This window comes from Oscarella lobularis, chromosome 20 (genome assembly GCF_947507565.1).
Source record: "Oscarella lobularis chromosome 20, ooOscLobu1.1, whole genome shotgun sequence".
NCBI lineage: Eukaryota > Metazoa > Porifera > Homoscleromorpha > Homosclerophorida > Oscarellidae > Oscarella > Oscarella lobularis.
The window spans coordinates 613,178-680,644 of NC_089194.1; the positions used below are offsets into that span (position 1 = coordinate 613,178).

At 43.5% G+C, this 67,467-nt stretch overlaps 3 protein-coding genes, 1 long non-coding RNA gene and 2 other non-coding genes across 19 annotated transcripts; all 6 read left to right on the forward strand.

Moving 5' to 3' along the window:
• Positions 1–13,685: 13,685 nt before the first annotated feature.
• Positions 13,686–18,741, forward strand: LOC136199317 (ankyrin repeat and SOCS box protein 13-like). Of its 3 annotated transcripts, none has more exons than XM_065989500.1 (21): positions 13,686–13,720; positions 13,777–13,917; positions 14,062–14,174; positions 14,227–14,331; positions 14,380–14,478; positions 14,534–14,620; positions 14,681–14,779; positions 14,836–14,934; positions 14,988–15,089; positions 15,142–15,234; positions 15,287–15,388; positions 15,440–15,538; positions 15,587–15,749; positions 15,885–15,941; positions 15,995–16,596; positions 16,646–16,834; positions 16,883–16,999; positions 17,053–17,222; positions 17,267–18,138; positions 18,203–18,269; positions 18,319–18,741. In XM_065989500.1, exons 5-15 carry the CDS (start codon positions 14,437–14,439, stop codon positions 16,117–16,119), a joined length of 1,068 nt encoding a protein of 355 aa, XP_065845572.1. In that variant the 5' UTR covers positions 13,686–13,720; positions 13,777–13,917; positions 14,062–14,174; positions 14,227–14,331; positions 14,380–14,436; the 3' UTR covers positions 16,120–16,596; positions 16,646–16,834; positions 16,883–16,999; positions 17,053–17,222; positions 17,267–18,138; positions 18,203–18,269; positions 18,319–18,741. The 3 variants fall into 3 exon arrangements, with proteins under 3 accessions (XP_065845572.1, XP_065845573.1, XP_065845571.1); XM_065989501.1 differs by having other exon boundaries at positions 15,587–15,635; positions 15,681–15,749; positions 17,053–18,138; XM_065989499.1 differs by having other exon boundaries at positions 17,053–18,138.
• A 9,383-nt stretch (positions 18,742–28,124) lies between these two features.
• LOC136198855 (uncharacterized) lies at positions 28,125–30,397 on the forward strand. Of its 11 annotated transcripts, XR_010672901.1 has the most exons (12): positions 28,132–28,355; positions 28,410–28,540; positions 28,594–28,702; positions 28,759–28,842; positions 28,925–29,065; positions 29,112–29,166; positions 29,215–29,487; positions 29,549–29,738; positions 29,793–29,850; positions 29,901–29,935; positions 29,985–30,027; positions 30,082–30,378. It is a non-coding gene; the product is annotated as an uncharacterized lncRNA (long non-coding RNA). The 11 variants fall into 11 exon arrangements; XR_010672900.1 differs by having other exon boundaries at positions 29,985–30,378; XR_010672895.1 differs by having other exon boundaries at positions 29,793–30,181; positions 30,276–30,397.
• Positions 30,398–30,698: 301 nt separating this feature from the next.
• Positions 30,699–31,668, forward strand: LOC136198854 (C3 and PZP-like alpha-2-macroglobulin domain-containing protein 8). Of its 2 annotated transcripts, XM_065988914.1 has the most exons (7): positions 30,699–30,870; positions 30,923–30,981; positions 31,101–31,118; positions 31,174–31,260; positions 31,309–31,351; positions 31,411–31,484; positions 31,535–31,668. In XM_065988914.1, exons 1-7 carry the CDS (start codon positions 30,702–30,704, stop codon positions 31,604–31,606), a joined length of 522 nt encoding a protein of 173 aa, XP_065844986.1. In that variant the 5' UTR covers positions 30,699–30,701; the 3' UTR covers positions 31,607–31,668. The 2 variants fall into 2 exon arrangements, 1 of the variants encoding a protein (XP_065844986.1); XR_010672892.1 differs by having other exon boundaries at positions 30,923–31,118; positions 31,181–31,260; positions 31,411–31,638.
• Positions 31,669–41,313: 9,645 nt separating this feature from the next.
• Trnal-uaa (transfer RNA leucine (anticodon UAA)) lies at positions 41,314–41,388 on the forward strand. Its single transcript has one exon. It is a non-coding gene; the product is annotated as a tRNA-Leu (tRNA).
• A 591-nt stretch (positions 41,389–41,979) lies between these two features.
• On the forward strand, positions 41,980–42,870 carry LOC136199251 (NADH-ubiquinone oxidoreductase chain 2-like; the record flags this gene model as incomplete). Its single annotated transcript, XM_065989424.1, has 2 exons — positions 41,980–42,196; positions 42,269–42,870. Coding segments are annotated over 2 exons (819 nt in total), but the record flags the coding sequence as incomplete, so codon positions are not given.
• A 1,750-nt stretch (positions 42,871–44,620) lies between these two features.
• Positions 44,621–44,705, forward strand: Trnas-uga (transfer RNA serine (anticodon UGA)). The gene has a single exon. It is a non-coding gene; the product is annotated as a tRNA-Ser (tRNA).
• The last annotated feature ends 22,762 nt before the right edge of the window (positions 44,706–67,467 follow it).

Sequence of the window (67,467 nt, forward strand, 5' to 3'; positions counted from 1 at the left end):
GCGATTACGTACATTTTTCCTTTATTCGCGTTTTGCGGCAAAACGACACGATGAATCCTCTTCAAATTTTGCATTAGCTACTACCTATAAAGTACCGATGTTTTCATCGTTTCGATTTTGTTCGAAAATACTCAGTTTCGTCAAAAAAGACGAGAAAAAGAAAGGAATGAATGAAATAGTAAAGCGCGCTAGTGAATCAGTAGAGCGCGCTAGTGAAAAATTGAATTTTGCGACAAAAATGCGTGGGTGAGGCTCCCAGAGAACAAACGAGCGCTATTGTGACGACACGAATTTCAGTACACTCATTGGCCCAAATACAACTACACGAATTTTACGATTAGAGGCTTCTACGCCATTATCATCATGTAAAGAAACTCCTAATCAATCGAGCGATATGCAATATGAAGCTGTACGGCCTTAAATTACTGAGCTAGAGCGCGCTAACTGATGATCATTTATGCTGATAAGCACTGTAGTCGTAGCATCGTACAAAGAGATCGACTACGTCGTGCCTTGCTTCAATGTTCTGCACGTTCGGCTGACGAGAATTCGTTGTCGTATCGTCGAAAGTGATCAGGACGTCACAGACTTGCAGGACTTTCTCATAAATTCGTCCACTATTACTCAAGCTCAGTGGCCGGAATTAATTGTTCCGATAGAATCATGTGACATTTCAGTGAGCTGCTTGCTTTATTTTCCATCTCAGATTGAGAAAGGGGAGGAAAGCACTTCCAGCAAGGACCCCGATGCAGGCTCATCCATCGATGTCCAAAGTTGTGAAACATTGTTTCACACCATTTTAGATAATCTGGTGGACAGGCTGACATCTGCATGAAACAGTCAATAATTGAACAGATATAAAACGGTATACGTGCCTGTGACTTATGCGACGACGTGAAAAAGTTTATTTGATACTCGATTAAACCCGTGGGCATTCTAGTTAGGGGAAGAAGAGTCGTCGACTTGCCCGATTCCGTTCTTTGAGTTCCGCAACAACGTGCCAGCCCAAGAAGCATGTTCGACCGGTTAGCACGCTGGAGTTCTATCATGCCGTTCAAACTCGTCTGAATGTAATCACTGACGTTAGTCTTCACGCCGAGCAATTTTGCAACGTCGCTGAAAGCCTTCCCGATAAAATCAATCTATAGTCAAAATTGACATGCAGCTACCGGATAAGTAGGCGATAGGGTATAACTAACCTGATCCCTTGTGTTCATGAGGCAAAAGAGGGTGTTCAGCTTGTCGCCAGTGCTGTCAGTCTGAGTTGACGAAGACACTGTGTCAACTCCTGCTTGAGTTTCAACTGATGAACGCGAAATTATTTTCTCCCTGAAATCTGCCTGTTCGTCTGCAGGCGAACCATATTTCCCTAACATCATACGCTGAACTCTGATTCTCAGAGCAGATGCTAAAATTGATTTTTGTGTCTGAGCAATGGGCAATACATAGTGCACTATAAAGTCGTACCTGTTCTGGAACTGTCATCGCTTATGTCAGAATTATATCCTGCAGCTATCGTCTTCCAAACGGGTGAACGAGAGCTATTCGTGGGCCAAATTAGAGGAGAAACGTTGAAAACAGCCGACGCTAAGCGGAGATCGTCATCGTGTGTCCAAACGGAGAAAAGGCTTTTGCGCGAGCGAGGGTGGACTTCATGCAAGACGCCCTCTTCTTCAACAGTACGAGACTGTTTTGAGGCTTGAACGGGCGTATTTCCAGTGGGTGTGCACTGATCTCTGTGCCTTTTCGACATCGTGGTTCTTCTCACGGCTAAAACTGCACAAATAAGACGTTGAGAAGCGGGAACAAACATGCATGTGATAGAATGAAGGTTGTACTTTAGAGAAAAGGTGAAACTCATATATAAACGAATAGAAGATTTGGCCAATCGACGGGTAAACGTGAGCGCAGTTAAATCCTTTCAACCTGAATCTAGTACTCAATTAACATCATGCAACCCCACTTTGTTGCATGCGTACAGGCGATCGAAACGAAAAAAAGACACGATAGTCAAGAAAAAGACCGAGTTTCAGCTAACTTCTGGGTAAGTAGCGTGCGCTAGCGGACGCCCCCCCCTGGTCTTCCAGTGATACATGCTGGTGGGTCTGAGAACGATTTGGTAGCAGTAAAAACCCGAAAAACAATTCGCGTAATAATTTTGATGTCATGGAACTTGTAGCCGCACCTGGCCAGTGAGAAAGACGTAAATTAATTTATGACTAATACTCGACAACATCAAATAAGGGTATTAATTTTGGACACGGACCTCACGAGGTCGAATCCAGCACATGCATGCTGTGAAGATAGACATGAACTGGCATAACTTTTCATTTTGCTTTTCCCGAATTCGACGGCAAAATTCGTTGCGAAGAAGATTCTGGAGCAACGTTTCTCGTAAGAGCCCATGAAGTCAGATTGAAATTCAAAATTAAATTAGTTACCCATTGAATTTTATTCCACACATACCATATATAAAACTAAGAGCTACACCTAATAACGAGTTTTCTTACAAATGTTATTGTGAGAAGAGTGAGCGTCTCAAAGCGTAAGTGATAAGATAAAGTGGGTAAGCTTTTTCGCTTCTGTACGTGACAAATACCGTGCTACCGTTAGCTGGACGATTGACAGAATCGTAATCAATGTCAACTCCGCAAGATTCAGTTCGTTTCAACCTGAGTGGTACTCCACGAAGGTTTAGCCAAGGCGGAATCTCAAAGCTATTTCCAGTCAGCACTCTAGCGAGAATTATGTGCCTGTTGCCGACAGAGTCTTGATAAGCGCAATCATGCGAGTAGGATGCTTCGACGGAAAAGTAGTGACCTTTACCACACGTGCCAGAACGCGTGAAACGATAATCGAAGCCTGAGGAGTATATTTGAGAGTCCTTAGCATCTCTGTCTCCGTAGAACAGATCCATCGCATTTACGTCACAATCGTTATTGCACCTCATCTTTTTCTCTTCTTCTCTGTGCATGTCCCAAAGGCGTCGATTCTGGATTCTTTCGATTTTCCAAAGGGTTATCTGCGAAAAGACAAAAAGTTCTAAAATCACACTTTAACTAGCTCAAAATAATTCGCCGACCTCTGGAATTAGGGGTCTTAGACGCTCTAGCACTTTGTCATATTCGGAAGACATACTGCGTAGCCTTTTCAGTTCCACCTCTTCAGTTTGAGGCTCCCATTCGAGAGGATAGTTTTCCAAGTCAGGTATAAGAGGAGTAAATACCGTTTCCTATATCTTGTTGTGAAAACGTTATTCAAAACACAAATATTAGGACTGACCTGTATCATTCTGTAAGCATTCAACACGTCCGCTTTCACGCCTTCCAGCTGCACAGAATCAAAAATACTGCAGAATCCAACGTAGACGATCTTCAAACGAACTCCAAATCTGTCCGCTACTTCACGAATTTTACCGAGACAATCACCGGCAATATAATCGTGAGCACCAGAAATTGGAACAACTTTCTCAAAATTTGAAAAAAATTTCTTTACAAATGAAGAACGCTTTGTTTTCTTGACTTCTTTAGGTAAAGGGGACATGGGTGGAGAAGAGGAAGACTCCTCTTCTTCCACTCTGCTATCTTTGGTCACCGGCATTTTTTGGAGAATATCCTTCATTGTTTCGTCCTCAAACCTCATTCGATTCTCGCTTGTTTCCTTCTCATGCCTTTTCAAGTTGGCTGCAGCGACTGTATCGCCTGACTGAGAAATTTCACTGAACTCTTGATCACTTGAACCCGTCAAGGTGGACCTGCAAAGGAAAAACTCGTCCTCTTCAAACTTCAGCAACTCGGGATTCGAATCGACAATACGAACGAATTTGACGCAGGACCCTTCTTCTAAACGACGTCGAATCTCCCCAACCATACACACAAAACCACTCAAAACAGACATTTTGCTGTCGTCGAATAAAAGAGGAAGTGATACGGATGAAGCGGAGACTGCCTCGACAATGTCGAAGCATACATTCAGAGAAGCTCTCAAATCTGATACTGAACCTAAAGAAGAAGTGACTACGTGGAGAACGCAATCGCATTGAAGACATCCGCTCTTCGTCACGACAATATGACCTTTTTCACCAAAACCGTTATCCTTCACGTACTGACAGCATTCCTCTTCGATCGACGTTCCACCGATCGCGGCTAATTCGGCATGGGGAACAAGGTCTCTGCCGGTAGCAGAGATGATGACGTCAGCGCATTCGCCAGCAACGCTTCCTGTGCACACTTCGAGGTACTTGCCGGAAGTGGAGAAAAATATTTCCTTTAAAAGGCGAGATCTCGCTGAACTGTTTGGTACGTTTGGCGAAAGATATGTTCGATTTGAGTTCTTTGAAGCAGATAGACTGTTCAAAACTTGTGACTCTTTAAATCCGTAGGGCAACCTTGATTCCGGCCACGACTTCGAACTAACACTTGAAGCATGTGTTGATTCCGAATGAAAACCCAGCTTCGTTGATGTATTCCACGGAGAAGTCACCGAAGCTTTAGCACAGAGGATTTCTTCTTGAGAAACAAAACCGAGCGCAGACGCTTCATTTCGAGTAGTTATTCTCTGTACGAAACTCCGATCTTCCTCAGAGGCTTTGGCCACAAGATCATTCAAAGCTCTTTCAGTCGCCAACGAAGATTCCGACGACGTTTCAAAAAGAAATAGGCTTTCGTCAACTATCGCCACGGGAAGTTTTGTTTTCAAAGCTTGATGATAGACTATAGAAAGAAGATGACCCGGAACATTAATCGCCTTACTAAAAAGATGAAAAGATCGGGACAGAGCCAGAACCGTGTCCTTTGCCCTAGATAGGTCGCCAAAGCCGGCAAGAACCACACGAAATTCATCTTGATTCACAGCTACCGTACGGGATGCATGAAACAGTACGTCAATTTTGGACATCTCTTTCTGAAGGCCCACTAGTTCATCCTCGACAAACCGGCGTGATCCCTTTGGAAAGTCAATGTTATACGAGTCTTCTCGAAAATGACAGAAAATGTTCTCCAGCTGCTCTTTTCCAAACTGTACTTTTTGCTTAGAGCCCTTTAGGATTAGACATTTCTTAGACGCACTTGACATCAGCGTCTTAACGCCACTTTTGACGACTTCTCCAAAACCGAGCCAGGGCTCTTGGAAACGCAAGCATTTGAGGAATTCCAGTTGTCTATCGGTTAGACGGTACTCGGCCGTTACATACAAGTGCTCTTCGAGATATATGTCTAACACTCTCTTAATCGTTTTGGGATCTTCTGGATATATTGTAGCAACGCCGACTATTCCCTTGAAAAGTCTCGAAACGTCGCAAGCGGCTGCACGATCAATTCGCCGCTTCAGAACTTTGTTGCTGTTGATGCCTCCTAAGAGGCAGTCAGTTTCTTCACCTTCAAACGTGTAGCAGGTCCAAGAAAAAGACTTTCGCTTCTCTTCAGTCCAGTGGACAGCTGAAGCGACGTCGTCTTCGCTTCCCCGAAACTGCACAACAACGTTTGGCACAGAGTCATCATAGTGAAGCAGAACTGTGACTTTAGGATATAAAAAACGAACATGTGCGACGATGTGATTCTTGATTAATGGCAGAATTACTTTGCGTCCAGAAATGCAAAGCCGTCTTTCACATTCCGAAGAAGCGATACTGTTGCCGGCTATGCATGGAATATCAGTTGTCTTTTTACGCAGTGAAGGAGCTTCCGTTTCTTTCGTGTCATCAATATTTGACGCTGACAGGACAGAATTATATGAAATTTTGGGCCTTTTAGGTGAGCCAGATGTAGCAATTTCCTTTGAAGATAAAAGTGTCAAATTTTTTGATCTGCTGAGCGATGAAGTGGCTGATGACTTTGACAACTTTATTCCAAGACGCAATTTTTCTCCATGAGCAGAAGCACGGACCTTAGTCGAGAAATCCTCACTGGAAGAACGAGTCTTTAAACGAAAACAAGACTCTGTTGTAGACGGTTTGTCAGACAGATGCAAGGCTGACACTGAGCGTGAATTTTCATTATGTGCTTTCTCCAAGAGCTCATTCACTGCTCTCTCAGCTTTTTTCATGGCTTCAAATGATGTTTCGAAAACAATTAAAACATTGTCTTCAGAAAGCTCCACTGGTAAGTTTTTGTTTAACGCTTGCTGATATATAATTGAGCAAAGATAAACCGGAATCTGAATCGGTTGATGAAAGCGATGATAGGATCGAGAGAGAGCAAGAACCATTTCCTTTGCTGATGATAAATCGTCAAAGCCAGAAAGAGTAACTCGAAATGCATTCTGAATGTTCTCAGCTATGACAAAGGATACGTTAATGAGAACTTTAATCATCTGCTTCTGAACGGCGAATAATTTTTTCTCAACAATCTGACGTGCTCCCTCCGGATACGAGAAGTCAATCGAAACTTCTTGGAATCGACTGAGCGTTTTCTCCAGTTCTGCTAGAGCATACTCCACTTTTCGTTGAGAACCATTTAGGAAAAGGCTATTCTCAGAAAGAACATTTAGCCTAAAGCCATTTTCTTCAACAACTTCCTGCAATCCAAGACAGGTCTTTTGAACAAATAGATGGCTTAGAAGATTTTGTTGCATCTCGGTTAAAAAACGCTCTGCCGTTACAATCATGTTCTCCTGAAGATACTCATCAACAGCATTCCGAAATGCTTGTGGACCACAAGGAGACATTGCCGCCAAGCCAAGAATTCCATCAGAAAGTCGTGACACGTCGCAAGCTGCGCCAATCTTTTTACCCAGTTGCTGCACTTTGTTGGTATCACTTTGCAAGCATTCAATTTCTTTACTGCTGAATTTGTGTTCGGTCCAAGAGAAACCACGGCGCTTATCTTCGGCAAAAATGACGGCTGAGTCTACATCACTTTGATTTCCTCGAAACGTCAAATCGATTTTTGGCACAGAAGCATCACACTCAATTAGAGCGGTGACGTGCGGATAACGGGACCGCACGTGGTTAATCACGCACTTTTTCAGCAACGGCAACATGACGTTGCCTCCACAAATGCTAATGCATCTTTCACATACCGGAGCAGAGACATCGCCTTCGAACCTGTAGCGTAGATAAATGAGGTACATCAGATAAGGGGTAAGCGCCTATCTTGATTTTAAAAACAAAGAAAAACTCTTTTTTACTTTTAAAAAATTGGGCTTCTTTAGGAGATTTTTCTACTACTCTGCCCATATGCTTTACAAAATTAAGGCGGAGGCCCCGTAGCCAGACCACCAATACTGTGAGCGCTTACCGTTCACTTTCTGAATCTTCGTCGACAATGGTGCAAGCCAATGAGTCCAAAGCCTTGCAGAATTTAGCTGAAGCGTTTGGAAAATTAGCCTTTTTTAATTTCGAGCAACTGAATATTCGAATGGAGTTATGGAGACGATTCTTCTGAGCAAAAACTAAGAATCGAGAAGCCTGAACCACGACCTTTCTCCAATACGTTGTACAAAGAGCCTGCATGACAAAGTCGCTGGGGTGCCTGTAAACGCTACTGGACGCCGGTTTCGCCCTTGACGTCGTGAGTTCCTCTACAAAAGAATCCAAGGCATTGCGGAATTTTCCAACGCCTTGCGAGTGACCTCGAATTAGTATGGAGTTATCCATCTCATCTCGTTCCGCAAACACCTTGGAGGACTTGGCCAAGTGAACAACATCCGTCCAGGAAGATGAGCAGAGAGTCTGCATGAGTGATTTATTGGCAATTTTATAATGCCTGGCCTCGTCTAATTCCGTGATTTCCTTCTTTATAAGAACTTCAGCGCGTTTGTAATGCGACTGAGACGTTGCATAGACAAACACATCCTTTTTTCTGATGTTCAAACCGACGTTCAGCTGCTTTTCTAATTTGATCCGTTTCTGCAGAAAATCTGAACGACTCAAAAACGAAACAGAGACTGCTTGACTAAATTGTTTCAAAAGACAAGGAACACCAACCATCTCTTGCTTGGCAGATAAAATAGCGTCTTTGTTAACTCCAAAAATAGAAATCCGAGAAGCTCCCAAACCACCGGAAGGCAACGAATCCGGTGGTACAATGTGAATGACGCACTCCGGTGAACTGTGACGTTTTTGTATAGCTTGAAATTCTGCTTTTGCGGCATTGGAAGCCAATCGCGGATACGACACGTCAAAATCCTCGGCAATAAAACCTCTTAAAAGGTCTTTCAATTTTTGCACCGAAGCCCGCACTGCATATTTAGAGCCTCTCATCATCACACTGCTGTCGAATACGTCAAGAGACAACGTGTCGCTTTCGACAAGTTTGCAAAAGCGACCCCTTTGCAGGAACTCTATCTCGGCTTCTGAAGCTGGGATCAGCTCCGTTACTTTAACAGTTTGGTCAGATAAAAAATTGTCTAGTGCACGACTAAACGCAAAAGCGTCCTCTTCGGAGAAAGATGCCACTTCGATGACTGCCTTGGCCTGAGTCAGCTCGAGCAGTTTATATTCTACTTTCGCCTTTGAAGCCAATACTTGCAAGTCAAGCACGCCATCATCAAGGCTCCTTTTTAGAATTTCAACTTTCGTTTTGGTGTCGCAGCAACAGCTGCCAGACAGGATGCCTTTCTGTTTCTCTTCAGCCCAATCGACAGCATCGTCAACGTCTTGCTTTGTGCCTTGAAATTCGACTGTGAAACCGTAGGCTTCTTCCCGCTTTTTCAACTTTATAAGCGGAAATTCAGATGAGATTTGGCTTATAAGTTGCCTTTTCAGTAACTTCCACACGGTATCGTTTTGAGGCTCCTCTAAAGTCACACTTCTTTCATAAAGGCAGTAGTCGCCTGAATCTCTGTAAGAAACAATGCACCGAAAGACCCACAACGCGAACGCTTACCCAAATGACTTTTCTGATAAGGTAGGTGAATCAAATACACCTGAACAGAAAATTGCGTTAAGACAGAAAACTGAAGACACGCTGTTATGAATACTAGTGTCTTCTTGTTTCACTTCGACTGGACTGCCTAAGAACAGCGTGCCATTCAGCTCTCTTTGAGCCTCTACAGCTGCAGACTTGTCATCAAAGAATACTAGAGCATGGCCTTTAGAGTGATGCAGACAGCCGTCCTGACATATAACGACGTCCCTGATTGCCGACTCGTAAGACGAGAAGAGCATCCTCAACTCGGCAGACGTAGCGTGAGCCGTAAAACGTCCTACCCAAAGTGTTACTCCGTCCTCTTGAGACGTAGAAGCAAGAGATTCGTCCATCTTCCAGCTCACGTGCAAATGTTTATATCAAAGTGGGCATCAGCCCACGCGAAAATACTATGCATAAGTATCGCCTTTACAGACCAAACTAGTGATGACTAAGGCCATCCAGTAACTCACGTTCTCTGTTACAGACTTCTCTTTAGTTCTTCACAATTTCTTATTCTATTTGCTAAAAAGTTAATAATTTTAAAGATATTTTTCCGATTACTTTTTGCGTACCTTCAAACGCTAATTTAGCTATGCAGAAGTCCGTCACAATTTCGTACAATTCAAATCGTTCTTAGCCACAAGTCTACATATATGAATCTGGTATGAGAAAATGCCCCGTACCTCACCTTTTGAAATGTTTCCCTGAATTGGAAGCGGGGGAAGGCATAGGCGACGAATCCATGACAATATGTTCCTCACTAAAATTCTGACGGTTGAGTAGAGGAATACTATGACTAGATTTACCTGAAGTCATTGAATAGTTCTCTCCTTTTCATCTGCCGTGACAGTTTTATCTGCAGAAGAGGCTAAATAAGAAAACCTCGTATAAATACGAAAAAAATCTCATCTATGCTTTCCTCTCGTTCGCTAAAAATTTTCACGAGTTTTTCCGCCAGTGTAAAGTACTACTAAACGGGATCGTAAAGGGAAGGAAAATGAAAAGAACCGTGAACTATATACATGCAGTGCTAGCTCTCAAAAAATGATCTGAGGGCGAAACGAAGGGCATTGTACATGCCCACCTTTAACTGCTCGAGGATTTATCCTCAATAGTGCCAGCCAAGGTGTCCAAAGAATTGCAAAATTTAGCGATAGTTTCTGGAAATTCATTTTCGAGCCCCTGACTATTTTTATCGACTCATTATGGGGCTTTTCAGTGCAAACACTGAAAAAGCCTTTAGCTCCCCTCATGACATGCAGCCATCTACAATCCGTGATCTAATAAATACTGCAGAGGGTCTGCATCGACAAATCTACTGCGATGCCTGTATACGTCACTGTGCGCTTCACTTGGCCAAGATGAATTCGAAGTTCCGAGTTCTTTTCTACAATTCGAAGAGAGAGAGAGAGAGAGAATGATAAAATACGTCTCTACCCTCATATGCTCTCACCTTACGGTGACGCTAAGCTCGTATAGCATTTTACTGCACTAAAATACGTCCGAGATGGAGTTACTCGCCGCTAAGTCGATGGTTTTTGGTCGAGCGATTGACGTCGATGAAGAAATAGCGAAGCGACTGGCGGTTTTCAGCTTTCAATGAACGCCTTCGCAAGGTAGAACTTGAATGCAACGCCTGAGGCGGCGAAAAGGAATAGAAATTATCGAAAGCCGGTCATTTTCTTGCTGGTATCCGGGATATCAACAGCTCAACCGATCGCGTCCGAATCCGCTCCCATCGCCGCAATCGTCGGTGGTATCGGCGATCTAATGCGTCCTCACTCCGTTTCTCTCGCCGTTTAAGCGGCGAAAAGGGTGTAAGTCTGTCTCGAAGGAGCAATTGACGCCGTTTTCTTCTGGACCTCCCGTATATTCCTCGGCTTCCAGCGTTTTTCTATCGAACGAGGCGCAAGAACGGTACTGTATACGTTTCCTAAGTTCCTTCCTTGGTGAAACCAGTCAATCGTTTCCTATACAGTAGAATGATCGCATCGAAGTACATTCAGGAAGGCTGACATACAATGTCATCTGGCCTTGTTTTACTTTATCAACAGTGTCTTTCATCTCTTCGCTTTCTTTCTCTCTAATTAGCGTAGTGCTTCAGTGAAATGAACGTCTGAATCCTCGCACTGAACGAGGCACACGTACGTAATAATTTAATAAATATTGTTTATTTTACCCGGAATGTTTCCACTAGATTCAACGGTCTTCAGCTGACAAGCAATTGTGCATCGACGAGAAGTTCAGAGCTATCACATCGACGTGGATAGCGTTTGAAGGAATGGACTCGTCCTTTTCCCACCCACTTTCTTTAGGTGTCTCTCGTAGTCTCCTTCCTTGTCTTCGATCACGCGAAAAGCGCTAAAGCAACCAAGGCTCGTCGCCTCCCACCACGTCAGTCAAGCTTCATAGTTCGGAAGCAAATATTCCCTTTCCTCTTCGACGCTAAAAACGATTTCTAAGTCCACGTCCTTGAGAAGTTTTTTGCGAATTAGGCGAAGTACGTAAAGCCCAACCGATAGCGGATCCGATAGGAAATCGTCGTACGAATTTTCGTACTGAGTCGCTGATGCGTCGCGAGCGTATCTCGTCATGTCTCGTATTGTCGTGAACCCCAATCGTCCTCCCGGCTTCATAGCTGTCCGTAGATTTTTCTCAAGATATTCTATGTTCTTCGCATCGAATAAAACCATGCACACCTTCAGTGAGGAAAAAACGGGGAGTTCCGATAACCAGGGCCGTTGCTAGTAGTTGTAGAGTCGTCCGGTTATTTTATCGCTGATGCAAAAATTTGTGCAACCAAGAGGGTCCGTTTTATAGCATCTGCACGTTAGAGCCAATTCTAGACCTCAAGAACGGCCAGCGACGTAGCTATTGCACTACGCAGGACTCTTTTAATTAAGCGAGACACACCGCTCAGAAATACTTCCAAAAATGTAGCACAATAAATTATTTTTATTCTCGCCGAAAAGTGGTCCGGCCACAACCGGACCGGCCGACCGTCAGCTAGGGGCCTGTGAACTACACGCTTATGTTAGAGATCATTCATAGGGTCATGCAGAGCTGACCTGCGTGAGCACCGCGGGAGGCCAAGGTCACCCACCTCACGTGCCCACCTTTAGTGTAAAGTGAATATCGGAGTTTGTTGCTCTTGTTCTTTCTAATTCGCCGCGAGGCGGGTCAGCGCGTGCCAGTATAACGCGGGCCAAGGAAGTATCACCTTTCATGTTGATGAAGGACATGATGCGGCTAGGCAAGTTTGACTAGCCCATGTACTCTGTATATATACTAGCATCCTGATTCTTTTCTGACTAATCGCACGAGATGGGCAAAAGAGGTCTCTTTGGTCGAATGATTGGCGGGTTGCTGGCAATGGGCACATCATTTCGTCACACCGCGAAACGTTTGGCGTGCATCGTCAAGGCGCTGGCATTTACACTTTCGTCTTTTCCAAGCTAGCCTTTCCACTCCCCACCGGCTGTGAGCGTCACGCAGGTGTTCCCCAGTCCTTCTCGCAGAATGGATGAACTGTCGAAAATGCCGTTATTACGGAAATTAACTGCTACAAGTTCAGGTACTTGACCGGTGGAGGCGACTACAAGAATACAGGTGATATCGCGCTGCAAGTTTCATTGTAGTGGGACTGTAGGCAAGCGCCTGCATGCGTGCGTCCCGGACTTGAAGAAGCTAAGCTGCGCTTTTGAGTTGTGATGTCTTTCAGAGTCTACTTGTTCATTGTCTGTTTGAGCTTTCTTGCCAATAAAACGAGCTGCGCCGCCACTTAGAGGGGAGAGTCCGGAATTAATTGAGGAGAGTCCGTTGAAATGACCGCTGTTTACACTGGCAACGCTTAGATGCTAAACTAATCGTTGCTTTGATATAGTTGAGCCTTTCGTAGCGGCCTCTATTAGGTCGACGCCTCCCACCTTGGCACAGGTTGAGCATGCGAACTGTGTGGCCTAAATCAAGATTTTGTCGCTGGCGCCGTGAGGATCGAATGTCGATAAAGGTATCTAACGACAATTTGGAGTGCTCTACTCGGTTCGTCCGCATGGCCAAAGTGCAAGCTTGTCTATACAACCGCGTCAATTTCAACAAAAACGCAAAAGGTCCTGGTTCCTAATTCGTTTGAAAAGGTCCATATCAATTAACCTCTGTCCTTTCCGTTTTCTGCGTCAGCAGTACCCGAGCTCAAGCTGTACAGCAGCGAAGAGAAAGACCGTCGCCACCACTACGAGCGTGTCCCCCACCCCACGGACAGGCCGGGGCATTTGCCAACAATGATATTGTTCTTTGGAGTGGCGATTACACATAGCTTTCATGCACGGGAGCAATCGCCACTTCTTTCTACACTTCACTCGCCTGCATAGTGAAAACTTGTATAGAAATACATAATCAGACTTGAAAAGAATTTTTGTGACCATGAAAAAGGATTTTTTGATAACAGCCTTACCAACAATGCTTTTATAAGATTTATGCAATCAATAACCGATTAAAAATTAGCCTAAAATCGCGTAAATTTAACAAAGAAACCACGCTCTCTGTAAGAAATATTTCTTGGGGGGAAGAATTCCCCATTTTTAAATCGTGCATCCCCACTGCTCAGATGTACGAAAGAGCTAGAGGTCCTGCATATATATTGGACTAAATTATGACACTATATGTTCGCTATATCTGGTTTCTGAATGTCTCACTAAGGTAAGAACAATCGAAAACAGCTCGTTTAGCCCTTTCGCTTTAAAAAACGGTTAGTGAAAGGTACTGTGTGCAGATGGATGTCACGATGTGACGTAAGTTGGAATTGTTACGTGCTTACCGTAAAAGTAGCGACCACCTTTCTCACGACTTCGCGTTGCGTCCAACCGCTCCAAGTAGCCACGAATAAAGCGATAGAAAAGTCTTAGGAAGCTAAACTTCATTTGTATAGGCAAGATGAACGAATCGATGGAGGAAATTGAATTACAAACGGCCCTCCTGTTTGACGCTATTGAAGCTGAAGACTTTGTGAAAGTAAAAGAATGCGTAAGGAACGGAGCCGACTTAAGCGACAAATGGACAAATGAGCAAGGTACTAAACTAAAGCTAAAGGACTCGACAATCGATGAGACGACATATAGGGGGTCCTAGCATCACGTGCTCTGCTAGCTCCGCCTCTATGATCGTGTTTTGATTTAGTGCATAGCATATTAATCAATTGCTGTGCTTTCTGCAGGACTTACACCTTTTCAATTGGCTATGTCGACGGAGAGTTCGGAAATCGGAGAATTTCTTTATGAGGAATGCTCTCTTTACACGAACATTATTCGTAGGAGCAGCGACGTCTTGGTTTGTCATGTCTTACTTGTGTGTTTACTTGCGTCATATCCCTTCTTCTTAGTTGGACAGGGAATTCATTTATTTGTGAGCAGCTTGCTCCAGTGGTGATTCTGAAAGAGTTAGACAATCCATCAAAACTGGAGTCGATGTCAATAAGCGAGACGCGGTTCGTTTCTCTGTGTTCCGTTTTTTCGTTATGTAAAATTCCAATTAGCTTGGTCGAGGATATTTGTGGGCGGCATGTGAAAATGGTCATTTAGAAATTGTAAAAATGCTTCTCGAAGCCGGTGCAAAGCCTAACAACTCGCGGCTGGTTTGTTGTACATTACGTAATTAATTTTTTCTCATATTTTTGAATATATAATTAGGCTTTGGCGGCAGCTTGCTGGTATAATCACGTGGAAGTTGTTAAAGCTTTAATTGGCGCCGGTGCTAACGGCAATGGAACAGACTTGGTGTGTTGCCAAGTTGAGTTGAGCAGTTCTTTTTTCGCTACTTCTGTTCTTTTTTTATAGACTGGTCGTGGTTTATTATGGGCAGCTTTAGGGAACAATTATGTTGAAGTAGCAAAATTATTGATTGATGCCGGGGCCGATATCTCTCAGACATACGAGGTTTAGATGAGCGTGGTCGCGTAAAGAGACGTTTATCTGCTATGTGAACTCTTTAGGCTGATGAAGGGCTTTTGCTGAGTGCTTGCAAGAAAAATCAGGATGATTTTGCCAAACTATTAATCGATGCTGGAGCGAATGTCAATGAGAGCAACGAAGTTTGTTCTTTATTAACGTCTAAGACGATTACTCCTCTGATGTGTACTTTTAGTTTGGAGAGCTTCCTTTGAGAATAGTTTGTGATCGTGGTGACGTCGAGTTTGCAAGACTCTTGATCAACGCTGGAGCTTATGTAGATGAATACAAATACCCTGTTAGTAGTTTATTTACAAGAATCGTTTTTCCTAATTGATGAGGAATTTTAGGAAACAAGACTCTTGATTATTGCCTGTCAAAAAGGGAACTTCGAAATTGCTCAGCTTTTGGTCGACGCTGGAGCGAATGTCAATGCAGATCGGGTTTTAATATATTTTATTAGTGTTAACTCTGACTCTCTCTTTTATTCTTTAGTATGATTCATCTGTACCCTTGGTAGAAGCCTGTTCGGAGGGTCACGTCGAAATAGCAAAGCTTTTACTGGACAATGGAGCTGATGTCGATGGCAAAGACGACGTTTGTTTTGCACGTTTTAACATGTTCATGTGTAATTGGTGTTTCTGGCAGTATAAATTGTGGCCTTTACAAATCGCCTGCTCTCGTTGTAACACAAAACTTGCCAAGGTACTAATTGATGCTGGAGCTGATGTCAATCAGACAAATGAGGTAAATTTTACGTTAGGCACCTTGCTTATTTCACGGCTTTTTTCTTAGCGCGGGGAATCACTTCTACACTTCCTTGCTCAATCGTGGACAGATACTGGTATTTTGAGCATTGTTTTTTTTATTTCTTTATGTTTTCTTTTAGTTCAACAAAGGAATCTTTTGTCTGTAATTCTTTTGTCAAGCCCTTCACTCATCGACGTTCCTGACAAGGGTATTATTCCTTAAATATTGTAGTCGAGTTCCTTATTGAATGCGTGTACAGTACAAATGAACCGCTTCGTGTTGTATTTTATACATGTAGTGTAGATAAGGTAATCTTATATGACGATCACTCTTTCTGATTCAGAATGGAAGCCTTCCTCACGAACACTCCCCTACCTCGCAGGCACTTTTCGAAGCATGGGTCAATTGCTTAGTATGTGTTGCCAATTTCTTCTCTTATACGACTTCCTTTAGACTTCGTATCGATACTCCAAGCTTTACTCGCACGGCACCACAAAGCCAAAAAAGATCAAAGTCTGCGTAGTGGGAAAGGAAAGAGCTGGCAAGACGACCCTCATCAAAACGCTACAGAATATTGATTGGTGCGAAGAGGGCGACGATGTGCGTACAGCCAGCATGGCTGTTACCACAGTAACCGTCGACTCAGCTGGCGAACTCGTCTTTTGCGACTTTGCAGGGTAGCCTTTCTTCTACAAGACGCACGGGCTTTTCTTTTCCGAGACTACGACAATGTTTCTTCTGGTTGTCGATTTGACCCAGAGCTACGACCAGCTCAGAGAGTCCAGCCACTTTATTCTGTCATTCGTGAAGTGCAGTGGAGCCTTCACTGAAAAAGCAAACGTCTTAGTTTTTGGCAGCAAAAAGGATTTGCTTTCCGATTTGAAATCTGGAGAGAACCAATTTCGACGACTTTTTCTGTACTTGCAAATAACGTTTGGCGCTTCGTTTGACTTTTTCAAGAGAATGGATTTTTCTTGAACTGTCGAGATGGAAGGTCAAACGAGTTAGATCTTCTTAAAAAAGCTCTTGGCGATGTCAAAGAGAAAACAATTGAGGTAATGAAGATACAGTTGCTATGTTTGCATGTCAATTTCATGTATGCAGGCTGCAGGTGATGTTCCTATTATTGTTGAAGCGGCCGTGGCATCGTTTTTACCTGCGCTCCGCAATCCCTCTAAAATGTCCGCTGTTCCGCAGGACATTCGCAATTCGTTTTCAAACGAGTCCGCGGAATCAATACGGGAAAAATGTTTGACTCTTCTGGGGAATAGGGGATTATTGACTCCTGAAAAGGCGAGTGGCGATTGTAGTTGTTTGAGTAAGAACTAAGGGCTTTTTTAGGAAAATCGCTGTATGGATGCCGATGCTTTTAAGCAGATAATGGTTGCAAGCATCTATCGTGGCCTTACGGAACAGGTTCAAACGTTGCTTGTTGAATATTTGCAGGGCATTGGCGAGGTACGTAAATTTATTGCCGCTTTTCATTCTCTGCAAAATGCGTCCCTTTGTAGATTTTTGTCATGGAAGATAAAATAATTCTTGAGCTTTCATGGCTGTGTCATAGCGTTCTTGGTCCTCTTCTGTCTCCTGAGGAGTTTCAAATCACTCTCTCCTGTTCTCCTCCTGGAACAACGACAAAGGAGAAGATCAAAAGAGCTCTTGAAGCTTTCAATAAGCAGAAGTGGGATAATATCGACGAAACGCTATCACTTCTTTGCCGTTTAGAAATTTGCTTTGAACTTCCAGATAGGCCGAACACATATCAATTCCCAGCGCTAATTCAACAACAGCGTCCACCCGAAATATGGTTTAGAAATGCTCGAATGACGATATACGTTGGCCGTCGCTGGAAACGAGAAGACGAGACTGATATAATAACCCCAGGCACAATGCCGTTTCTTCAGTGTCATGTTCGCAATACCAAATGTTTCTGTGGCTTGGAACCGGTACTGTGGCAGGGTGGTCTAATGATCAAGAAAAGAATTGACGAATTTTCCCTGGAAGGAATGGTAGTTTTGCAAGAGGTAGACAAGGCATTAGACTTTGTTGTGCGAGGTCCCGAACATTCCGAAAGCGAATGCTTGGAGCTGCTCAAGGATCTCATGAGAACTGGCGAAAAGGTTCTTCAAGAGAAAAGTCCAGGAATGGAGAGACACATGTGGTACATAAGTTGCTCTGAATTGAAAGAACTAAAAGAGTCTCCGGGGGCGTACAGAAAGGAAACGGTCGAAAAGGTGATGAAGAATTCGACGAAATCTAGCGCCTCACTCTGCGAGGGAACGATGGAAGACAGCCTCAAAGAGCTCTTTGCTCTTCCTGATAATCACATCGATTATCTTTCTTAGAAAACGCGCTGTGTAATAGATACTTGCCTGGAGAAAGATGAAGTCGGACGGAGCGCTCTTGCCAGCGCCTTGCTTAGCCCATCGCCCGCTGATATCGTGAAGGGCGCAATTTCGGGTGACATTCTCGCTCTCTGGAGTGAGAATCTTAATGCCACAGCTCAATCCTTGGCCAACGCTGCGCGAAGAAATAACGTCTTATATTTGCTCTCTCTTTTACATGGTGAAGGAGCTATTGAACTTTCTGCTGATGAGGTGAGACATATTTCTTATACGTTTTCCCGAGTCTTTGATTCTTTTTTATTACTGGTTTACGCAGAAAGCGGCAGCTGCTCAGAATCGACATGATTTGGTAAATCGTCCGGCTTCCTCTAGTCAGAAAATAGGTGTGCATGAGAATTTCATTGATTTGAAATTCAAGCTCTTTCTTTTCAGATGTCGCTTCAAACCTCATCTCTTTTCCTCTTGAGGATGCTATGGTTTCGGAATGTCAGGATTTTAAAATGGCTGTCGCTAAAGTTGGAAATAATGAATGGGAAGCTATTGGCCAGCATCTAGGATATAAATCCCACAAACTCACAACTCTTCCTTCCATGGATACAAACAGTAAAAGGCTTCGGCACCTAATTGATCAGTGGTCTGCTAAAAATGGGAGGGAGGCAAATGTTGGCAAGCTGTTAAGAGCTTGCCGAAAAGCAGGAGTGTCTCTGCCTTTAATCAAAGGGGAATATACAAAAATTCACCTATTATAGCGTGTGACTGTGACAGGATAGTGTCAATGGACTTTGTTTCGTGAAGTTTCAGTTGGTGGGCTTGTATGATTATCGATTGTTGTTTGTCGTCATGTTACACTACATGTATCGTTGCTGTACACCGGAAACGGTTTCATAAATTGAGGGTGTATACGTAGATAGCATTCGCATGCGTGATTTGAGGTCTGCTCGTTTTTCACGTGAGCCACGCTAAAGCTCTTCTCAGTGGTTGCTCCGTTTAGGCGGGTTGTTTGCGTTTGTCTGTGATGTTAGTTTTTTGTCTCCACTCTCCGTCCTGAATCCTGATTCCCGAAGACCTACGGCGCCGGCCGCATGCTCATCTCTACGATTATAACGCTGCCTTGAGATGCAGGATTTGCCGCCGCGATTGGAGACCCTCGCGATTTAGTAAGCGTTATATAGATACGGTTTATTTTCTCAGTTAGCGTTCTCGTTAATTAATTGTCCATGGAATGCGCGAAGTGATCGTTTGTAATTGTAATTTCCAACGACTTTCGCTACGCGACGCGCTTATAATCCGCTCGCATCTAAGCAATCCCTCATCGCGCGCACCTGCCGTGTGTTTCATTTCGTTTCCTTTTTCTTTTTCTCTAGTTCGTCGATAAAGAAGAGAAGAAGAACCGCGCGTGCGATGCCAGCGCGACGACCAGGTTCCCACCATCCAATAGCTAGGGGACTGGTGTAGGCGTACACGTAGGGGCGGGGCTTTCTGTAACATACACGGCGCCGAGTGCCACTGCCCGCGATCGTGGGCTAGGAAAAATTTCCTGCAGTCTAACTATTAGGTCCGGTTTCCAAAAATTCAATCGTGGGCGGGTTGGGTGAGGGCAAGTGGTGTATTATTAAAATTTACGAATACAAAAGCTCTGCGAAGCTATAAAGATTATTACTCATTAAGTTATTTAACAGCACCTCTGTGTGATCATCTAAAGCCGTATGGTCTGGTTTTACAGCAGCAACGAGAATTCTCACTAAAACGAAAGGTCATGCCTGTGGAGAAAAGCTTAATTAATTAATTAATTAAAGGACCATTTCTACCGTCATCTGTAGACAGGTTTTTCAGGCTGGACAAAAACCAACATTGATTTGAAGCTCAGCACGACGCGTCGTCTCTCATTTGTAGGACAATTGGAAAGATCTGCTCATTTTGCTCGGTAGACATCCGGGACACAATGTATAATTTTGTCCGGGACATTTCTGTTGACGTCATGGCAAAACAACTCACCGAACTCTGCCGAAATCTTCTCTGTCGGACTGACTACAGTCTTCCAAACCCAGAAAATTTGCCTCGTTTTCCTATACCGTCAGTTGCGGAAACACTGCTTGTGTCTTCGCCAACAAAACTTCCCTTTACGATGGCTGATCAGATGATCGACGATTTGGCTAGGAGAGGGAAGCTGACATCTAAAGTTCTAATGATCCTGATGCAGTCGAGAGTAACTCGATTGAAGCTGACGTGTCTACAATCGCTCGACGACGACAAATCAACATTTATATTTCTCTTGGCTAATCAGCGTCACGTGGTCGATATCGACTTGTCTTTCAGTCCTTGCTTTGGTCAAATGCCTTTTCCATTCGTACGCACTCTTTCTGAATCGTGCAAAGATACTTTGGTTTCTTTCTCTGCAAGCTACGTGCGCGGAGACGTTGGATTTGAATGCCTACGTGGCTTTTCTTTACTACGTCATCTAGACATCGGTTTCGTTGAACGTTATTCGAGATCTGTGCACTAGCCTAAAGGAACTCGTGCATTTGGACGTCTCTGGCACGAAATTCTTGAGTTGGTCCGATGTCTTTGACTGTGCAGCCAGTCTCACTCAGCTCCAACATCTCGGGATGCGTAATCTCGAGTTCTTACATACATATGAGCATCACTTGTGTCAGCCCGTGTTTCAAACTGCGTGGGTAGAACGCTTTTTTGATCGCGTTGAAACGCTTACTTCGTTAGATGTTTCCTTTGTCAAGTTGAGTTGGTTCACGCCTTCGCTGAGCAATGCATTGACTCTGGCTATGGACACTATTGTATCCTCGGCAAAGTCTCTGAGTTTCCTGATGACCTGCTCCTGGTTCTCCAATGAAGTTCTTCGTGATCTTTACGTTCGTCGCGATGTCATTAAAACTTCTTTCTTTCTATTGTCAGAGATACCGCTCGATTACAGTACGGCATTGCCTGACCAATGTGTTGTTCTGCCGCTATTAGGGCATCAAAGAACGAGTGACGCTCAAGTTATAATATCGAAGGGTCTTTCGTTTCTAAAAGGAAATGCTCTCGTCTATGTACTAGACAGCATTCTCCGTTCTCTTTCGTCGCAATCTCAAGGAAATTACTCAATTTTTTTTAAAAGAGTTCTTGAGCGTGCTGTCTTCGCAGTTCAGTGTTACATAAGCACGGACATTGTGAATGCAGATGAGCCACTTAGTTCGCTCATGCGGAAAGTTTTTTCTTTCAAAGCTAAGTTGAAAGATCAAGGATACTGGCAAGAAGCAGATCAAGTATGGGGAATGTTTTTAGAAGCACTGTTGCATCCTCATTTTTTTCGACATGATTTTTTTCTGCTGTGCCTTTTCGAAGAACTGATAGTGATTCCTAAGCCGTCACTAATGCACGCATCTACAGTGCTTCTTGTCAATATGCTCCTATCCAAAGGTTGGGTTTATGAGTATTATGACAGATGCTCTCTTAACCGCATTGAACTTATTGTCCAAACCTTCCTCAATTCCCTTTCTAAAGAGCAGAAAACTGGATTTGTGCTGGTGAACATTTGGACTTTTACATTGGCCAGGTCTCTTCGGCAGTTCATTGATGACGCGAAAGAGAGTCATCGCAGTAGTTTATTTAGACCACGAAAATATTGTGTGTTCCTAAATGTCGAGCTGTGCGTTCGTTTCAACGTTCTACGTCTCATGTCTTCCGGAATTCCCGTCCTTCAAAAGCAATTAGTGGACAATGATGCCGTGTCCTCCTATGTACAGGAGTTTCTCTTCTATGACGTGCCATACTTTGCGATGGCGAAAGAGAGCTTTCTTAAGTTTCTGATCAGTTTAGCGGAAACTTCTCAGCTTCGAGGATCATTTGTTACACCTCCACTCTTGGGCCTGCTTTCTCGGAAGGCGAAGAAGCTTAATGTGAGGCTTTCAAGGAGCTATCTCAGTTGTCTTCTGCTACTAAGCAGGACCTTTTCTTCTCAGTTGAATCAAATGTGTGGCCTCTCCGAGAAGGAGTTTGCTTGTCAGGCCGTTCATTACAGCAGAAGGCAGTTTAGTGAAACAGCAATGAATTACGTTCAGCGGCATTTCTCAGTGGCATCGCTGAAAGAAATGTCTCAGTTTAACGTGACAGAAGTGGCTTACTTTGGACAACAATGTTTAGCCATTGTCGAGCAGTAACTTTTCTTTGTTGTCTTTGTGATTTTTTAATTTATATTTTTTGTGATTTTTAATTATCTTTGTGACGAACATTTATACGCTTCTCTCGAATTCTGTTGAACAAATTACTATAATATTACCATTTGTCCTCAATTTGTCCTCAGTACCAGTCGTCTACGTAAGGTCTAAGACAGAGACACTCTAGCGAATATGGTGTTTAATTAACACACAGCGTTTAAAATTTTAATTAATGAATACTTGCAGCGCATCTTCCGACGAGTGCGAATTCTTTCTCGTAAGCAACCTCATAAACAATTGGACTTCTCAAGTGAGCGTAGAAGCGAATTTTGATGGCCGAACGCGATTTGTTTCACCATTTTGGCTTCTGTTGGTTTTGTATCCTTTTCTTACACAGATTCATGATTATTCTCTCTTCTCTTGATTTCTGCAAATAGTGTGGCCAGACGCCTCGCGCGCGGATGTGTGTGATACGGGAGATTTATCTGTGAAAGCTGCAATTATTTGCCTCTTCGAGCAGTTGATAAACTCGTTCGCTGTCCCAGCGTGAAGAAACTCGCATTTAGAATGCATTGGCTTGCCGAGAACCCCAATGATTGCCGCGATGCGAGCGGATTCGGACGAGATTAGGAGTGATGGTAATATCCCGGTTAATACTTGGAAAAAGGGACCTCTTTGTTCAACGTCACGAAGAGGCTCAGAAATTTCTCTCGCACTCCCAAATCAAAGGAGTTTACACCGTTCTAACAGGACCTGACGGTTGCGGAAAAACGAACCTGCTTTTGGACATCGTTCATAATCAAACCGGTATTGTGTACGTGTTGTACGAACCGGGACGGTTCTTTGAGAAGTTGCGGGGTGCTTTTGGGCTCTCTCTTCAATCTGAAATGCTACCCGCAAGCTTGTCGTATATTTTCGGTCCTTATCTGTCTTACATCAACTGGGAACTTGGGAATGACGTAGCCGACACTATACGTTTTCTAACGGATGTCATTGTACCGGAAGCGGCTGCGTATAGAGCGAGAACGGGAAAGCCTTTCGTATTGATAATAGACGATATTGAGAAAATGCTTGATCAAGTTAACGGGATAGCTGACTTCCATGAGCTTCAGTTCATATTAAAGATCATAGCGGACAGTCTGGTTATGCACGTAGTGCTGGTAGAATCTTCAGGCGAGGTGATTTCACGATTGGTTAAACAACGAAGCGAAGCGTCGAGAATGAGTGTTGAAGAAGTCGGGGATATTGATAGAGAGAGCTCTATTTATTTGCTGTCGCGTCCTGACATAAAGGAGATGGGCGTATCTGCGTCTGAGGTATATGAGGTCGTCACTGGAGGACGATTGTTGATGATATGGGCAGCAGTGAACTGCATTAGAGGACACATCCCCTAACGATTGAAGCAATCATTGAATGCGTCTATGTTCGAATGCGTATTAGTCATAAGATGAACCGTTGCGGACTTTGGCACTACAACGAATCGTCACTTACTTGGATAGTATTGAAGGACTTACTTGGTGGAGACGTGCAAAGAAATGTGTTAGTGCGAAAGTACGTCACATCTCAATCATCTGATTTTGATCGAAATATAGAGTGTCTTATTCAAAATGATATTTTATATCAGCACAACGATCTCTACATCTCATTTCACAGTGCTTTGGTCAACACTGTTATGCGGCGAACAATTCGTGGTCAGTCTCGACTTCACCGAGCCAACACTTAGGTGATACATGATCGCAATGAAGAAAAGACAGAGGACAGTGATTTGGTCTTTGCTTCGTTCCGTCCCGAATTGACGCTTAGTTTACCCTGCGTGGTTTTTGGTCTGATTGCCTGTTTAATTCACATTTTAATCCAAATAGTTCAAAAAGAAATAAAAATGTCAAGAACTTCTACAGGATTTTGTCTCAAGAGGAAGATTACATTGGCCACAGCTCCTCCTGTGAATTTAAACCTAAACTGAAATTGTAAGGAAGCTCGTCAGTGAAAGTTTCTTATAGAATAATAGCTTAGCTACCTAGTACGAGTTAGTTGTCCAACATTCTAGTGGTTTCGAAATACCACGTGACCCCGACAAATAGGCATCAAGGAGAACGTTAGGGTTTTTCTTTTGTACAGATCCAGGTACTGGTACGTATTCGTACTCTCTAGATGGTCTTGCAATCGAATACATGAAGAACGAGAAATGTCGAACGGGGCCCCCACGGCGAAAACGATTGAAGTCCTCCGATTCAAAACCGTCAGGGGAAAGTCCCGGATAACAGTTTTGCTATGTCTGCGCTGCCCTTCGAGAAGCGTCCTTGTCGACATCAAAGCCGGATTACGCTTCGCCTTCCAGACGTCCAACGACACCACATTCGTCATCGCCGAAACGTGCCACCCCGGAATGGAGGCACAGTGCCGTTTCTTCAGTGTCACCTTGGCAATACCAAATGTTTCTTTGGCTTGGAACCGGTACTATGGCAGGGTGGTCTAATGATCAAGAAAAGAATTTACAGATTTTGGCTAGAAGGAATGGTAATTTTTCAAGACGTAGACAACGCATTACATGACTCTCTTATTCACTACTTCAATGCGGGGTGCCGAAGAAAATTACGCATACACAGCAAATCAATTTATTTTCGTTAGCGCTACTGTAGTTCCCAAGAGGACAGATGTCTCCCTCGCGTACTACTTTCATCTGTAAATAGTGATGCGGTTTCATCCACTAAACTTGTGGAATGAAAGCGGTGGTCTCTTTCACTCAGAAGACAGTTACAGCTAAGTCCAAAGAGGTTTTGCCAGCATATCGCTGTCAGTACAGTAAATAGAAGAGGGGTCAACAGAGCTACAGAAATAATCGAAAAATCTGCAGCTATTCCCAGATTCGTCGCATAGCTGCGCTGAAGAAGGTCACCAAGTTCGTCAGCATTCAAAACTAGAAGAAAGTTCCAGGCGATTTGCACAAAAAGGAGAGGTATTTCAACCAAAATTGCCATTATTAGAGTCCATCCAAGTCGACTTCGAAACTGGGTTTCTTTCGCTTTTGTAGTACAGTAGACGACCATAACAACGGTCAAGTACAAAACAATGACAGCAATCACAATTGCAGCGTAGAAGCTAATAAGTATGAGGTCTCTGCGCGCAGCAGCTTCGTCGTCTGATGGGGCCATATCGTATGCCCAGCACATATGCCAGTTCAAAAACGAGCGTCCACCGACTTCAATTGTAAAATTTTGGACCCGAGTGTAGCTTAGCGTCATGTACACAGCGTACGCTGCAGAAAACAGCCAAAAGATAAAAAGAACTGCACTAGTGGAGCGCTTTGAGGTAGGACTAATGGAGCAGCAAAAGCAGCCAACGATCTCCCTGAAAGCAAAACTGGAAACTGCTATCGACATCATAGTCGTCATTGAGATAGAAATGTTAGACAAAATGCTTGCGCCGTAGCAGAAGTTCTTTGTAGTGTCAGTAGCTTCGTCGCACCAACTGGTCACCAGTTGCGCTGTAACGAGAAAAACAATTTTTCCAGTTGCAAGAAGAAAGTCGGACGCAGCCAAGTTGACGAGAAGAAGAGACAGGGGCGAAGTACGATAGCGAGAATACCGACATCTTGCAGCAATCACAGGTGCGTTTAGAAAAGCGGCCGAGATGGCAAGCACCCAGAAAGCCACTTCAACTTCTGGTTTTGTTAGCGTGGTATACTTGAACTCTGAAAATTGCGCAGTCGAGCCGTTCAGTGGCGGGCAAAGAAAAGCACTGCGGTTGCTTGCGTTCATGGCAAAGCTAGACTGAGACTTTGTCTAAAGTGAAAATTCGTACTGACCACTTCTCACGAAAGGCTTCTTGGAACCGGACATGAAAAGCGAAAGAGCTAGCACTGTGTATATAGAGACCAAAACTCGTTTTACAACCTAACTCCTTCGAGCTGGGTTTACACCTCCGCGGTTAATTAAACGGCGAGAGAAACCGAGTGAGAAAGCAATTAATCGCCGAGAACACTGACGATTGCTGTGATGGGAACGGATTCGGATCAGTAAATCGTGGATATCCCGGATGATTTGAAAAAGAATTCGAGTTCCCTGGCTACATAGCTCATGGTAGTCAAATGATGAAGAGCCAAAACATTCAATAACAAAAAAATTAAAAGAAATTAACTGTCGATTATTTCACCTCTACAACAAGACGAAAATTTGCGATGAGTAGCTAAGTAACTCATTGAAATTTTTCTTGAAAAGAAAGGACGAATACCGATTTTCAAACGCGAGAACGGCGGAGAGTTCGTAGAGAAATCGTACCGATTCGTGAACAGTCCCCTTGCATTTCTCACCGTGAATGCGCTCCAATTTACGAAAGTTCCGCGCAGTTCATAGAGCTTGTGATAGTTGTATAATTCCAGAACGGATAGATTAAGATTATAGAAGCCTGTGTAGAGAAGAAAAATTATCAAACATTTTTAATTAATCAGAAACTCACCTTGCTTGATATCATCCATATTGGCGTTTAGATGACGCAGGAATACGCCTACTGCTTGCGGTCTCTTTGAATCCAATAGATTACCAAGCTGCAACAGAAATAGTCAAAGATTAATACTATTGATTTTTTAGTTTCCTTACCTTCTTTGGCTTTGGCTTTGCAAAGGACTGAGCTAGCGCCAGTTCGTCCAACAATTTTAATTTGAGTTTTTCAAACTGCCATATCACTTCCTCATTTGTGACCGACACGGCTATAAACAGAAAACGACAATTATCATTCAATTAGTTCAGCGAAATTCTCACTATAAACATTTCTGATCTGAGCCCATATTTACTTGCTGTATAAACGGAGGTTCGTGCTCTACTTCTTTATAGGGCGGATGCTGAAACAGAAACGTGACTTCCCACATAAAAATCCCAAACTTCACACATCTGATGCTGTCTCGATGCTGCATATGTCACAATACGTACGTTTGTTCCTATGGAAAAAACTTATAATATATTGTCTCAGCAGTGGCGGATCCAGGATTTAGGAGAAGGGGGGGGCGCGCGCGCGCGAAAATTTTTGACCACGCCCACTTTTTTTACCTAACCACACCCACTCAAAATGTATTTTTCCCCGAACACCAGGGCGCGCGCGGGCGAAGCCCGCGCGCGCCCTGGTGGGAGGGTCTCTCAAACGTGATCGCCCAAAAACCAAAGTGTGTGTCTGTCGGTAACCCTGACGTCACAATCGCACTTGGGCCAATCACGCACACATGTGCCTTTATGACATCACATTCATTGTGATGTCATACTCTCCCGTATTTTGAACAAAATGTACATAAAAAGGTGACGTCACAGTTTATAGGAACCCCGGATTGTGTTTAAAACTTTTCAGGAAGGAGTAGGCATATTATACAGCCTACATTATCGAGGATAAATACTATTAAACATAACGGGCACATAGCAATGAGCTTTATTAGTAACGTTCATAAAGGGAACGCAGTAAAGGAGCACGTTGGGTTTGTCGTGCTGCGAGCGCAGCTCGCAGCACGCAAACCCAACTGCGAGCTGATAATGGGCCTCGCGACACGATCACCCAAAGGGGCAGAGGTTAGCGTTAGGAGAGGCATAGCTCTGCGTCACGCGTACATAAGAGGCCAAATTGTAGGCTTTTGCGGAAAATAAAGCATGCCAACTCACGTGGTTAGGCAGTGCGATGCGAATTATGCAAAAATGATTTACAAAATTAGAGTAATAAGAATGTGCTGGGGGTGTTCGGGGATCCCATGATGGCTCACGAAAAGCCATCATTATCTAGTATAATTCTATTCGACGCGCGCAGTGCACTACGGTACGCAGAAATCTTCCTGTCTTCGTAAATGCTACTGCTTTATCTGCAATTCTTTAGTAAAATAATGAAAAGTTAGGCTGGACGGGGGGGGCGCGCGCCTGTGCGCCCCCCCCCCCCCCCCCCCCCCCTTGGATCCGCCCCTGGTCTGCCTCAGCCTGAGTTAGTTCTCGTCCATCTGCATGCCTTCACCGTCACTGAGATCGTCCGTGCACTTCGTTGTTGAAGAAATAACGCAGCGAATAGCAGTTTACGGTGGTCAAAGAGCGCTTGTCGGGTGAGGCGCACATACGGGAGGTTCGAAAGAGACCAGCTTCATTTGACTCTTCTAGCAGGAGTTACACCGTTTTCTCCGGTGACACGGCGAGTGAAACCAAGTGAGAACGCATTCGATCGCCGAGAAAGGCAACGATTGCCGCGATGGGAACGGATTCGGACGAGATGGGTTGAACTGTTCGAAAAAAGTCGAGTTACCAGCTTTTCGATTGCTTTTCACCCACCTCAGAAGATGCATTTAGTTACCAAAATGTAAAAGTGTTGCGTAAAAGGCGATAATTTCCAGTCGCTTCTCTACTTCTTTAGCGACGAGCCACGGACGCCCGCGCGACCGGCGTCATCATCGACTTAGCGTCGAGTAGCTTTGTCTGAAACGTATTGTTTTTTTAGTGAAATACTGTACGAGCTTAGCGCAAGTTGAGAGCGCGAACTTGAAGGTGGAGGCTACATTTGATTTCTTTTCAGTGACATATTTATCATTTTTGCATAGGAACATAGTGCTGAAATGGTAAAAGCTGTGACATGTACAACGCACGTGCAGTCGTGCGAGTTCCTAAACAACATCAAATGAACTAAAAGAGACGTAGAATTTCTCCTAGGTATCTGTCTCTAGCTGTCGTGTATATTGCTTCAACTCATATTCGTGAGGTACTAGAGCATCAATGGAGTAAGTGCGACGGCGAGTAGAAGGGGGGAAAGCCAAAGGCATCTAAGGCGAGGAAGATCCTGAGGAAGGAATGTGAGCGCACCTCATCAATAATAATTTATTTATTCATTTTGTTGTCTTTTTATATTTCTATTGCATCTGCTTCTTGTGGCAGTTGTAGTACGTAGCAGTGACAAAGCACACACCTCGAAGTGAAACCGGAAATTGATTGAGACTAACTAGAGATATTCTTTGCTACGAAAGCCACATGAGAAAAGCTCCTATCTCAGTCCTGTTCAAAACCGAATCCAAAAAGGTAAATTTTTAAAGTCAATAGTAGTTATCGTTGACCATTGCTGTAGCAGCTCGTAAATCCATTGGACCCAAAGAGACTATAAGGACGATTTCAAACACAGGGTGAGAATCTATTCAAATATGTTTATTTGTGTACTCATTTCTTCTCAGGACCTCTGGGCAAACCATTTCCAACTTCCAGAGTCATTGCTGTTCGGTACGTGACTCTCTTTTGGTAGGTAAGTTTAAATCGAACGGTTCTTTCTTAATTTGCGTAACCCCTAGTTGTCATTGCTTTGTAATCTCGTATGTCAATATGTGTTTAACGCGTTTCCTTTTTATTTACGTTGCGTTCAGTATATTGCTTCACTTGCTAATGACGACATTCTATGTGAGCGTCAGTAGTTTGGGGCTGGAACGCCTGCTGTCTGTTCGCAGTTGCAAGTAAAATTCAAACTGATCTTTTTTTCTCCGCCGTTGCTCACAAATTTTGATCTCTGTCTAGGTACACCTTGGGAACTTTATCGCATCAGAACTCTTCTATTTCGTCTGAGCTTTGTCGAGAAATGAAAAGGTTCTCTCTTGCGTACAACAGCCTAAAATAATCCGGATGGTGTCGTCAATATGACGACACTTCGGAGAACTGAGACTCATCGCGCAGCGTTTTTCGAGATACTTGCGCTGCACGGACGAGTGTAAGATTATCTCCCTATGTAATACAGGGCTAATACTGATGTACCTCTTTCTAGAAGGCATATGCTGTTGTCTCCAGTAGTATTTCTTTTATGTTCTGGAACAGCCTTATCAGTGAGCCCTGTCAGTGAGCCAAGTCTCCGTTTATATCCGCTTCGCTGCAGCGCTCAGCCAGAAGACATTCAACCGTTGTGATAAGGTTTGTAGACCCTTTTACGTTCTCGGATACTCCACACCATGCCTAAAAGGGTCTGCGAACGCTTGGCCGCCCACGCGTCGTAGAGTCGTAATGTGATTTGTTGATTATCTTTGTTAGATTCGCGTAAATAAGCGTCAGCTATTTAGACGTGGAAGTTCTGTGACAAAAAGATTAAAATTATGAAGACTTGTGCTGTTCAAGGTGTTTGATTCTTTGTTCAAACCAGGAGAAGCCGCTAATCAACACGTGAGATCCTATGTGGGAGATGCGTGCCCCGCCCTAAATTCATCAGCATATACTTTTCTTCGCGTCCTTCCTTGCCTAAATCTCAACTCTCCAGACTTGTAATACCAAGCTACTCACCGGGGGTTCGAAGGCCTCGCGTGAAGAAACCAAGCAAAACATGTTGGCGAAGTTGTGTGCTCTTTCTTTTCTTGTTACAGCAGCTATTGGGAATGTGTGGTAAGCGTCTTCGCCGCTTGTCGTGCCATCTTCTAAGGATAGATTTTCCTGTTTCCTTGTCCCCCGAAGTACGTCGTCCTTTTTCCCGAAGTTTTGCAAGTTGGAATTGAGCAGACGATAGCAGTTTCGGTCTTTGGCGAGCGGGCTCTCCCAATCAAAGTTCAAATCGAAACGTTGGACGGCTTTGTCATAAACGGATCAAATTTCGTCATTGTAGCCAAAGGCACTAAAGAGTTCAAGCTCAGAGTAAACAGAGGAGTTCTAATATGACGGCTTAAGATCCTTTTTCCTTCAGATTCCTTGCATGAACGTCACCGAACCGAGCGAGGGAGGGACACGTTACGCCTGCGTCAAGGTTATCACTAATCTTCCCAAGTGCCCTACAAATGAGAGACGACGCGTGGTGCTGAGCTTCAAATCAATGTCAGTTTTTGTACAGACTGACAAACCTGTCTACAGAAGAGACGATGAGGGTACAAATCGTCCTGTAAGCTGTTTTTCTACATGCACAACTGTCTGTTTTAGTGAGAATTCTCGTTGCTGCTCTAAAACCAGACCATACGCCTTTGGATAATGACACAGAGGTGCTGTTTAGCAAATGACTCTTAAGCCTCGCAGAGCTTTGTGCCTAAAACTAATGAAGCTCTGCTCTCTGAAGCTACCTCCAGTTGGTCCTAGTTTAATTTTTTCTTTCTTATTTTAGATTTTTTTTGACATCAAGGTAAGTTCACTTGACGGTAGAATGACCGTAGTATTTCACTAATATAAAACCTGAGCTTTTAGCTTTTCGTAAGCACTCATTGAATCTTGGGCATGTTCCTTTAGTTGGAAAGTGGGTTATTCGTGCTGAATATGGCTGCAAGGTTGGTTAAGTATTCTATGTATTGCGCAGAACTGAAGTACATAATTAGAATAGCGTGATTTCAAATTTTCAATTTCAAGTTGAAGACTTTGGTATGCTATGTTATGTTATATGGACTAATTATATTTTCCGTGACGTACTTTATTGTTAGTTTTGCCAAGATTTGAGGTTGTGATTACTCCACCTAGAGTTATTAGTCCGTTGTCTGACCACATCGACGTTGGAGTGAAATCCATATATTGCTCAATTTTCATATTCTAAACTAGTTTGTTTAGCACAATCTATTTCAGGTACACCTATGGAAAACCTGTTGTAGGCAGGCTCAACGTCACGTTAGGAGTAGCTGAGAGGAACTCCTCTTTGTTTCAAACATTTAAAACAGCGCTTTTTGAAATAACAAGCAACTTAAGCAGTTGGAAGGCTTTCACAATAATAAAAGGATATTGAGCTTAGGATAAAGGAATAAAACAGCTGACCTTTCCAAATGACGGTTACGGAGTCTTTCCGGAGGGAAAGTTGCTTTACATCTATGCTGACGTACCGAAAGAGCTAGCTATATATTTGGGTCGCGGAAGGACAGAGCGAAAGTCTGGGTAGGTCCTTTGAAGTCAAACGCTACCCATAAGGAGCTGAAGGGGCTCTTCTCCTCTTACGAGTCGTCTATCGAGAGCGTCGTAATACCTCGAAACGGAAACACGTCGAGAGGCTATGCCTTGATATTTTTTATGACGAAAAGACAGCTGTAGACGCTCAAAGAGCGCTGAATGGTACGCTGTTCCTTGGGAACCCGATCGAAGTGAAGTATGAGCCCAAAAGTAAACGCATTCTCTGCTTGTCACTTTAGTTCTTCTCAGAATAGAAGGAACTTTTTCAGGTGTGGCGAGCCCACCGACGTCCTCGAATAGGTTCTCAGAGCCGTCTTTTGGGAGGCAGTCACCGTTATGTCAATGTTTTTTAGTGAGCATGGTATTGAATAAATGTTTTTTAGACTCTCAGAAGGTGGTGCGTGCGAGAAAAGCGTCACTCTTGCCAAGCTTGAAAACGATACTCTTTGGAAGTTAGTCACGACACAGCTTATTGACCAAGTCTCCTCCAATTTTCCTCGCGTGAAGTTGCGCGGACGCGTTGTGGCGAGGGGTTTCGCTATTGACTTTCAAGGCAGGAAGTTTGACGTCGATAAGGCTGCTAAGTTTACTTGGAAAAAGCACGAAAGCGACTTCATACTTTACAATTGTTCTTATGGTAGCGGTGGATTCATAGAAATTCTGAAGCGAGCAATTGACGATCGCATCCTCGATTTGGAAGCCTTGGCTTCGGAGGCTAAAGTAGAATGTACGTTGGTGGAACTGAATGAAAAGGAAGTGCATATTGAGGTAGCCTCTTTTTCTGACAACAGTATAGCCGCCTTTAAGCGAGCGCTGGACAGTTTTCTGTCTGATCAAGAGGCTTCAGTAACAGAGGAATACTCGGCTTCACAGCTGGAGCTGGAATTCCTGCGAAGGCGTCAATTTCGTAAGTTAGTCAAGCACGACTCGTTAGCTGTTGGAACATCAGAGCACGGCGTTGTTTTGACGGGCCCCACGTACGCAGTGCGTGCCTATTCGCAGAGAATCAAAGATCTTTTGCGAGGATTTGGGGAAGAAACCTTTGATGTGTCGTATCAACCGAGGGCTTTCACTGCTGCAAAGGCAAAGTTTTACGCTATTCAGAAAGAGTATAGCTCGCCGGAGTGTTTTATTCACATTTTGCCACCTGATTCGGTGCCTAAGAAATCGGGAGTGACGCGCATCTCCCTTGCGGGCGTGTGCAAAAAGTCTCTGTTGGCTGCCAAGCAAAAGATCCTTAGCGTTCCTCGTCTGTTAGATCGGTTTAGTCAAGCAGTCCAAATACCGTCGCTTAATCGGACTGGGTTTCTTGAGAAGCGAATTGAGCTAGAGAAACAGCTGGGCGTAGGATTAGACGTGAGACAGAAAGACGTTTTGGTCTATGCGACGTCTATTGATCAGTTCAAAAAAGCTGAAATTATGATAATGAAGGAGAGAAAGGAAGAGGAATTTGACATTCGGCGCTACCAAAGCGCTAACCCATCAGCCATGAAGACTCTTTGCTCCACTGCCTGGAGAAAGGTTGTTTACCTGTCCAAGTCATCCAAGGTGTTTTCAGAGCGAAATGAGGACAACAGTGCTATACTTGTACGCGGTCCGTCGCGTAACGTTTTGGCATTTCGCCTCGCCTTAGATTCATTTGTAGAAGATCTCGGAACGTCGATTTCTTCTAGGCCAAATGAAGCGCATCGTGACGTGTACAGGCACCGCAGTAATTTTGTGATGCAGACCCTCTGCACTACTTATTGGATGGCTGTCGTGAGGCGAGCTAAAGGCTTTTCAGTGTTTGCACAAAAAAGCCCCGATAATGAATCGATAAGAATAGTCAGAGGCTCGAAACTGAAGAAAGCTCAATTTCCAGCGGCTATCGCTAAATTTTGCAATTCTTTGGACACCTTGGCTGGCACTATTGAGGATAAATCCTCGAGCCGTGAAAGGTAGGCATGCATTGCACAATGCCCTTCGTCTCGCTCCCAGATCATTTTTTTGAGAGCTACCACTACATGTATATACTTTGCGTTTCTTTCCATTCTTCTTGCCTTTATAATCCCGTTTAGTACTTAACCCCTTAAGTCTTTCACTGATATCTGAGGCATTGTGTTTTTACTTTTTCTCCGTAGTGATGAGCCGGGTGTCCTCTCTCAGGAATGTGAAAAATTTGTTTCCTTTCCTGGAGGCAAATTGATGTTGTCCTTGATGAAAGAAGACATCGTCGATTACGTGTGCACTCACTACTCGAAAGTCGCCGTTTCACTTGAGTGCGATGATTCCGTGCCAAAAGTTTCAGTGAAGTTTCGAGGAAACCAAAGCGATATTAATTTGGCAGTGAATTGGGCCAAAAAGCGGCGCAGCCGTTTTTCCTGGACCGATCACTCATTCAGCAGAGAAGAGACGTGCTGCCTTCGAAGTTGCATCAGCCGCAATATTCTTGATCTGGAGCAACTGGGAAAAGACGTTGGAGTCGCGTGCGACATGTCGAGACTTTCTGAAGGAATACTTAGCGTGGCTGCAATATCTCCTGCCGATCCCAGAGCATTTTGGACTGCAGTGGATCAATATCTAGGAGACCATTTATCAGTAACGGCTGAGCAATTTTTAACCGATATGCAGCTTAGATTCCTAAAACGCCTTCGCTTTAATATGCCTTGGCTTGGATTTGGACAAGTCATGAGCACTGGTATTAAACTGCTCTCACCAAATGAAGAGAAAAAATGTCTGATTGTAAAGGGAACTCGAAGAGATGTGCAGATCGCCTTGAAAGAACTGGAGAAAGTTTTTAGTCGTTTTGAAAAAACTTCCTTTGACTTTTCATACCCGAAAGGATCACGTGGCGCTCTCTCGAGAGAATTTAACAACGTTCAAGAGAAGTTGACCAAGAATGATGTTCTTGTCTTTACATCGACTGCCATGGCTAAGGATAACGCATTTCAAGTTACCCTCGCCAGTTTCGGCGACTTAACCTCGGCAAGAGGTACGCTTCTGGCGTTGTCCAAATCATTTCATAAGTTTCAGAAAACGATTCGTGTTCCGTCTGGTCTCCGTTCAATAGTCTTTGAACAAGCACAGGAGAGAAATTTACCGATAGGATTAGTCGATGAAAACTTTGTCATTTATGGGTCGTCATCCGAAGCCGTAGCGACGTCTCTAAAAGCGGTGTATGAATTGTCGAGAAAAGCGCGTAGAGAGCGAATTTCACGAGAGAGGGAGACGCCTGATGACCATCGAGGAGACTGCAATCTGATGAGTAGTAACTCTAGCGAAAAACCGTCACCGGCGAAGCCGAGTTACGGCAGGAAGATCTGTCCTACAGATGAAGAAGCAAATCGTCGACCTTTGGTGTCAGGAATCACAAATCCTTCTGATAAGCGGAACGTCGGAGGGGAGTCGTCACTAGCGATTAGCATCTCTTCGAACACGTCCAGGAGAACGACGGCGCATTTAGAATCAGAAAATCCTACGGCTGCCGAGGTTTTATCAACGAAAACCGTTACGTTAAGATTGCACCAAAAGCAAGCGCCTACGCTAGATGCCTCCCCATCGCCTGTGACCGGCGAATTGAAACGGTGTGCAACAAGGAAATCAGAACTCCCCACATCGCGCAAACAAGAGACAGAATTTCAGCCTACGTCACCGCGTCTTCTAAAAGATATTCCTTTCAGCGGGTCCAAATTTCTTTCAATCTACCGCGGAAGTGTGGTATGTGAATGTGTCGACGTAATAGTCACGGCCACCAGAGGAGACCTCCTCCTCCAAACCGACATCGCTGCGGCTGGAGGACCCTCCATTGAGAAGGAATGCAGTAAGTACGTCAACGATCACGGCTACGTTGCAAGTGGAAATACCATAGCGACAGACAGCGGAAATCTAAAATGCAAACGCATTCTTCACGCTGTCGTTGCCGCGCTTGACACCCAAGCAGATCTAAGAGCGTGTTTGCGTCGATGCTTCGACGACGTTGAAGCGATGTCTGCTAGATCAATAGCTCTTCCTCTACTGTTCGACGACAGGAACTTGCCCATTGAAACCGGTTTTGCGGTTATGGTGGAAGAGATAAAATGTCGATTAGAAGGGGGAAGCTGTGTCAAAGTTGTTAGACTTGTCGACTCGAATCCTGGGTTGATTAGTATTACAGGAGCAGGGCCTTCTTCTTCCCAGTCTTCTGCAACACCTTTGAAAAATTTTGAATGGCGTTTCCTAGACGACAGCAATAAGTTTCAGCCTGTTGATGCTATCGTCAATGCCAAATTAGAGAAATGTTACGCAGAGGCGAAGAAAAAGAACGAAATGCAAATTCAGGTATCTCCTTATGTTTACGACTTACATTTCGAGACGCAGAAGAACTTTGTTATGGAAAGAGTGCGACCCATTCGACGATGTGCTGTAAATTTGCCTGGGCCGACCGCTAGAGCCGAGTGGTATTTCGTAGACGACGTGGGCCAGCAGCAGACGTACGACGTCGCCTCGTCGTTCCGACTTGACAGCGCCTTCGACAGGAGCGCGCAATGGGTCGTCATTTCGATTGGTAGATTTTCCTACGAAATTGATCTTGTCGCAATGACGCAGAAAAACACGACAACAGGAAAGAAGAGATATATTGTTCGGACGGGTTTAGCAGAGAGTTCCCTGCGTCCTAACCTTATTATTCGACCTCCACGCAAAGAAGCGAAAGAACGCGGATTTTCTCCATTCTTTAGGAAGATTTTTTCTACAAGCGAAACGAAGAGTTTTCGTATCTCTTCAGATACGGGCGTTGCTTTGAGTGGCGCCATTCGTGAAGCAGCGGAAAGGTGTGATGTGGAGATAAACTTTGTGACCGACGCTGGCAGCGACAGTGCCGAGGTGCAGCTGAAAGGCATCAAATCATACGTGCAAAGTGCGTACGAAACGATTCAGGTAAGTTTTAGTAGATTTTTCGACGTTATTCTGCTCTATGTATTGATACATATTGCATTTTTTCCTAGGATACGATAATTGCTTACCAGAGCAAAGGCATTTTAGACTGTCCACCGGAGTGGGAGCATCAGACGGAAGAGGTCGAGCTGAAGTTAGCCCACAGTCACTCTTTTGAGGCTCTCAAAGTCGAGAAACTGATGAAAGAGTCAATGCCCACGGTATGCGACACATTCTGCATGACTAGTAATCTGCTTCAGGACGATTTTCATTTTTAGATTAGAGTTACAAGAATTGAAAGGATTCAGAATCGGCGCCAATGGGAAAGGCACCAGCTGCAGCAGAAGCACGTGTGGCGCAGCAACGGTGGTGTCATCAATGCAATGGAGCTCTTTCACGGTACACGAAACACAGATCCATCTCTAATTTATAAAGGAGCCGAGGGCTTTGATATTCGTCTAAGTCGTTCTGGTATGTGGGGTCAAGGAAACTACTTTGCAGCACATGCATCGTACTCACATGGTTACGCTTATTGCTTGCCTAATGGATGTAAACAGATGTTTCTGGTCCGAGTACTGACTAGGCTCGAGGGTCCAGCTAGCCTCGATACTCCAGACCCTCGCGCGTTAAGGGGGGTGTGGTTGGCGAGAGGGTCTGGAGTATCGAGGCTAGCAGGGGGGGTTGATCGTTAGCGCACTAGGCAGCCACGCCCTTTCTAAAAGTTCGTTTTTCTGCGCTTCACGATTCTTTCTGTGCCACCTAAACATAATGGTAAGTTTCTTTGGCCAATAGAAATGGTTCAAGATTAATTCCAATGCTTGCGTGCGCTTTTTGCGGGACTTCGTCGTCCGTGTCTAAAACAGCTCTGTGACCTTCGTTGCGTTTTGCTATGAGATTTTGGTCCATCGCAATCTTTGCTTTAGGCTTCCATAAGGCCTGCCATAGCTCGTGGCGCCGAATTTGCTCTGTCCTTTACGAACATTCGATCCGCTTTAGGCGATGGCCTCAGCAAATGCTCTAAGCCGTGTTCGTTAGGCCAGCCCTGAGTGAGAGTGTCGCAGAGAGCTTAAGATCTTCCTCCTGCATCCAGGGCTTCCAAGCAAATTGTCTCTTTCTAAGTTCTTTGACGGGGCGTGGTACGTCTCGAAGCTGCCTTGTAGCGCTTTCCGCAGTTTGACGCCGTTGTTTGGAAGACAGGGTGAAGCCGGTAGGCGTTAGTTCTACGCGATTACGCTTCATCCGCGCGACTCTAGCGGCAACCTGAGCTTCGATAGATGCCATATCGCCTACATTCTGTATGAAAAATGCAAAAGGAAAGGCGCCACGAGTCACGGCGTAAAGCGTCATGGTATAACGAAGCTGAATTCTCACGGAGATCTAAAAGCTTCAATGGAAATCGCGAGAACGGAGGCGTTTTTGCGGTTGGTTGTGTTCGATAGCAGACAAGTCTGTGGCCGACATCAGTGGCCACCTTGTCGACAACGATCACATACACGCACTAAAAATGATAGGCGACTGCGGAAAAACGTTCGCTTTTGGACGAGGTTACCGAAGCCTAGTGCGCTAACGATCAACCCCCCCTGCGAGGCTAGGGTCCAGCCTGTGTTTGGTCCCGCGCGCGCTACGCACGGTCCCAAACATCAGGCTGGACCCTCGAGCCTAAGTACTGACTGGAGACAGCGTTAAAATGGAGCCAGATCGCAACCTTCGTAGAGCACCGCTGAAAAATAAGCAGGGCAAATTTGGCGGTGTCGATATCGAATACGATTCGGTAACTGGCTTAGCCAATGGTTGCAAGGTTTTTGTCACGTATAAAAACGATAAGTCCTATCCACTCTATCTTATCACGTACCACGTTTAGGTACTAATACTCTTAGAAACTGATTTTTCTTGCTCTATGTATAATGTATTCTTGCTGGACTTTACTTGCAGTGACACCGTAATAAAATCTTTTACAGTTTTCTAAATGCAATGAATTTACGGGAATAATGCTTTAAAAATGCTAGGATACAGTCCACCGAAACCGGCATAATTTCGATTACCGCTTAGACTACCAAATATCGCAGAATATTATAAAAAGTAAAGATTAAATTCTAAGAACACCGCTATACGGAAAACCCTCGTTAATCCAGATGTCTTTTCTGTATACACCATGTACATTTATAAAACGCGGTACATCCGGGAGACTTGAAATAATCACGCAGCTGCCACAGCGTGCAAATATTTGCGAAGCCAGCGAAATAGAGAGCATCGCGCTTGCTTTTCATAGGTCTCGCTGCGATGGAGAATGCTTTTCAGGTATAGGGATTGCGAATATCAAACTTTTTTTCCTTCGACCAAGACAGTAATTTTACCTTTAAACTACGAACACTATTAGCGGGCCCGCTAATTAGACCCTTAGTGGTTATTCTCATTCTAGCCCACCCTTCATCCACTCGTATATTAAGCCTAAAGCTAGATCTGTTTCAGGGCAATAATGCATTGCTAAAAATATTCCTGTTACTATTTGTATAATCAAACGCGCCCCTCTTGAAAAACGCCTCTATGCTTATCTGTCTCGCCCTTCCTTTCTCTGGAAATCGTTCACATGGTTTTCTCAAGCGATTTCGAGAGATCGGTTTGACCGGGGCCCCTTTAGGCTCAGAGCGACGACAGGATTCCTCTACCATAGATAGAGGAGAAGGAGGGATAGGAAACTCCCCTATCACGTGACCGTTTTCGTGTCCCCATGACTGATGCGGTCATAGTGACAATTGTCCCGTACATATTTGCCTTTTCCGCGGGTTTCTGAATCGGTTTGAACAGCGATCTTTACGAGAAATTTGCAAAATTTATAGCTCCGCTAAAGGTACTTTTAGTAGCCCTAAGCACTTGAAGCACGCGCCTGTAAGTGTAAGTTATTACGGTCGGCGTGACAGCTTGCACAATATCGCTATTAGCTTCGCCAGCTTGCCTTTTCCAAAGCATGTTTTGCGTCAAGTACACGTCTAAAGAGTAGGAGAAGTGACAGAGACGGCTCTTATTCTTGCCTGCGCTCCCTAACTTTCGCTATAGCCGAGATTTCAGCGATGGCGACGCGCGCTACTACCCCTTTTGTCAGAGAGTACACTCCGCACTCGAAGGGTTTTTTAGATTAGAACGTTTACTACCCTGCGGGAGAAAGGCAAAGCTAATGCCAGAGGGTAGCCACTTCCCAAAACTCTGTCTAGTATAAGGGCTAAATATCAATCCAGATTGAATGAAGTCGAGTCATTCGGAGACTTTCGAACGACGAAATGGCATCTTCTCGCCTTTTTGCGCTCGATCGAAACTTTTTTGTGCTATTGAAGCAGCCGAGGATATCATTTGGAGCTCTTGGGGACCGATTTTCCAACGGATTCCTCCGAAATGCGCTGCAAAAATGTCTTCGCGTCTTCACGAAGAAGTTCAAGCCGCGGAACATCCGATCGACAACCTTATCTGAAATAATCTGCTCTAAAGCGCTCCGAAACGGATCCATAACTTGTGCATCAGTTAGCCTCGCGTTCGCCAGGCCCTTCTCCCTGCTCTCCCGTATGTCCACGGGAGACATGCCAAGCCTGGGTACGAGGCATGCGTGAGATAGGGTGTGGTCAGGGGTGTGGTTGCGCGCGCAAAGCGCGCGCGCAAATTTTTTTGACCACGCCTATTTTTTTAATTAACCCCGCCTACCTAAAACCATCTTAAAACTCTGCTTTCTTATTATTGTTGGTGTTGCGCACTAAAAAATTCTAATATTGTTCATTTTTTGTGCTTTTTGTTATAAATTTAAACAAAGTTTTAAAAAAATCTAAAATGCGTGAGAAAACGGAAGCCATGCGTGTTGGCGTGACATAAGCCATGAATGCATGACTGTCACGCGCAATGCGTGAGACTTGGCATGTCTGGAGAAGGGCCTGGTATCTGGAAAATCACGTGGGACCCCCTTTTGGTTGTGCGGTCGGTCGGATGTGACGCCTCTCTGATAAGTGCTAATAAAGTTGACCTTTTCAAATGATCGCCCGCGTCTCTAAGCGCATCGCGTAAAGCATCACGGCTTCTTAGGGAAGTCTTTGGTCTCCAGTACGCCAAAAGTAACAGATCCGTGTTTTTGGAAGAAAACAATGACCATAAACAGCGTGTATTCCAATCGTTTCTCTGCACGGCCGCAGGTTAGAAAATAATGACAGTAAACAGCGTGTATTCCAATCGTTTGTCTGCATGGCTGCAGGTTAGAGACGCGGGCGATCGTTTGAAAAGGTCAACTTTATTAGCACCTATCAGAGAGGCGTCACATCCGACCGACCGCACCCCCAAAAGGGGGTCCCACGTGATTTTCCAGATACCAGGCCCTTCTCCCCTCCCGTGGACATACGGGAGAGCAGGGAGAAGGGCCTGGCGAACGCGAGGCTATGCATCAGTCATGGGGACACGAAAACGGTCACGTGATAGGGGAATTTCCTATCCCTCCTTCTCCTCTATCTGCGCTCCGCTGTAAACGGAGTCCGTGAAAACGGTCGAGAGTTCGAATCTCTCTCTCACTAAATAATTATGCTTAGTTGGCCACTGTGGTGGAATAGGTAGACACGTCAGACTTAAAATCTGATATAATATGGGTTCAAGTCCCATTAGTGGCGATTACAAGACTAGCACGCATAGTTTAACGGTAAAATGGTTGACTTCCAATCAGCAGTTGTGGGTTCAATTCTCACTGTGTGTAACAAGTAATTTAATCCTTCATGTAGTGTAGACTAATGGTTGGTCACTAGACTCATGATCTAGGTATGTAGGTTCGATTCCTACCTCTGCTTTAACCCCACTCCTGTAATAATTTTAGGAGTGTTGAGTTTAAAGACAATAAAGAAATGTATGAAGCTTTTTATCCAGAATTATTTCTAAGTCTAGCAGTGTTGGTCCTGGTTATCTATGGAGTTTATCAGCCAACATTAAAAACAGCAATAATAATTTTTTTGGTTACAGGATTAATGGCCCTCCCTAACGAACAGTTTTTATTTTGAGAAGATAAGACGCTTGATCTAACAAACGGGCTTTTGACAATTAATAGTTGAATATCTATTACAAAATTAATTATTATAGTAGGGTCTATTTCTATATTATTAATGTTGAAAGACACCAAAATTTCGGGACAAGCATCATTTGATTCCCCCGTTTTAATTTTAATTGTAACACTGGGATCTGTGCTTTTAGTTTTATCAATTAATTGACTTTCTGTTTATTTAGCCATTGAATTACAAACTTTATCCTTATTTGTTTTAACCGCATTAAAAAGAGATAGTGCATACGGCGCTGAAGCCGGGCTTAAATATTTTGTCTTAGGGGCGTTATCATCCGGCCTATTTTTATTTGGATGTGCTTTACTTTATGGTTTAACCGGTGAAACAAGCGTACATGCTGGTGGACAAATATGTGCTCTTACATCAAATGGTGAGGTAGGAAAAGTTCTTATAACAATTTCGTTATTATTTAAACTATCTGCTGCGCCATTCCATATGTGAGCCCCCGATGTATATGAGGGAGCACCAACAACAACAACCGCACTATTGGCTATAGTGCCAAAAGTTAGTGTGTTTGCTATTTTAGTTCAAATAGGACCAGTAGTTAATGTATTATTAGCAAGTGCAATGCTATCTATGATATATGGAGCTATAGGGGCCTTAAATCAAACTAAAATTAAACGACTATTAGCATATAGTGGTATTGGTCACATGGGGTTTGTTCTTTTTGGTGTAACAATTGGTTCATTTGAAAGTATTCAAGCAAGCTTAATATATATGATTATATATGTTATAATGTCTATATGTAGTTTTTCAATAATACTAACATTAGGATTATCTAAAAACTTAATAGTGGAGTTTAGCGGCCTTTCTAGGAGACATCCTATTATGGCAGTAACCCTAGCTTTTACTTTTCTGTCTACAGCCGGAATCCCACCTTTAGCAGGGTTTTTTAGTAAGTGGTTAGTGTTATTATGTGGAATATCCTCTCAATATTATTTAACTTCAATCATAGCCGTGCTTTGCTCCGTTATAGCGGGGGTATATTATGTAAGAATAGTGAAAATAATTTACTTTCAAGCAGAATCTTCTCTTTTAATTTGAAAAGATGTACTTACAGGAGATAAAAGAGGAGAATTCAGAAGATCAATATTAATCGGATTATCACTATATATAATACTATTCATAATGATATCTCCAAACCTGTTATTACAAATAGCACATAATGCTACGATGGGGCTATATTAATAATCTGCAAGGATAGTGTTGTTATAAAAATGTTAACCCGCCGCAGTGGCGGGTAACAACACGCCTTTGTATCAATAAAATTTTTGGTGAGAGAAAAAGAGATGTATCTATTAGTATTATTTATACCATTATTAAGTGCTGCAATATCTGATTTATTCGGAAGAAAAATTGGTGAGAAAGGTGCAGGGATTTTTACTTCAAGTAGTATAGTAATATCTTGAGTGTTATCAATGTTAATATTTTATGAAACAAATATTAATGCCTCTTCCACATATTAAAATTATGAAGATGATTCGATTCAGATTTATTAACTATTTATTTTGGCCTACAATTTGACGCCTTAACAGGCCACCAGCTCTAATTTTATTATTAGGTTTAGTTTTTGTAGAACAGGGAGCAGGTACTGGATGAACAGTATATCCACCATTGGCTGGAATACAATCACACTCAGGAGGATCAGTAGATATGGCGATATTTAGTCTTCATTTAGCAGGGGTTTCATCAATACTTGGAGCAATAAATTTTATTACAACTATATTTAATATGCGAGCTCCAGGAATAACAATGGATCGACTTCCACTATTTGTTTGATCAATTTTAATAACTGTATTTTTACTATTATTATCTTTACCAGTTTTAGCAGGTGCTATAACTATGTTATTGACTGACCGAAATTTTAATACAACCTTTTTTGACCCTGCTGGAGGTGGTGATCCTATATTATATCAACACTTATTCTGATTTTTTGGTCATCCAGAGGTTTATATTTTAATTATACCAGGATTTGGTATGGTATCTCAAATAGTTCCTACCTTTTCGGCTAAAAAACAAATATTTGGTTACCTAGGAATGGTGTATGCTATGTTATCAATTGCAATTTTAGGGTTTATAGTTTGAGCTCACCACATGTTTACAGTGGGAATGGATGTTGATACAAGAGCTTACTTCACTGCTGCAACAATGATAATAGCAGTTCCAACAGGAATTAAAATATTTAGTTGATTAGCAACTATTTACGGTGGTTCTTTAAGATTAGATACACCAATGCTTTGGGCGGTAGGATTTATATTTTTATTTACTTTAGGTGGTCTAGCAGGAATAGTATTAGCTAATAGTTCTTTAGATATAGTTTTACACGACACTTATTATGTAGTAGCTCACTTCCACTATGTATTATCAATGGGAGCAGTTTTTGCGATATTCGGGGGATTCTACTACTGATTTGGTAAAATAAGCGGATATTGTTATAATGAAGTGTACGGGAAAATACATTTCTGACTAATGTTTATCGGAGTAAATTTAACTTTCTTCCCACAACACTTTTTAGGCTTAGCTGGTCTACCTAGACGATATTCAGATTTTGCTGATAGTTTTGCAGGGTGAAACCTTATTAGTTCTTTAGGTTCAACTATCTCAATAATTGGCGTAATATGATTCATATATATTGTTTATGACGCTTATGCTAAAGAAATAAAATTTATGGGTTGAATAGAAGATAACGGTTATTACCCATCTTTAGAATGAGCACAAACATCTTCACCAGCTCATCATACATATAATGAGTTACCTTTTGTTTGCATCGGGCGAAATTAAGCCCGAATTGGGAGGAAAGATGGCAGAGTGGTTAATGCGGTTGTCTTGAAAACAACAGCCCTTTTGTGGGCTCATGGGTTCAAATCCCATTCTTTCCTTTAAGATAAAATGAATGTATGTTTAAATAAGAGGGGGGTTATAGTTTAGCCTCTACGACCCGATATGTACATTGGGTCAATGGAAGAAGGTAAAGAAAACATGTAACATCATATATTTAATTAATAGTTCAATTTGCCAGAATTCAAATCACAGGTAAATCAATAGATATTTTAACAAAGATCAACGTTTGGGTAACGTTGCTCTATGGCAAAGCTGAATGACGCTAATTTTGCTGGAGGAGAGGAGTCGGCAAACTGCACTCTGATTCTAACGGATAGATATTCAGGCAAAACGTTGGCCGTCAGTGGACTCAGCGTCGTCGGTCGCAATCATTTCGGCGTCTATCATGTTAGAAGAAAAATGCTCAACGTTTTCGAAGCAACTAACGAGCAGGTCATAAATGATTAATTAAGTTAATGAATATTTCAATTTATGTTTCTAGATTGAGGGCGATGCTGAGATCAAGAACATCGTCCGGATCGTCGGTCTGGAGTACAGCAAAGATTACAGTTCGGTTGATGATCTGAAAGCGCTTCGTTATGGTCGTCTTATGATCATGACTGATCACGATGAAGATGGAACAAACGTGAAAGGACTTCTGATCAGATTTCTTCGTCACAAGTGGCCTCTTCTGCTTCGACATCCTTTCCTCGAGCAATTCATCACTCCAAGAGTCAAAGTGCAGTACTGACAATAAATAAATATTGCATTTCATGCTATAATAATTTTTAGGTCTTCAAGGGGCTGAATAAGAAGGCTTTCTATTCGATTTCAGAGTTTGATGAGTGGGAAGAGAAGACCCCTGACTCGTTGTCTTGGCGAGTCCAGTACTACAGAGGATTGGGAACGAGCACGGCAAATGAGGCCAAAGAATACTTTCAAGACTAGGAGAAACATCGTGTTCTGTTCACGTACTGTGGGTCAAGTGACGATGCAGCAATAACACTGGTAAATTCTTTGATAGTTAGTTAGGAGTCGAATTTATACTACCGTAGCTGCTTTCTAGGCTTTTGCTCAGGGTCACGCAGCCTGGCGAAAACGTTGGCTTAAGGACTGGCTGGCTCAACGGAAGCAAAGACGTCAGGCGGGAAAGAGCGAGGTAGATCAAGTACATGAGGGAAGTGTTGCATCTTAGCGATAGATTGTTTTAGTCGTTTTCAAGCGGTAGCGACCAATTGACTTTCAGCAATTTTGTAAACGAAGAGCTCGCGCAGTTTGCGAACGCTTTTAATGGCAGATCGATTCCTTCGTTAGTCGACGGTAAGTTCTCAATCATCGTAAAGACATTGCAAGACGTTGCAAGTTGATAGTGTCCTGTTTTCTTTAGCAGGACTAACGCCTGCTCAGAGAAGAGTTGTTGTTACCTGTAGCTAGCTGAATAACAAACAAATCAATGTAGTTCATTTGGCTGGTATCGGGTCCGATCTCTCCTCTTATAATTACGCGAAAGTAAGCTTTTTCTACTTTTTCTTGCTTTTTCGCTGACTCGTCTCTCAAGAAAACGATTACAACATGTATTGGTCTTGCTCAGAACTTTGTCGGCGCAAACAACATTAATCTCCTCAAGCCGATCGGTCAATTTGGTACGCGTCTTCGCGGTGGCAAAGACGCAGCGAGTCCGCGATGCCTTTTCAGCGCGCTCAGCTCACTCGCTCGTCTCATCATATCTCCTCTCGACGAGCCGGGCCTAACTCGTCTTTGCGACGACGACAGTCTCTTGGAGCCCGAATGGCTTTGTCCCATTCTTCCCATGGTTCTCGTGAACGGAGCAGAGGGCATGGGAACGGAATTCAGCAGCTTTGTTCCCAATTACGACGCTCGCGAAATTGTTGCCAAACTTCAGCGGATGCTCGACGGCCTTGAGCCGGTTCCCATGGTGCCGTCCTATGAAAAATTCGCCGGCGAGATTCGTCAAGTCGACGAGCACACTTTCACGACTTTTGGAACCATCACTCAAATCGACGACACGCATTTGGAAATTACGGAACTTCCTGTCGGAACGTGGACGGAGACTTACATGAGGGCCGTGCTCGAGTCTAGGACAATTAAAAACTTGATTAGGTGAGTCAGAGGAAGAGATCAACCATACTCTCTCATTATATGATTTCTTCATTAAAGTGATTATACTGCGTCTTATACGGATACGACTGTTCGGTTTGTCGTCACTATGACGAAAGCGAGAATGGATGTCTGTGAGAAGGAGGGGTTTCACAAGAAGTTCAAGTTGGAGTCGACACTAGAACCAAACAATCTCGTAAGATTCAATTCCTTATTGAAGATATATAAATCATGGAGATTATTTGTAGGTTTTGTTTGATTGTAATGGCTGTTTGAAGAAGTATGCAAATGAAATCGAAATTTTAAAAGAGTTCTTTGATTTGCGTCTGGAGCGCTATGCAATAAGAAAAAGGTTGCTTGAAGGGCAGCTAAAGGCCGAAGTCGACATGCTAACAAACCAGGCGCAATTTATCGATGAGAAGTGTGACGGAAAATTCATCGTTGGTACGGGAAAATAACTCATGGCAGATTGGCCGAGTCTTAACAAATAGATAGTTGCTTTGCTGAGTCGACGAGGCTACGCCTCCGATCCTATCAGGGCCTGGAGAGAGGCGAACCCGTCGTTTCGCGCCGCTATTGCGTCAGGAGACGACTCGAGAGACGAAGTCGATACAACTGTACCTGACCTCAACTATCTGCTTCGCTTGTCGTTGACGAAAGAAGAGAGAGACCAGCTTCTCGCAAAGAGAGATTCCAAGGTAAGGTGACCTAAGGGGCTATACAGTAATGGATCTTTGGGATCAGGTCACAGGTATGTTCTGAATAGCGTTGGGCTAACTGTGGGGTATCACTCTCTCGTAGATATTGATGTTGGAATGATTAGTCAGGCATCTGTTATTAGATGTCTGAGCTGCAAGTTGTAAGACTAAAGTCTCCGAAAACTATGTGGAAAGACGATTTGAAGATACTTTTAGATCAACTGGAGGTAGTTCCATGAAAGAAACGGAATAGTTTCATTCTTTGACGTTTCGAATTATAGAAGGTGGAGCAGAACGATAAAGGCAACGCATCGATGCCGAAAGCGAGAGTCCCAAAGAAGGTAATTGTTCAGAGTTCGAATTTTACTCTAGGGAAGACTTGATGTCGAAGGTCAAGGAACGAGCAAAAAGACCTCATGAAGGTTCTTCAAAAAGAAATTTCACTGAAAACATCGACGACGCTGGACCGCCGAAAAAGAAAACTTCTTCTTCTAGCGCTTCGGTGGTATTTGAAGTTTTGCCGGCCTCGAAGCGCTCCCTGCGCTCATCGGAGAAAAGGAAAAAGTGATTTTGAAGTTGATGAAGAGCATTTGAATTGAATTAAGTAGCAGGTAATTTTTAGCGCAATTGCGTTGTTTTAGGCTATGAGCTGCGGACTGTTGGTGTCCGTATGAGGCTTGTTTGTTTTAGTCGTGTGTATGTTGCCAGTTGCCAGTTGTTTGGCGTTGTTAAATAAAAATTGTGACGTCACATTAAAGCCGTTTTGTATGTGCATTGATGGCCAACAACGGCGAACACCTACTTTAGTTACGGTACAGCAGGCTCGGTGGAAGGTATTTTTCGAAGGTCGGGGAAAATTTTGCACGCCAGAAATTTTTTAAACCACGCCCACTCAAAAAGGTTACTTCCGAAGTGTAGAAAAACTTATTCTCTAAAAGGAAGCTCGAACACCGTCCCAAGGTGCTGTAATTGTGCAAAGAAACGAATTTGCAACAATTTCGTGAGAGAGGCTCTTTGTTAGAACTCTCAGGCACACATGCATTTACAATTAAAACCGGGTTTAGATGCAGACCACGAGGTACCCATTAGGTAGTGACCGTAGTGTGACCGATTCTTCTATATCAGCAGGGCGTTATGCACGGATAAATTAGAAAATTGATTACTTTCGGAATTTTTTTAGGTCGGGCCACGGCCCGACCTGCCCATATGCGTGCGCCGGGCCTGTAATAACAGATATTTAAATTACTGTATGTTCCGCGTTGAACCTCTCCGTATACTCTTCTAAGCCTCTGTATATATCCAAACGTCTTTCAAAGTCGTATATCTATGTACCTCTCGACTGAAATGCCCGTACAAGAGAAATTACGTAAATAAAGTAAAGTAATTGACTACACGATCGACTTTAGCATTTCTATCTGGCGGGAATGTACAGTAGCCTAAATGCAAGCTCTGAACATCAAGTCAGTCTCTAGAGTACCAAATAGACGCTGAGACGGCGTTTCTCGTGCCTCAAAATCATTGTGTTCGTCGCGCGAGTCTCGTCTTGGAACAAATACCGCGGCAAATGGCGTTTTTCGGATGTCACCGAACATTTCTCGACTGAAAGTCAAGATTCGCTTCTCTACGATGGTATGAGAGCAATCGATATGCTGGTGAATACGACTTCTTCCTTGTTGTATTTATGGAGCCGACCACCAGAGTTGTACGGGTGGAGCCCGTATAACGGCGGAGGGAGGCTCTCTCAAACGTGATCTTAGGGCCGGAAGTGTCTGTATGTCTGTCTGTCTGTATGTATGTATGTATGTCTGTTCGTCACGCTCGGTATTGTGACGTAACTTAAAAACCCGTTTTTTCGTACAGCGCATGCGCGACATGGAGCCCAAAACGGTTCAGTTCAGTTCACAGTTTTATTTTAATACGGAAATCCTTCAGCACGTGGGCCGATCTTCCAGGAAACCGTATACAGGGGAATGACAGCAAAAGGAGAAAAGAGAAAAATGACAATATTTACAACTATAACTATATAACCTCTAAATCAGTACACAGAGTTTTGATTGAAATAGTTCTTCAGGCCCAATTTAAAGATCGCGGGATCATTACTCCCTCTTATGATTGCCGGAAGCGAATTCCATAGAGTTTGAGCCCGAAAGAATGGAGAACGACGAAGTGCCTCGGTGCGTGGTCGGATGACGTTGACCCCAGAAGCACTGAGACGAGTGGCGGCACCGGTGCGCTGAATACGCCCAATTTTCGCCGCGAGAACAGAAGCTGTGGCGGAGTTGCACAAGCAGCGGTAACTCAACATTCCTAGTTGAGTAGCATGCCTTGTGCGAATTGGATTGAGACGAAATAGATCGAGAAGTGCTGCTACTCCTCCAACAGAGGCCGTAGAATCGTCATAACGCAAACCAGCCAGACAACGGAGATACCTCTTTTCTATCTGTGCTAAGCGGCTGATTACGCCAGCTGATCCGTCCGCCCAAACGGCAGCCCCGTAGTCAAGGTCCGGTTGAATGACTGAGCGAACAAACGCTAGTCGAGCTGCGTTGGATAACAGACGATGACATCGGTAAAGAACACCAATTTTTCGGCCAACCTTCCTAATGACGTTGTCCATCTGCGGTTTCCACGATAGACGACTATCAATCAAAACCCCGAGGTATCTCACGTGAGGTGAAGGCGACAGAATGACATTATTGACCGAAACCGTATAGATCGACGTGTCTTCAGTATCACGAAACTTGGGAAAAAGCAGAAAAGCCGATTTTTGACCATTGAGAGCCATCAGATTCTCAGAGTACCATGAAGTCACACTATTAATATCTTGTTGTAGTTGAGTAACCGCTCCCTCAAAAGTTTCGTTGCTGGAATAAAGACAGGCATCATCTGCGTAAAGGATTAGAGACGATTGAGAAGAGACGACCGAGGTGATGTTCCGGGTGAAGAAATTGAATAAAAGAGGACCTAATTTTGAACCTTGAGGCACTCCTCTCCTAACTGGCGACAAGTTCGAAGCAGTAGAGCCGACCGAGACAAATTGTCGACGATCCAAGAGGTAAGAAGAGAGCCATGCCAGGACCTTTCCCTTCACTCCACACGATGACAGACCTCGGAGAAGTAAACTGTGATCGACTGTGTCAAAGGCCTTCTTAACATCAAGAAAGACAGCCGCCGAGCGAAGACCTGCGTCCTTGCCAGACAAAAGATCTTGAGTCAAACAAACCATCGCATCTTGAGTTGACCGAGATTTTCGAAAGCCAAATTGGCAGTCAGGAATAAGAAGGTGCTTGTCGAAGTAGCCACATAAAGATTGAAAGACAAAATGTTCCAATATTTTTGAGACAATTGGCAGCAACGATACCGGGCGAAAATTCTTGGGATCAAGTCTTGAACCCGATTTGAAAATGGGAACAACCTTGGCACACTTCCACTCATCTGGAAATACCCCAGATTGGAGAGAAGTATTAAAAAGGCTTGCCAATGATGGTGAAATTGCAGACGCTCCCATTTTTAAAAATTTCCCATCAATTCCATCATGACCCGAGGCTTTGTTGACGTCAATTCTTCTAAGGAGGTCCGAGACCTCATCTGATGACACTAAGGGGAAGTTGAATAAAATTGAAGAATTAACGTCATCAGCTTGAGAATGCGTTTCAAGAGAATCTTCTTCTAGTAGGCCACGAGGCCGACGCTCTGAGCTCTGTGACATACCAACTACTGATGCGAATTGATCACATAATTCACCAGCAGAAGGGAGCTGATCAGACACAACTTTACGTCGTCCCGTGATGCAATTGATGGTAGACCAAAACCGAGCGGGATTGTGACTAAGAAGTGTCAATTTCTCAATGAAAAAGTTCTCCTTAGCCGCTCGTAAGCGATACTTGATAACATTTCTTTGTTTCTTGTACTTTTCATTGAAAAACCGCCTTTCCTCCAAAGGGCGCTTTCTAGAAATTGAGGCTTTTCGATAGAAATTTCTTTGTCTGATGTCAACAATGATTTGTTTAGTCATCCAAGGAAGAGAAGAGTGTTTGCGCCGGCGTGACGAGGATAAAGGAAAGTGACGATTTACCACGTCCAAGAATAATGACTTCCACGTGTCCCATTGATCATTAACATCAGTGAAGGATGGGTGACCCGAAAAAGGCGATTTACGGCGCGGATAAAGCGTTTTTTCTTTCATAAAGGGACTAAATGCTTAGAAACCCCTGTTTCAAATTGATCTGTGCTATTTTCCGTTTCATAAATGCACTGAGAAACCGAAATGAGAGTTTTGATTGACACGCTCTGACGTCACAATCAAAAGTATCCACTCATGTACAGTTTGTACGTGGGTATGTATTCGTGTACGGGTAACAGGAAATATGACCCGTACACATGCATATGTCTTCAAATTCTTAGCAAATTATAAAATGCAATACAGTACGTCAGAAAAGCGTGTTATTAGCAATTATGTAGGTATGTACAGTATGTACGTAGGACTAAGCTTTAGGGGCTAAGGGCAGGGATTACTACAGTACGTGAATATGTGTGGCAACATAAAAAATTTTGACGTCACGCTATGCAATGCACTCGCGTACTGTAAGCGGTGGGAGGCTCTGCATGATGGCAACACGGTGAACACCGGGCCATCATTCTCTAGTTTTATCCGGGATATTACAGGCTCTTCTTATCTCCTCCAAATCCTCTTTTATCGTGGCAATCGCTGAGTTTCGAGGCAAGCGAATGAATGCTTACTCTAAATTTCTCGCCACTTGGACTATGAGAGGGGGCAGCAAATGCTCCAAGAGGCAACGAATGGTCCTTTCACAGATATCTCCCGTATCATCTACACAGAAGATACTCCGAGCTAAGCTCTCAGCGGACTATCAATTCGAGCTCAGATTTTTTGTGCATAGCAAAGATCGAGCAGAATATCGTACCGAACGCGAGGCCAGAAATTCGCGTGCAAAAGAAATTTCAGATCAAATGAAACATGAATCGCAATTAGCACCACGGCTCGCTGACAATATCCACGAGCTCCTCTCCGTGAATCTTACCTTTAACCATTCTCTTCGCTGGGCAACTTTTATAATCGTCGTCGTTTCTCTGAAGAGTTTCAAGCCTGAACAGACATTCCCTCGCTGAAGGCCTCTTAGAATAGTTCAGATCGACCATTCCTAGACAAACGCACTTCATGAGAAAATGGCGAACACTCGCTCCTTGAGCCATTCTCTTTGCTGCGGCTGGCTGCTCTCCCGTCATCAGTTCAATGAACGTCACGCCGAGGCTATAGATGTCAGCTGTCTTAGTGTTGTGCTGACCCGCGTGAAGTCTTTCCGGGGCGACGTACTCAGGACTCATTGGCCCTGCAGATAGACTGGACGCATCGGCAAAGCGAGCTGCGCCTAAATCGCAAATTTTTGCGTCAAGACGACATCAGTCCATCGAATGTCTCCGTGAAGAATATCGAGACTATGGAGATAGAAGACTCCAGATGAGCAACCAACAGTAACGTCGATTTGCTCTCTGAGAGAGAGACATCCATAAGCAGCAACAATGACATCATAGAGAGATGCTTCGAGAAGCTCCGTGACTATTCTCAGTGGGATGTCGTCTTGTGTAATGGCGCCTAGCAAACATACGACGTTGGGATGATGAACTTGGCCACAGATTGAGATTTCCTGTTCCAATCGGCGCAGATAAACGTCGACTCGAAGGAAATCGTAAAATGTTTTGACCGTTACATTGCAGCCCGCCATCGAACAATACGAACATCTAGCATTAGATATTATGATTTTTCTTTATTAGGTGGTAGTGCGTACTTACCGCAATATGATCCCCCGCCAAGCTTGACGTCGCCTACTTCAATGTCATTAGTGGAAATTCGCCACTCGTCTTTGATTTCCTCGAGTTTGTTTGCTCTTCTTCCGCAACGAGTCTTGCTTCGTTGCCTTCCTGCTCCAATTGAACGCAACGTTCCGTCATCCTCTCTAAAAAATTAAAGATGAACAGTTACCTCCAGTTCATGCTGTACATTTGCTTAACTCTACCAAGATCAACTTCTTTTTGAGCTTTGTCGAAAACAATTGCATTTTTCTCTTTTTCTATAGCTATTACTTTTGAGCGCGCAGCGTCTCTCTCTTCCCTTGCCGCATCAAGTTGACAATGAAGGTACCAGTGAGCTCGTTGAATACTTCAATTAGGTAGCTACTTACAACTTGCCCTAGTACCTGTTGGGTTGTAGAATTGCATTTGACTTCCTCTCAATTTCAGCATTTTCAGGTCGAGTTTGCAGCCCACAGAAGGGCTGGTAAACAGGAAGCCATGTTTCAAGGAATCTGATTCTCGTTATTACCGGTAATCACACAACACGTCTAAACTCTCTTCTTCAAATGAAGAAGCGATTTCGTTTCCTCCATTCTATTCACATAAACTGTTTTTGGCTAAAGAACTGGTACGGTATTCTATAACAAAGATACCACTGACTTTAAAAAGAAGAAGAAACATTTTCAGCAAGAGTCCTCTTTTCACCCTATGGAATAGGTTTCACAAAGGTCTGCATTCCTTTCACTTCCCCCTCTCCTAAAGCCTTGTTCACAGCGTCAGCGTTCAATGTAGAAACGGCCTAGAGAAGCATTGTGACGTAAACAACCCTGACTTTACGCTAGCCAAGATCTGTGAACTAGGCTTTAGTTTCCTAATAAGCCTCAAATGACACACCTCTTCTTTTGTTGTATTCACCTTGGCTCTTTATCCGGAGACCGTTCAGCCTACAACAGCTGGTACCGATGAAAAAATACCTTGTCCACTTTCCTCTTTCTCGCGGAAAATTGTTATGAGTTTCGCCTTCAGGGTAGAGCGATTTCGAGAGTCTGCAATTTCAATGGCTCCTCTTTTGTTCTACATAAGACAAAATTAGAGCAAATCTATATATACGCCCAAGCAGTATCTCACTAAATCTCTTGCATAAATGTTGCATCTTTCCCAATAAAAAATTTCATTATTTTCTCGTTTCTCGGTTAATGGCTTCTAGAAACGGCGTTCGGAACCACTGCAAAAACATTTAGGCTTTTAATATTTGCAAACTATATCTGCACGTTATTGACAGCTTCGATTTCGGCTCCAACTGAAAGCAGATATTCTGCAATCTCAATTTTATTTTTCCAACATGCCTGTTTAAGGGCAATATTGTTGACATGTAATCCCAATTGAACGGGCCGTTTTACAATAGCCGAATTGCCATGACAACTCGCTGATGTCAATGCGTCTCCAAACTACAAGAAACGCATGCATCCGTAACCTACGTCCATTCCTCTTTGGCAGCTGTGCTTGCGAGGCTTTTAGCATGGATTTCGCAACTATTCTCAATGAAAACTTCCATTAACTCTTTGTTTCCTTTTTCAATAGTTCCAAGAAATGGGGCTCTTCCACCCTATTATTCGATATGTTAAATATATTTGTTTTGATAGGTTATGTCTACGTAGACATAGCAATTGACGTAGCTACATCAATTGCTAGTACTTTATCACGAGCTTCTAACTCTGCTCCTTCCAAAATTAAATGCTTTGCCATTTCAGCGTCGCGTGCTAAATGAACGCAATTTTTTTCCAACTGTGATGCCACGCAGGAAAATAATCATAATAATCACGCTTCTGAATCCGCTCCCATCGCGGTAATCGTTGGTGCTCTCGGCGATTCAATCCGTTCTCACTCGGTTTCGCTAGGCGTTTAAACGGCAAAAAGGGTGTAAGCCCTGTTCGAAGGAGCATATGACGCTGGCCGTGCGACGAAGAGAAACAATCCTTGGTCGATCGACGGCTTCAAATCAGCGACGGAGCTCGATCTGGGTATGATGACTTCCTCCTCAGATCACGTACTGAAGCCGAACTGAAGCAGCAACTAGTTGACTACAAATCGGCTTCCAAAGCCGTCGTTCTTCCTCCCATGCATGAGAGACAGCAACTCCTCTCATTCCAATTAAACGTTATGCATTTGTCGTTTTCTCGACGAAGATTCGGCCGTGAAAGCTCAAAGCGAAGACAGACGACGGCGAAGCTAATTTTCAATTCGTCTTCGTTTAATTAAACTCGAATTCGAGAGTAAAGGGAGAACCATCAGGCAACGGCTTAACGGAGAAAACGCACTCTCTCGAGTCGTTTGACACATCAACTACAAACCCATTTGAGTTTTTTGAAACAAAACTGTGATAGTTTTACGAGTGGTCGAGTTTCCTTCACTGAAAACACTGCAAACAGCCCCACCCCGGGATAAAGAAAAATCTGACCGGTAACAACAAATGCTGGACGTGCTACGTGTACCATTTTTCAGGGCTTGCCATTTGTGCATAGGGACTCGCTTGTCCCGAGGCGCAATTAGTATTCTTGTTCAAACAATAATAATGGTATAGTTATGATACCAATGACATTCGAGCTCGTTTCTAGGCTTTTGCTGTGGTTGTCGTAGTTTGTCGAGAACGTTGGCTCGATGACTGGCCGGTCAAAGGAAGCTGGAACAAGCGAGGCAGATTGAGCGCGAAGAAAGTGTCGTATCTTAGCGCAGGAGCGTAGGAAGATATTTTGGAGAGGGGGGCTTCGCGCGCGCGAGATTTTTTGAGACCCCGCCCACATAATGCATTTTGAGGTTGATTTTCGCTATTTTAGACTGCTTAGCTAAATAACTGGATATCCGAATATTTCGCGATTGAGACAAAATCTGAAAACTCATTCTTTCTGAAATATTTCGATTTCCGACTACATTTCCTGCAGCAAATTGTGCAGCAGGAGTATTTAGTACTGGATTGTCTGTTCTCTCAGGCTAAATGTACTGATAGAATACGGTTATTGAGACGTTCCGGAGTCATAGTATTTCCGAAAAACGTCTTTATTCGACAAAGGAAAGAGAAATAATATTTTTTCAGGTCTGGCACTAGCGACGGGTAGTGTTAGGGGTATGTTAGATACTCTCTAACCTACTAGTATATCAAAGGCTTAATAAAGTTCGATCAAAAAATTCTGGGGGGGCTGCAGCCCCCCCAGCCCCCCCGGTTCCTACGCCACTGTAGCGATAGTTTGCTCTAAATTGTTTCTATACGCTAAATGTTACATCATATGTCATTATGGTTACAGGACTGACGAGCAAGCGACTTTTGGTTTTCAAATCCCTGCCTTTAATTTTCTAAAGAAGCCTGCCGAGATAATGAACGATGTACTGAAAGTTACAATAAACATCTCTTTGCCCATTTATGGATTATACGGGAATTGTGACTTAACAGTAAGCCGTTTTTGGCCCTCTCGCTCAGCCGGAAAACTATAGAACCCGGCCATTTCTCTTCAGATGGACAACGCTAAAGGTTTACAGCATTCTTCGAAGCTACAGTTTTCCGATACGGCGTCGTGTACGTAGCCTTTCTGTCGGCTGTCGAGGAAGGCGATGAAGAAGCCGTATCTTCGTACGTTCAACTTCATCCGGAAGTGTGGAAGAAAACAACAGACACGGTTTGCAGCACCAATAGCAGTAACACTCCACGTCGGGGCCCAAATGAATTTGATACTTTCTCCATCCAGTTAGGAAATACTTGCCTTCATCTAGCACGTGATGCAAGGATGGCTCAATACTTGATTGTCGCCGGAGCTGACATTGAAGCTTCTAATGAAGTAGCGTGGTTTTTATGCAGAAATCCTTTACAAATACTATTATATTATTTCAAGGTGGGAAACACGCCGTTTCTTCAATCCGTTTTATTCAGAAGAATAGGGGTGATGAAGAGCTTAGTTTCAAAAGGATGCAATATTCGAGCCAAGACAAGCGTATGGGAAATTTCGCGAAGGCTGGTAAATTAACAACTAATAAGAGGCTTTACTCTTGTAGGATGGCAGTGGAGCACTGTTGATAGCAAGTCAGAGCGGTTATTTGGATATTGTCAAAGAACTCGTTAGCTTGAAGTTGAATGTTAATGAAAGTCACTCCTGGGTATAGTGTTCTATAGTACCACGAGTAAATGCATGAATAGCAGGCTGTTAAGTTGATTATAGAGACTTGGCCAACAGCAATTCTTTTGAGTTTTGAAAGAAGGCCTTTACTCAAAAAGATTGCTTTGGCTGAAGTAGTCAAAGTGTATGATTTGGTGTCCTGGCTTCTGTGCCTAAGTGAAATAGCAATTATTGTAATGTTACATTTTTTCTAGTTTGGAAACACTGCCCTTCATCAAGCATGTGTGAAAGATCGCGTTGAAACAGCCGAATACTTGCTTTCAGTTGGAGCTGATATTGAAGCAAAGAATAGTGTAATGGTGATTTTAAATGTATATTTTGTAAAACGACATTTCTTTGTAGCGAGGAAGAACGCCTTTTCTGGAAGCAGTTTGCAAGGGCAATGAGAGAATAATGATTGTTTTAATTGGAGAGGGATGCAATATCTATGCTCATGATAAAGTAAGATTTTTCTACGCCTTATCAAGTGCATGTGATTTGTCCATGCATTTGTACGACGCAGGAGAAAAAGGTGCTATTGAGATTGCTCATGATTCACTAAGGAAGAACTTGAGTTTATATTCCGACAGCGTCAGGTACGATTTGCCTGTAATTTGTAATGCAGCGACATGTCGTTTAATTTCTCTTGGAGATATGAAATTGCCTAAGTTGCGTAAGGGTTCCAGTGTTCCACTGTACCGTAATAGGAATCGTTTATATTATTCGATTATCGTGCTCTAATAACTATTTAGCTGAAGAGGTTGCAGTTTTACGCGGAGCTTCTAAATCAATTAAGTATAAGTTTTAATTTTTTTAGCAATGACCTATTCATATCGGCTAGTAGATACTTTTGCAAAAATAAGCTTTGTATGGCAAGGAACGACTCGTTTTTTTATATTTTAGGCGGAGGAGGCTCAGTTGGCAAAAGCAATTAGTGCATCTCAGGAAGGTTTCGATTTTTCTGAACAGGTCGGAAAAGGAATTTGTTGATTTGACCATTGCTAAGGGTAATCGATTAGCTTCAAATGTGCCTTGATAAGGCGGAGCAAGAGAGAGATGCTGCTCTTCGACGACTTACTGAAGCCGAAAGTTTCACAGAAGAACTCCGCCGCTCTTCTGAATAAGTCAGTCTAGCTAGTTGCCATAGAAAGTGACGCAATACCATTCCATATTAGCTCGTTCATGAGATGGAGAGTCGCCTTGAAGAAGAGAGAAGGACTTCGCTCGAAAAAGAAGTCAAGCTCGCAGAAGATGTGCGCGCAAGTCAAGAGGTTGGCGCAGCAGGGCTACAAAGGCAATCTAAGTTACGCTTCCTCGTAGCTTATCCGTGACTTGCAACTTCGCCTCGAGATAGAGGAGAAAGAAAAAGATGCTGCTGTCGCAAAAACGCTTGATTTTCAGGAAAAGAATAACACAATTCTTTTGGAGCATGAATGCAAAATGGAGCAGGTACAAAATGCCAGCGAGCATCTGCGTGAGAGATGCACGCAGGCAAAAGACGATCTTGGTACAAAAAGACGTAACGGTGTACCGATGCTTGACGTGAAACATTATCTCCTGTTTTCTAGAGAGAATGTCTGAAGAGATGCAAGTGAAGATGGCGTTATGTGAACAACTCGAAGAAGAGCGTGACGCGGCAAGACTTGTGTCCGATGAAGCTCAAAGAAATTTGAGCAAGTACGAAGACGTGCTCAAAATTTCCTCAACGGACGTTCACATAAGTGACGTCAAACTGGGTGGAGGATCATACGGAGGTACTTAATCAATGACTTAATTCTATGAGGTAGCCTTTCTAAGATGTAATTAATATCAGATGTTCGTGTTGGTCGATGGCGAGGCTGCAACGTGGCCGTCAAAACATTTTACGATTTTCTTCGTGTCAATATCTATTTGCGTCGGTTGGAACAGGAAATTTCCATCTGCCGCCACGTTCATCATCCTAACGTCGTATCTCTGCTCGGCGTCATAACTCAAGACGACATTCCTCTAAGCATCTTGTCCGAACTTCTCGAGGCGTCACTGTCTGATATCATTCTCGCCGCTGATGGATATCTTCGTTTGAGAGAACAGGTCGACGTGGCCGTTGGCTGTTCGTCCGGAATCTGCTATCTTCATGGACTCGAGATTCTCCATGGCGACATTCGCGCGACGAACGTCGTCGTGACATCTCTGATGGAAGCGAAAATCTGTGATTTGGGAGCAGCTCGCTTTGCTGAGGTTACGAGTCTGTCCGCTGGACCAATGAGTCCTGATTATGTCGCTCCTGAAAGATTTCGATTGGGTCAGCACAACACGAAAATGGCCGACGTTTACAGTCTTGGTGTTACGTATATTGAATTGATGACAGGCGAGCAACCGGCAACAACCAAGAGAATGGCTCAAGGAGCTACCATCAAGCATCCCGGAATACAGCGTCTGAGCCTACTTATGGTGAATACTGATACTGCGCAGAAGGAGGCCCTCTGCAGATAAGTGCTTGGAGCGATTAGAAGCTGTTCAGAAGTCTGACGAGGAATACAAATTATGCCCGCCAAAGAGAATGGTGAAAGGTAAGATGCACGGGGAAGGGCAAGTGCATTTGGTGAGCGAGCCTTGGATATATCTAAGCCTTGATCTAAGTACTTTCATATGACTGTCCAAGTGTTGCATAATATTTTTTGCTGACCTCCAGTCGCTGTTTCTGCGGCTGAACACCGGGTTATGTTGTTTCGCAAGCGTTTTTTATCTTTTTCTCCTACTCTTTTTACTGGGTTATTTTCTTGTAGCGGATATTTTAACCATCTTGTAGGTTACGACTCAATACTTACCTACTTACCAACGACTTCTACTCGTTTCACCACTCTGGTAATTCTAAAGCATATGCGTATGCGTTCGCAGAGAGAGTTATATAGCTACAACACGTGATTTGAACACGATTTAATCTGGTCGCTTCACACGTGAGCGCGCACGCTCTTCTCATTGGTCGCTGAAGTGCTCGTGTCCGGGGTCAGTCTAACTAAAGCGTCTCTTTGCCTCACTCTCCATCTCCATCTCCTCATTCCCGAGGCCCATGCAATTAATTTCGCAGCACGCTCATCTCAACGACTGCATCGCCACTGTGAGGCGCATGCAGCTCGGATGTGGCGGCACCAATTGGTAAGCGCTGCACAAAGACTGTGAAAAAACATGAGCCAACACTTCGTAACGCGTACAAGAAGGAGACCGCAAAAACGATGGAAGATAATGCGACTGCTCTTCCACTTACAAATTCATCAGCCACAGAGCGTGCTGCGAGCGCTAGGCTAAACCCGCGTGGAGGAAGCAGTGACTGTTCGGGCCGAAAAGGAGGGAACAGGAATGGTACTCTAGCAGCATTAAACGCTCGTGTTAATGCCTATATCTATACGTAGACAGATATGTATCTCAGCGGTCGGCAAAACGCTATTTTGACAGGCATGCGAGCCAGCCAGTCGATTGCCATTATCGTCATAGCTTTAGTCGCACTCGTCCTCTTTGTATGCGGATTTCCGCCGCAACCGCAAAGCTGGCGTCTAGCTTCGACTATTAGAGAGGGAGCGTCTTGTCGCACCTCCTCGCTATTTGGAAAAAGGGACCCCTTTGTTCAACGTCACGAAGAAGCTCAGAAATTTCTCTCGCACACCCAAATCGAAGGAGTTTACACCGTTCTAATAGGACCTGACGGTTGTGGAAAAACGAGCCTGCTCTTGGACATCGTTCATAATCAAACCGGTATTGTGTACGTATTGTACGAACCGGGACGGTTCTTTGAGAAGTTGCGTGGTGCTTTTGGGCTCTCTCTTCCATCTGAAATGCTGCTCGCAAGGCTTGTCGTATATTTTCGGTCCTTATCTGTCTTACATCAACTGGGAACTTGGGAATGACGTAGACGACACTATACGTTTTCTAACGGATGTAATTATACAGGAAGCGGCTGCGTATAGAGCGAGAACGAGAAAGACTTTCGTATTGATACTAGACGATATTGAGAAAATGCTTGATCAAGTTAACGGGATAGCTGACCTCCACGAGCTTCACTTCATGTTAAAGATCATATCAGACAGTCTGGTTATGCACGTAGTGCTGGTAGAATCTTCAGGCTGGCGAGGTGATTTCACAATTGGATAAAGAACGAAGCGAAGCGTCGAGAATGAATGTTGAAGAAGTCGGGGATATTGATAGAGAGACGTCTATTTATTTGCTGTCGCGTCCTGACTTAAAGGAGATGGGCCAGATACGCGTCTGAGGTATATGAGGTCGTCACTGGAGGACGATTGTTGATGATATGGGCAGCAGTGAACTGCATTAGAGGACACATCCCCTAACGATTGAAGCAATCATTGAATGCGTATATATTCGAATGCGTATTAGTCATAAGATGAACCGTTGCGGACTTTGGCACTACAATGAATCGTTACTTACTTGGATGATATTGAAGGACTTACTTGGTGGAGACGTGCAAAGGAATGTGTTAGTGCGAAAGTACGTCACATCTCAATCATATTATTTTGATCGAAATATAAAGTGTCTCATTCAAAATGATATCTTATATCAGCACAACGATCTCTACATCTCATTTCACAGTGATTTGGTCACAACTGTTATGCGGCGAAAAATTCGTGGTCAGTCTCGACTTCACCGAGCCAAACTTAGGTGATACATGATCGCAATGAAGAAAAGATAGAGGAAAGTGATTTGGTCTTCGCTTCGTTCCGTCCCGAATTGACTTTTAGTTTACTCTGAGTGGTTTTGTGTCTGATTGTCTGTTTAATTCACATTCTAATCCAAATAGTTCAAAAAGAAATAAGAATGTCAGTAACTTCTATAAGATTTTGTCTCAAGAAGCAGATTACATTTGCCACAGCTCCTCCTGTAAATTTGAACGTAAACTGAATTTTATTGTGAGGAATCTCGTCAGTGAAAATTTCCCATAGAATAATAGCTTAGCTACCTAGTCCGATTTAGTTGTCCAACATACTAAATTTACCATGCTGCTAGTCTTTTATAAACTGTACCTGTATATATATAGAGTCGTTCCGGTACTTTCGGACAACATGTAGTTCGGACAGTTCTTGTGTGCGTTGGAGACGGTAGATCCAAACCGCTTTTGCTGATCTTCTTCCTTGTTCCCTTAGAGAATACTCAACAAAGTTTCGGCTGGATCGAAAGAGCCACCGCCAGATGACACGCTATTATTCGAGCAAGGTCAGTGCACGTACTTTCGGACACCCACATGCGATACGGACAGAGCAATTTTCTTCAAGATAATCACGAGCCATATACCGTTGGAAAGCTCTTTCTTTGCTCTTTCATCTTATATTAATTATTTAATTAAATTTGAATTGGTAATTGAATTACAGACTTTTAAAAATTGCCGAATGTTTGGCAATTTCGGACACGGTCATTAACGTTATTTTATTGTAAAGCAAGCTCAAGAAATCTGAGAATTTATAGCTGTCAAGCTTTCTTTGCGTTTCTCAAAAATAGCGTTTGCACAGATGGAAGGTGGCAGATAGCCAGAGAGAAAAGTCTGGTCATTCACCGAACTACTTTCTGACCTTTCCTAGAGCATTTAAGAGATACTAATGCCAGCTAACTACATGTCTACTTGCTTTTCTGAGTTTAGCGCGAGTGCACCTGTGCTAAACGCTATTATCGAGAAATGCAAAGAAAGCTCAACAGCTATAAATTTTTAGTTTTTCCGAGCTTGCTTTACAACAAAATAACGTTATCAAATGTGTCCGAAATTGCCAAACAATCGGCAATTTTTAAAATTCTGTACTTCAATTACCTATTCAAATTTAATTAAATATTTAATATAGGATGAAAGAGCAAAGAAAGAGCTTTCCAACGGTATATAACTTTCCCTATTGGCTCGTGATTATCTTGAAGAAAATTGCTCTGTCCGTATCGCATGTGGGTGTCCGAAAGTACGTGTCACTGACCTTGCTCGAATAATAGCGTGTCATCTGGCGATGGCTCTTTCGATCCAGCCGAAACTTTGGTGAATATTCTCTAAGAGAACAAGGAAGAAGATCAGCCAAAAGCGGTTTGGATCTACCGTCTCCAACGCACACAAGAACTGTCCGAACTACATGTTGTCCGAAAGTACCGGGACGACTCTACACACCAGCTGACCCATCTGCGTTCTTGAGAAGGAGCGGAGACTGGAGTTGACATCCGAAATCGCTTTTTTGACGCGCCTAGAGCACCGAATTTATTCATTAAGGAGCGGTTGGCTTCTCGACTATGGGTCACGAAACGTTCTATGATCAATCGATACAGCAGGTCCTGAAGAAACCAGCGTCATTTGCTCCGTCGAGCAAGAGGTACATCCTTTTCACCGGTAAAACGGCGAGGGAAACCGAGTGAGAACGCATTCGATCGCCGAGAAAAGCATTGATTGCTAGCGGATTCGGACGCGATTGGTTGAACTATCTCGACCTAATATACTTATGCCTTGCGTTTTTCGTCATTCTATCGGGCTCAGATTTCTGTGGTCTGTTATTGATATAAATTCTGTCTTCGTCGTCTCCTCTACAATAGACTCTAGTGTAGATTTGTGACTTCTCTGTTGTGACTTATCGCGAATTAAATATATGACGCTTGTAATTAAAAAGTAAATCCCATTGGACTTGAATCGTCCTGCGCTCCCAGCCAAGGAAATGTTCATATTCAAGCCCAAAAAACAGCTCTCGGCAGTTGAAGGAATCACCAAAGTTCAAACTCGGAAATGAAGACGATTTCATAGAGAGAAATCGTTGCACTATGAAATCGTTGCAGCTCATCAAAGCTGCAGTGGCTGCGCTTCAAATCCCACAGCAAAAATGCTCTCCAATTCCAGGCAGTTCATAGAGCAAGGTGTAGAAACATATAATTCAGATCAAGATTGTAATTAAACGCCTTTCGAGAGAAAAGGAAAAAAATCTAAAGACGTAAAACAGCAAGAAAATCAAAAGAGTCAATAGAAAAAGATGAGTAAAAAAATAAACAATGAATGTTAATATATTAGGTACCGTACAATACGTCAATGATATCCCGTTGTACTTAGTTCCATGGCTCACCCACTAGCTCCACTTTCTCTCCACCATGCATCTTACCTTTGACCATTCTCTTCGCTGGGCACCTTTTGTATTCCTCGTCAGACTTCTGAATACCTTCCAATCTGGCCAAACACTCCGTAGCTGAAAGTCTCTTCGAACGATCGACATCAATCATCTCTAGACAAAGAAGCTGTACGATAGAATGACGCACACTTGTTCCTTGAGCCATTCTTTTTGTTGTCGCCGGTTTCTCCCCCGTCATCAATTCAATGAACGTCACTCCGAGGCTATAGACGTCTGCCATTCTCGGGTTGTGCGGATTCGGTTCGAGTCTTTCCGGAGCGACGTAATCAGGACTCATTGGCCCAGACGACAGACTGGAGACTTCGGAAAAACGAGCCGCTCCCAAATCGCATATTTTCGCTTCCATTACTGACGTGACGACGACATTCGTCGATCGAATGTCCCCGTGAAGAATGTCGAGACCGTGGAGATAACAGATTCCAGACGAACAGCCCAGTGCGACGTCGACTTGTTCTCTGAGAAGAAGAGGACCGTCGGCTGCAACAATGATATCAGAGAGAGATGCTTCGAGAAGCTCTGATACGATTCTCAGTGGAATTTGATCTTGGGTGATGACGCCGAGCAAAGAGACGACGTTGGGATGATGAACTTGACTGCAGATTGAAATTTCTTGTTCCAATCGACGAAGATAAACGTCGACGCGAAGAAACTCGTAGAACGTTTTGACGGCGACGTTGCAGCCGCGCCAACGACCCACACGAACATCTTATATTGAAAATAAACAGTAAGTCAAATAATTGAACATAATTACCTCCGTACGATCCTCCGCCGAGTTTGACGTCACTCACTTCGACGTCGGTCGAAGATATTTTGAGAAGGTCTTCGTATTTGCTCAAATTTTGTTGCGCTTCTGCGGACACGAGTTTCTCCGCGTTCAGTTGTCGTTTCAGTTGAGTACAACGTTCAGAAGTTATTCCTAATAAGAGATCATAGTGTTAGGGAGTCATTCCCTTGCATTTATCCCTTTACTGTGCTGCCGCTCCAGTTGAACATAACGTTCAGACATCCTTCCTAATAAGAGATTATAGCCCATGAGTCGTACTACCCTTCTACCTCTTACCGATATCCGTTTCTGCTCGGGCAGATCGCTCACGGAAGTACCGACTCGCCTTTTGAACTTCCCTCATTTTTTCTTTGTGTTCTGAAAGAGTTCTTTCTTTATCTTTTTGCAAATCACGGACGAGCTAACGCAATGTAACATAAAATCCCTTCATCTGTAGCATTAATGCCACCAACCAACCTGTTGAGACGAAAAAAGATTTCTCTGAGCAGAAGCTTTCTCCTCTTCAAGGCGACGATGTAGGTCTTCTACAAGCTAAAGAAATACACAATTCATTCACTGTTTAACACGAACACGGCTATTTGCTTGTTGAGACGAGCGGAGATCTTCGGCGAGACTTTCCTTCTCCGTACCAGCAGTGCTCCTCTCTTTTTCAGTCTTATCAAGGCGACTTTGCAGCTCACAGACAAGCTGATAAAATGTAAAAAACATTAAATGCTTTTAGTCCGTTTCTGACGTATACAACGACATAAAGTTTTTCTTCTATCTATAACATCGTCTCTAATGTGATTCCACAATTTGACACTTCCCAAGACATTGTATCAATTTCATAAATTCCTCAACCTCTCGATAGCGCAACGTAATAATTTTAATGTTTGAATCGATGAGGACGTATGCGGTAGATTTACCTCACGTTGTGGAATTGCATCGTCCTTCTTATCCGCTCTAATTGTTTTATCTGTAGAAGAAGCTGCCTACGGAAAACTCATATCAATTCGTCAAAAAAATCTTATATATGCTTTCCTCTCGTTCTCTGAAAATAGTCACGAGTTTTTCCTTCAGTGAAATGTAATTCTCGGTAACCGCAATTTCAATGGCTCCTCTTTTCCACTACATCACACAAAGATTAGAAGCTAAATTGTCTTTTGCAGTATCTCACATAGTCCTTTGCATAAATATTGCATCCCTTTACAATTAGAATATTTATCACTCTTTCTTTTCCTAAGTAAATGGCTTCCAAAAACGGCGTTCTTCCGTCCTATCAATGAACTTCGTTGTAGGGATAGTTTGCTAAATAATCAATACCAAATTGACAGCTTCAATGTCTGCCCCAACTGAAAGCAAAGATTCTGCAATTTCAGCGCGATCCATCAAACAAGCCCAATGAAGGGAAGTGTTGCCAAACTAAAAATGGTTGCATGGAAATATTGCCTGGATCTTTGGACAGAAGCCACAGAAACAGCCATTTTATTCGCCTACAATACTTCACTTTGTTTGACACTGTCTAACTTCCGGGAAGTAATCACCAAAGAAACAATGCTGAACTACATACACTATATGCATCAAAACAGGCGCTCATATTAGTACTAAGAGGTGACCACAACTTAAACGTTAAATTGAATACCAAATCAGATTTATGATTGACATTCAATCCCAATGCAACGAGTTGTTTAACAATTCCCAAATGACCGAACCGACTAGCATCTAGAACACTTTCGTTTGACGTCACAAAGATCGCAAACCCGCATTTCCGCAAGCTAAAGGCGCTGACTCGCGGCTTAGTAAAAACCTCTTTTTCGTGCACACAGATCTTCGCTAATAATTAATGAAATCTTTATTGAGAACGCGATTTCATATAGTTGGGGAAAAGTACTATTTACAGAACAAATTGCCCTACGGAAAAATACGGGTTTGCAAAAATACGTCAGTTTATGACGTAAACGTGAGTGTTCTATTAGCAACTCCTATGACACACCTCGCCCTTTGCATAAATATTGCATCCCATTTCAATTAAAACTTCCATCACTTCTCTATTTCCATTCTGAGCGGCTGAGAGAAAGGGCGTCATATTCCACTATTAATCATTTGGTCATGATTAGTGATAGGTAATAACTCAATACCGAAGCCAGAGCTTCCATGTCTGCTCC

Bases quoted from the DNA above. Each gene is read 5' to 3' on its own strand.
- LOC136198854 (XM_065988914.1), top strand. From the start codon at position 30,702: ATGAACGTCACCGAACCGAGCGAGGGAGGGACACGTTACGCCTGCGTC. The intron at 30,871-30,922 runs GTACAAATCGTC...TGTCTGTTTTAG, and splicing joins CTACAGAAGAGACGATGAGG to TGAGAATTCTCGTTGCTGCT. The intron at 31,352-31,410 runs GTATGCTATGTT...CTTTATTGTTAG, and splicing joins ATTTCAAGTTGAAGACTTTG to TTTTGCCAAGATTTGAGGTT.
- LOC136199317 (XM_065989499.1), top strand. From the start codon at position 14,437: ATGCTTCTCGAAGCCGGTGCAAAGCCTAACAACTCGCGGCTG. The intron at 14,621-14,680 runs GTGTGTTGCCAA...CTTTTTTTATAG, and splicing joins ACGGCAATGGAACAGACTTG to ACTGGTCGTGGTTTATTATG. The intron at 15,539-15,586 runs GTAAATTTTACG...CTTTTTTCTTAG, and splicing joins ATGTCAATCAGACAAATGAG to CGCGGGGAATCACTTCTACA.